Genomic DNA, 72,089 nt, shown 5'->3' with positions numbered 1-72,089 from the left:
GCTTTGGAATGAGCTAGGATGACCTAAGGGTAAAATGATAATTTTCCAAGTGAAAATAAAAAAATTGGTAATTTTTTGAAACAGATTCAAGGTTGGACTCCTGTACTAACCTACCAAGGTTGGCATCTACATTAGGGAGAATGTCTGAGAATAGATGAGAAAAATTTAGGGTGTTTACATATGCCCCCTCTTTGCTACTAAGCCAGTTTAGGGACGAGCTTAGTGGCAAAGAAAAACACACCAAATTTGGGCTATATATAAAAAAATGCCCCAGTTAGAAGGATCTCACTGGGTATAAAGAAATTAGCCTTGATGAACATGGTCGGTATGAAATGGAGAATGAAGAAGAAAGATTCACTTCATAGAAGTGAGATTCAGGTTTTGCCCTTAATATGGATGAGATGGAAAAATACCTCGTGTAGGAACGAGGCTCAGGTTTAACCCTTAGCCTGATCGGGGGATGAAATACCTCATCAGAATGAGGCTCAGGTTTAACCCTTAACCTGATCGGGAAACAAAATAATGAAATCCTTGACGGAAGAAACCATGATGGAACCTTCGTACTTCGCACAATAAATCTGATAGGGGTTTTGCAAAAGGATGAAAATGGGGGTCCCTAAAGCTTGAAAAGGGGTTGATTTTGGGTGCCTCATTGCTGAGACTAAATAACTTTTAGAATTAATGACCTTTTGCGAGAAAATGATTGGTGGCTCAACCTCGAACCCAAATTGGACTGTCTATGGTAGGACAGTGGGGACACAAGGAAGTGTGCGAATCTGAGAGCCCAGACGCTCAGATTATACTGAAGAAGGGAAGGAATCTTGAAAACTCCTGTTATCAAGTCCTACTAAGGGATGACAAATGGCGTCATGATGTATCAAAGCGGACATCAAGCTCTCACTTCACGCCAGACTAGCTTGAAAATATTGTCAAAATATTGAAAATTGTTGTTGATTCAAAATGATTGAAAAGTGATGCACATTGCTGCGAAAATATTCTCACTTTTTTACCTAAAGTATTACTTCCAATTAGGCTTAAATCTGTAGAATCAAAATTCAAATTCAAATTGTTTTTCATTGGCTTTCTTTCAAGGAAGCTATCAATTCCCTTGATATGAACAAAAAAGAGAGTATTCTTGATGTTGTGAAAGCAATTGGTGAAAAGATACTGATAAGAGAATTTCATAAATATAAAGAAGATTTTTGACAGATTTGGCAGTTTGATATCCTGGGATTTTCCTCATGATGATCTTTTTGCAATCTTTTTTTGATGCATTGAGCTTTCTTGGGGTTTTGGCGAGAAGTTTATTACATCATCCTTCATTTTGGAGATGTCCTGACTTTTCTTTTTCTGGGAAGGGTACGTCACAAACTCCTTCAACTTGGAGATGCTCTGATCCTTCTTCTTATTCTTCTTCTTTTGGAAGGGTAAGTCACAAACTCCTTAAACTTGCAGATGTTCTTATCCTTCTTTGTCTCAAGAATTATACTTATGATATTGTCTCTTTGGTTGGAAATCTCTTGATGATAGTAGAAATCAAATATCTTTTAGGGTTTGTCGGGAAGTTCATCGCATTCGCCTTCAACTTGGCGGTGATCTGAACTTTTCCTAGAAGGATCCATCACAAACTCCTTCATCTTGGAGATGATCCAAATCTTCTTTGTCCACGGGGGTCTAACTCATCAACTGTCTTCAACTTGACGATATTTGAGAGATCCCTTTTGCGGATAAATAATCGTGGCTTGATATTTATTGAAGAGATATTGAAATTGAATGGATTTTTTTTATCACTCAGGATATTTTTACTGCCTTATTACCACAAGAATGGTCTTTAAAAATGTGCCACAGCTTTGACCAATATCAATCACTCATGGCTTTGTAACAACATTGAATTTTCGTTGTCGACCATATCGAGGATTTATTCTTCATCCTTTTGGTTGGCCAAGAGAAAGATTTTGAATTTTGAATCCTTCTCCGCAAAAGCTTCACTCTTTTGGAAGTAAAACTGAAGGTAATTTGAGATAACTTTTTGTGCAATAAAGGTTTTGAGATCAACAACTGTTTTCATGACAAATTGGCAAAATATTCTTGAAATCCTTGGTGACAGAAATTGCTTGATATCGGATTAATAAATCCATGGCTAGAGTTTGGACCTTGAAGTTTAACTAATGGGTAGACTGGATTTTGTTTTGACGGATGTAAACACACCAAATTTTCACCTTCATCCAGTGCTTATATTTCATATGTCACTGCATATCATTGCTTGCATTCGACATATCATTTCATTACATTGCATAGCATTGCATGTCATTGCATCTCATCATCGAGATCCAGAACTTCTGTTTTCAAAATATTAAATCCAGATTTGAGCTTTTAAAACTTTTCTTTCAAAGTCAATTTCAAAACCTGGTTTTTAAATCAACATTTTTATTTATTTTTTTGCCATTTGCCAACCCCCAAGATCTTATATTTCGAAATGTTTTCCTTAAAAAACAATATGGATTCATTTCAAACTCAATTTCAGTGGATTTCAATTCTCAGATGTGACCCATTTAGGTGGTGTCGCTTCTGAATTTCTTTACTTATCAAAAATCTCAAAAATTTCAGAGTCCTAGTTGGATCAGGACTCTTTTTCCAGAGTCCAATCGGATCGGAACTCTACCTTTTACTACCCTTTTTACCTATTTTTGAGAAAACCTATCAAAATCCTTTGTTTTTAGCTAAAATTATAGAGTCCCAGTTGAATTAGGACTCTTTCTCAGAGTCCTAATCGAATCAGGACTCTATCTTTCATTGTTATTCTTACCTGTTTTTAATCAATTCTTTCAAAATCTTTCAAAGAGAAGTCAAAAACTCAGAGTTTTGGTTGAACCAGGACTCTGTTTGAAGAGTCCCAGTTGGATCAGGACTCTGACCCTGATTTCAATTTTGAGAGAATCTTTCAAAATCATTCTATTTATCTCTTCAGAAATCAAAATTGTTATACCTTTATCATGGAATTTCAAAATTTTGGGATTTTATCCCAGAGTCCTGATCGAATCAGAACTCTATCTCAGATTCCTGATCGAATCAGGACTATATCCAAAGTTCATTTTCTCACTTCATTTTCACTAGTTTTCAAAAGCTTTGTTTAAATCTCATCATTTGTTTCTGAGAAAACCAAAAAAATTTAGAGTCTTAGTCGAATTAGGACTCTTCTTTAGAGTCCTAATCGGATCAGGACTTTGAACCAAACTTCAATTCTATCTTGTTTTCACTTGTTTTCACTTGTTTTCACTTGTTTTTCAAAATTCTCTCATTTGTTTTCTCAGAAAATACAAAATTTTGAGAGTCCTAGTTCAATCAGAACTATGTCCCTAGAGTCCCGGTTAGATCAAGACTCTGTTTTGATTTCAATATTTGTCATTATTTTCACTGTTTTTACAAGTTCTTTCATCTATTTTTCAGAAAATACCAAAAAAAATCTAGAGTTGCAGTCCGATCAGGACTCTGTCCCAGAGTCCTAATCTAGTCAGGAGTCTGTTCTGAATTCTGTGTTTACTTCCGTTTTCATTCCTTTTCATTTGTTTTTCAAAAATTAAGTCATTTTGCAGAGTCCAGTTAATTCAGGATTCTATTTTGGAGCTTCGGTTGAGTTAGGACTCTAACCCTGACTGTATTTTCTGACTTATTTTACCAATTTTGATAAAATCTTTCAAAAAACTCCTTCATTTGGCTTTTAAAATCCAAAATCTCATAGTCCTAATTAGTTCAGGACTCTGGTCCAAAGTTCTAGTTCGCTTAGGACTTTATTTTCAAATCTTTGAATTTCATTTGTTGATTTTAACCCCTTTTCAAAGCTATTTTCAATCTTTATTTCAAATTTTTCAAAACTTCAATGTGGGGCCCACTCAGTTGGCGCCATATCTAGAGAAGTTCTGACCCAGTCAGAACTCAGTACCATTTCAAAACTTTCAATTCTAAAGTTTGTTGGTGAATCTCTTTTGAAAACCCCCTCAATTTCAAGTTTTAAAATCGTTTTTGAAAATTGAAGTGGGGCCCACTCAGGGTGGTGCCACAGTTGTAAAAGTCAGGGTTAGACTAGGATTAGTCACTGTCCTACTTAGGTTAGATGTCTAAGTGAGTCAAAATTTAATTTTAAAAAACCCTTTTTCACTCTAGTTTTTAACTTTGATTTTAAAGTTTTAAAATTTAGGTTTTTTTGGAAGCACCCAAATGGCGCCACATTTGGGGTCTTTAGGTCAATTAGAGGTCTAATTACGAGTCTTAGGTTAGTTAAGGGCTTAATTAGGAAGGACAAGAGTCAAATTCAATTTGGAAAAATCGCCCCCCACTAATTGTTTGAGATAGGTTTTTAAAATGGACAAAGTTGAAATTAATTAGCCTTTTTTTTAACCTAATTTCTTTCTATTTAAAGAGGCTAGAGGGGAGGTCGACCCCTAAGGCTTTCTCAGCAATTTCTTAGACCTTCTCTCTCCTCCCGGCTGCTCCCTTCATTGTTGCACCATCCAAGGTAGGATTTCTTAGTAGTTTTTGATAGTTTTTATTATTTTTTTATGATTTTTCAATAGGTTTCACCAAGGGAGCCTCCCTTTTCATGGTTTAAACCATGGAATCACCATCAAGAACCTCAAATTCAATCCAAGAAGATGATCTAAACCTATTTCATGCTATTTTTCATGATTCTAATCCGTTAGAATCGATGAAAGGTATGTTTTCTACGTTCTTAACCAAAGAAACATGAGATTTACTCGTTAAATGGGTTAAATCCATGATTTCAAAGGTGAAAGCAATTCCAGCCATGGATTCCCTATGTTTTATATTTTTTTTAGCATATTAATGTTTATTACATGTGTTTCAGCATTGAAATTAATTTTGTTTTACTGTTTAGATATTTTTTTATTGTTTTCATTGATTAAATCATGTTTTATTAGGGTTTCTTAGATTTTTGTATATTTTAATCTTAGATCAGTATAAAGTATGTTAGTTCATATTGAAATACACATTAGAAATTACTGATTTTTTTATATGTCATACACGGACAAGTCAGTGAAGCTCTATAAAAAAATCAGAGGTTTTGGGATTCGGGAACTCTGTCAGAAAAATAAAAGATCAAACTATGATTTTCAATCGTTAAAATCGTTATTGAAATTCATAGGTAACTTGTAGTTGTGTTATTTCTTTCATCCGATATCCGATTCGAGATCCGTAAAGTGCAGTGGCTTAATGTTGATGTAATCTATTCACTGGAAATTCTTTATAATTTTTTGCCTCTATTTAGTATTTTTTCTATGTCAGAAAGTCGAATCCAAATTTTAAAACTCGTTATGATTTATCAAAACCCTAATCTGACTTGTATTGATCATAGATCTTTAACCGTAGATCTGATTCATGATCTATAAAAAGAGAAGTTGATTTTTTTTTCTATTGTTCACTGCTAAAATTTAAGAAAATTTTGATAAAGTTTGCTATTTTCCCCTGTATTTGCAGCCGGAAGTATCTGTTTTAATTAATTTTATATTCGTTATATTTAAGTCTAGATTGCCGGAATAATATCTCCCTAACCAGAGATTATTTTTCTGATCTGCAAATAGGAGATTCTCTGTTTTTCTGTCTATTTTGTCTCTGTAAAATTTTAAAAAATTCATAAGTGTATTGACCCCTGATTTGGGTCTGACACTGAAACTGGTATGTGACCATGGGTAAAAATAGCATATTTTAGGGTTTTAATACAATTTTTGAATTGAAATAATGTCAAAAATATATTTTTATGATTTTAATATGATTTTAGGGTGATAACAAATGCAGGTGCCGATTTTTATGAATTTTGGAATCCATTTGATGCTTGAATGGATTAAATTGCAAAATAGGGTGCCCGCTGGATCTCGAAACACTACCAAAATCATGATTTTTGTGATATTTTTGGATTTTTGTGTATAAGTTCATGTTTTTAGGGTTTGGTTATGTTTATAATCATATTAGGGTACTTCATAGTCAATTTTGTGTTTATTAGATTTTATTTAAACCCTAAATCCAAAGTTTTTACCAAAATATTTTCTGAAAAAACCCTAATTTCAAAGCCATAGTCTTGCTATCAGGGGTATTTTGGTCATTTGACCTTAATTTCAAAATTCCTAACTTAGATTTTCTCATTTTTAATCATATCATATCATCTTTGGTTTAATTTATCCTCATTTGAATTTTAAAAGTTGTATTTTACAAAATATCTTTCTGAAAACCCTGATTTCAAAGCCATAGTCTTGCTATCAAGGGTATTTTGGTCATTTTGACCCTAATTTCGAATTTTAAATCTTATTTTCATTATTTCTTCTATTTTATTTCCTATTTTATTATGTTTATCTCAGAGAATCATGGAAAAGGGCTTATATTTAGAGAAATCCAGTAATTTCCAGATATTACTGGATAAATCTAGAAAAGCCAACACATCTTCACTAACAAGTTTTCTACTTTTGCAGAGACATTGAAGACTTTAATTTTCTGTATTTAAATTCAATTAGTGATGTAAATTAAATTCAATTTGGAATAATAATTTCAATTCCTGCATAGAATGGGATGCATTGCATATTGTTTGATTCTGCAAATGTTAATATCTGATGAATGTATCATTCATGCACATTTTTATAAATTCATCATGGTCTACACGAATGGCATGTGCACAAGCCCTTAGGGAGTTGACAAACTCGGTGGAATTTGTATTTATGGCCATAGTCAGAATACGAATGAGACTCAGATTTGTAATCTTCGTATTAGCCACATTTAGCCTACACTCTTAGGTAACTTCAAAATGCACTGCATTTTTTAAAACTCAAAAGGATTTTCTCAATTCCTCAAAGAAATATCTTTCAAATCCATATTCATTCATTTCATTCATTTGCAAATTCCAAATCCAACTCAGGGAAATCGATTTTCTCAAAATTTTCTAAGTCTTTCTCAGAAATTGATTTTCTCAAAACTCTGAGCTTTTAAATGGTATTTCAAGTATTTATCAAAGTTCAAAATTTGATTTTCCAAGTTATATATTCAATTTCAAAGTTTGAATTTAGAAAAATCAAGTTTTCCAAAGTTAGTTGAAATTCCTCAGAAATCCATTTTCATAAAACATTTGGATTCTTCAGAAATCAATTTTTATTTTCCTCATAAATATTTTTCACCATGATTCACGATTTTCCAAGTGACATCTTTTTCAAGAATTTTCCAAGTATTTCAAATCTTAGAAGCAAACATCATGTTTTCAAATCTGCATTTTTTAGAAAATTCATAGCACATGCCTGATACTTTGTGCATTTAGAAAATAGAACACGATTTAGACAAGTTGAGCAAACCTAAGCACACTTTTGATCCTTGGTTCAATTACCCCTGATAAAGGCGCCAGGAATGGTTGAACCTCGTACAGACAGGCGAGTACCATTCCTTGGAATTATTCCGCATTTTAAAAATGGAGGTGAGTTATTTTCAAAAACTTTTTCAAATGTCAGTTTGACTTGCAAAAGTAAAATTTTGCGATGATAACAACGGACCGGCTCAAAAGCAGGATTTTGATTCGACCAACCAACTCAAAAGCAGAATTTGCTTGACCGACCAGCTCGAAAGCAGGATTTGTTTGACCGACCAACTCAGAAGCAGGATTTGATTTATCGATCAGCTCGAAAGCAGGATTTGTTTTGACATACCAGCTCAAAAGCAGGATTTGATTGACCGACCAGCTCGAAAGCAGAATTTGTTTGACCGACCAGCTCGAAAGCAGGATTTGATTGACGGACCAGCTCAGAAGCAGGATTTGATTGATCGACCAGCTCGAAAGCAAGGTTTGATTGACCGACCAGCTCGAAAGCAGAATTTATTTGACCGACCAACTCAGAAGCAGGATCTGTTTGACCGACCAACTCGAAAGCAAGATTTGTTTGACCGACCAGCTCAAAAGCAGAATTTGATTGACCAACCAACTCGAAAGTAGGATTTGTTTGACCGACCAGCTCGAAAGCAAGATTTGATCGACCGACCAGCTCGAAAGCAGGTTTTGTTTGACTCACCAGCTCGAAAGCAGGATTTGATTGACCGACCATCTCGAAAGCAGGATTTGTTTGACCGAACAGCTTGGAAGCAGGATTTGTTTGACCGACCAGCTCAGAAGCAAGATTTGATTGAAATGTTAATTTGATGATTTGAAAAATGATTGACATTGATGAGATTGTGACCCAAAGGCTTGGAAAATGTTTGACATTGTATCCTGAAGGTTTGAAATGATTGTCATTGGTAAAGTTCTAACCCAAAGGCTGCAAAATGATTGACATTGGTAGAATTGTGACCCGAAGGGTTTGACAAGATTGGTCGACCCAGAGGTATGTTTGTAGAAATTTGGCATTAAGCATGAGATTGAACCATTATAGAGAACTGTGTTACTTCTATGAATGATCTCAGGATTACCCCTTATCCTGAATGGGAAATGAATTGAAGATTGAGGAGAATTGACAAAAAGAGGAATAGAAATTGATGGAAGATTGACAAAAATGGAGAAAATTGAGGAAAGATTGATGAAAGTTCTGAATTTCAATAGGCCATCATAGTTAACTTTATGTGGCCTCGTTTTTAGGATTAACCCCTTATCCTGAATGGGGAATGAATAAAAATTGGGAGGAATTGATAAAATGGATAAAAATTGATGAAAGATTGATAAAAATTTGATGAAAATTTTGAACTTCAATAGACCATCATAGTTAACTGTATGTGGTTTGGTTTTTCAGGATTAACCCCTTATCCTGAATGGGGAATGGATCGATATAAATCGATGCAAACTGACATAGATCAATGCAAATGAATATGAGTGAATGCAAATTGATGCAAATGAATGCAAATTGATGCAAGTGAATGCACATGTGTGCAAAATGAGAGATTTGTTTATCATGCCTGCATACAGGATGTTTTGAAGACAATTTTCAAAATAATGCCCCAGTGTAATAGGAAAAAAAATTTGTATAAAAGGAAGATAATTGACGTTCGAAGAATGCTCTCTGAAGGTAAAAAAGCAACAGACTTTTGATTGATTCATAAGGGACTCTGAAGAGGGTCATTCCTAATGAAAGAACATTTTGCAGAGAAGGAGAATAAAAGGTTGATCAGAGTGATGGAAAAATTCTGGAAGGCAATGACTTTGCGAATAGAAGGAAAACAATGGATGAAAATTTGAAGTTAGGTTGACAATTTGAAGGATATCCTTTTACCGTTGATTGGGTCATCGCTGGGATCACGACAATTGCATTATTATTCTGTGAGAGTAAACAAATAACCGAGATATGCCTTGCTACCTAAGCGAGGCCAACCATGAAGAAAAAGATATTTTTGAAGGTAAGAGATGTCTCTTGGTAAAAACAACCCATAACAGGGATTTGGAAAGAAAAGAAACTGAAACAGGAGGTGGATAGACAATTTCCACTGCACTAATCAGGGAATGTACGAGAAAAATAAGGTGAAGAATTTTGCAGATAGACAAAAGGATTAGAAATCCGAGGAAAATAGGAGAAAATTTTATGATTTTTTTAAAAATTGCAGGCAGGATCAAAATATGGCTAAAAATTCGAGATCTAGAGGAAAGGTAAGAAAAGGGAAATCGCCTGGACCTTTTAAGGAAAAATATGAGGTTTTCGAAAACCGTCCAGGGTTTTGATAAAACTGATGGAAAAATAAATATGATTTGAAAAATGATATAAAAGGCAAACAAAGAGAAATGAGAAATAAAGGAGAATATATTCAATCACATTCTGCACAAACAATTATGCACATACAGCGTTCCCTAAGAAGCTCACTCTAAATGCATCAATTTTGAAATGGTTGTAGAACTCTAATCCTGACTCTAGGCTCAGATCATTTGTGTCCAATCATGCTATGCTGATATACTCGAGTCAACACCCGAAGTACGTGGCATAAAAATTCTGCTCTGATTCTAGGCTTGTGTTTTCCCAACATCCTATAGCGTCTGCCGATATACTTTGGACTATGGCCCTTGGTACGTGGCAGGGGGGCGTCAGCCTAAATAAGTGGCTCAATTGTGAGGCTTTATCCCGAATTATGGTTCTAGAAAAAAGTCTAGCAACGTGAAGACCGGGTAGAAATAGGTGGAGTGGTTTTTGAAATATGAGCACATGCAAGCAAACAGAGGGCACTAAGACCTAAAGAGATAGGTTTTTGAAAATTTTGAAGAAGCAAACATTGTTTACACACAAATCCTGGATTGAGGAGGAGTATATTAGACCTAAGTCTATGTGAGCATGAATAATTCTACTCAATTGGTCCTTCCAAACCATACCTAGTCTACATGCAGTCCATGTCAGTTGGGTTCAAGTCTAGGCTCCTAGGTTCACATGATATCAGAAAGTAAAAGCTGACATTTTATAGAACGATTTTGATAATTGAGCTAAGTCAAAGCACACAGTTGATCAGGTGAAAACAGGTCCCATCATGGTCGTCAAACCTATTATCATCACAAAAAATTTCCCTCCCTTTGCGAGAGAGAGAGAGAAATGATTCCGTGAGTCAAACTCGACCAAAGTTTTGAAAATTAGTTTTTTAAAAATTACTCGTTGCCATCTTTTAAATTTGCGGGAAATTCCATAGAATGGGACTCGCCTGACGGTACGAGGTTCAACCATTTCTGGCGCCTTTACCAAAGGTAATTGAACCAAGGATCAAAAGTGTGGTTTAACTAGGCTCAAATATCTAAATTATGCTCTATTTTCCTAAATGCACAGAGAAATCAGGCATGTGCTATGGATTTTGAAAAATGCAAGTTTTGAGAAATATAATGTTTGCTTGGAAAATACTTTGGAAAAGATATTCCTTAGAAATCAAAAATTACATTGGAAATTAACTTTTGAATGGAAAATGGATTCTCAGAAAAATTGGAACTTTGAGAAAATCGATTTTTGAGATTTGGATTGCTTTTTAAAATGAAAATCAATTTCTAAAGAGGATTTGAGAATTCTAAGAAAACAAGTTTCCGAGATAATTCAAAGATTTTGAAAAAATCAAATTTAGAACTTTGGACCTTGAAATTGAGAATGTTAAAACATTGAAAAATCATTATTTGAATCGAGAAAATATTTGAAACATCATTTGAACACTCAGAGTTTTCAGAAAATCAATTTCTAAGAAAGACTTGGAAATTATTAAGAAAATCAATTTCTCTGAATTGAAATGAAAGCATATGATTGTTTGAAATATTTTCATGATGCAAATTGAATGAAGTGAATGAATGAATATGGATTTGAAAGATATTTTCTGAGGAACTTGAGAAATCATTTGATAAATGCAGTGCATTTTGAAGTTAGCCTAAGAGTGTAGGCTGAATATGGCTAATACGAAGATGACAAAACTGGGTTTCATTCATATTCTGACTATGACTATAAATACAAATTCCACCGAGTTTGTCAACTCCCTAAGAGCTTGTTCACATGTCATTCGTGTCAACCATAGTGAATTTGAAAAAATGTGCATGAATCATGCATCAGATATTGAAATTACGAAAGCAAACTATATGCAATGTGTCCTATTCTATGCAGAAAATATAACTCTTATTCCAAATATTACATCTGATATTACATTGAATTTAATAATTTAAAAATAAATGAAATCTTCTTCTTGAATATTTCTGCAAAACTAGAAAATGGGGTTAGCACAGAAATGTAGGTTTTCTGGATTTATCCGACAATATCAGAAAATTATCAAATTTTACCTAGATGTAAACCCTGGTTCATACATCTCTGATATAAACATAAGAAATAAATGATGAAAATGAATTGAAAATTCAAAAATAAGATCTGAAAATTCAAAATTAGGATGAAAATAACCAAAATGCCCCTGTTAGGAAGACTATGGTCTTGAAATCAGGATTTTCGGAAAGATATTTTGTAAAAATGGAGATTTTGAAATTCAAATGAATGCAAATAGAAATAAAATCAAACATAATATGATATAAAATGATTATATGCATGTTAAAACCTTAAAAATGCAAAAATATCACAAAAACACTGAATTTTGCCTGAATTTGACAATTTAACTAACTCACATGGCAAATGAACTTGAAATTGCACCAAATTTGTCATGGACACCTATGTTAGCCTTAATAACAGAATGGAATCTGAAAACTATTTTTTTTTGGCATTTTTCAATATGAAAATTCAAACAAAAACCCTAAAATAGATTATTTTGACAACCTGATTTCGAATAGTAACTTAGCATGGAAATGCATCAAATTTTTTAGGGTCACAGAGGACAACTTGGCAAGAATTTTTTTCTTTTACAGATTTAGGATTTGACCTATGGTCGGAGAATTACAACTTCGGCAAGGTGGTCCGGAATCCGGTGAGTTTAGGATTGAAGGCAAACTAAAAGGTTTGGTAAAAAATAGAGGAAAAATAGCAAACCATGGCCAAAACCTCTGCAATTTTAGGGAGAGGTCACTAACACACAGAGAAACAACTTCTCATTTTACAGTTTCAACATTGGAGCTACGGTTTAAAAAGACACATGGGATTATCAGACTTCTAATTCTGATAAAATTGAACTAACGGGGATTTGACAGGTGAACTTGTAAAATGTAAAAATAATAGAAGTCTAAGTCCTAAAATCCTGAAATTCTAGAAATGACAAAGAATACCAAGAGAAACAATTTCTCTTTTGACAATTAGAGCATCTGGCCTATGGATTGAGAAGCTACAGTGGATTAAGATCAGTCTAGACCATGGCAAGCCCGTAACAGGCATTTCACAGGGGTCTGCAAATCCCAAATTTTAATAGATAGCAAACTCTTTTAGAAAAATCTTTTAAAATACAGTAAAATAGTAGATTTTTTCACAGATCTACTATATTTTTTAGAGAGTGAATCGGATCTTTCATGGGGGAGATCTTGAGTTCACAAGTCTGCTATAGGGGGATTCATTGTTTCCACAAGGTTAAAAACCCAATTCGACTTTTGATTTTTTTAATAGAGTTCAAGAACTCGATTTGATCTAGGTTTTTTGCAGAGAATCGGAGACACATAGATGCATTTACCCTAAAAATATCAAGATTTATTGACAAAAAAGTATGCATAAAATGATAGTTGGACAGCATGCATGAAATGAAAATTTATAAACTATATAGGTAGATATTAATGAAACTATTGGAATGCATGTAAAACAATTCAATAAAGTAAATATGATTCCTAGAGCACGCTATCTATATGAAAATGGTGAAAGAAAAATAAAAATGAATAGGGCATACGAATCATCCTTTTCTTTCTTTCTTTTTTGGCTATGAGAAGGGAGGATCTGGTCCATTGATTGGACGGATCCTATCCTCTCATATAGCAAAACATGGCATATAAAAAAAATGAAGAGAGCCATATATCATATAGCGAAAATGGGGAGATATTACCTTGGAGAAGGTACTCACGCTTGATCCAGCTGCGAAGGGGCTGCTTCGGGAATGGTTGCTACCAAGGGAAGAAGATGATTGCTGGAATGGAGGGATCGACTGTAGGAATGGAAAAGAAACCCCCTTTGAACCTGCTAGAAGTGGAGGAGGGTTGTTGTTGATAGAGAAGGAGGTTGCTGCTTTGATGTGATAAGAACTGTGGCTGAAGTCCTGGAGGAAGTGACGCTGGCTAGAGGTGAGTAGTTGCACTGCTGGAAGAGGAGGTGGTCACCACTGGAGGTTGCTGCAATGGCTAAAGGAAGTGGAGGTCATGTGGCTGCAGCTGATGGAATGCTAGAGAGTCTGGACCTGTCGGGCGTCACCAATGGAGGAGAGTCAATCTGCTAGAGGTCTTAAAGGTGTTGTTTTGTAAGGAGGCTGGAGGAAAGTGGGTTGCAAGGAAGTTGCTTGAGTTGCTACCAAGAGGTGGCTGGAGCTGAACCGGTGTAGAGGTTGAAGATGGCTGCAAAAGGGTTGCAGTTGTGTGGCATCAAGGGAAGAGAGAGATGGGGTTGGAGCAATAGGAAGATGGGAGAGAGAATAAGAGAGAGAGAGAGAGAGAGGATCCAAGAGGTTAGGCGTGAATCCAAGAGAGAGATGGAGTTAGAAGGAGAGAGCTGCCACCGTATGGTGGTGTTGAAATTAAAAATAAGAACTTAGGTTTCAATGAGAGAGATAGAATTAGGGCAAGAATGGGAGAGAGAATGAGAGGCTAAGGGGATGCTCCAGTCCTGCATTGCTTTTGATATTAGAAAGAGGGAAAGAAAGGAGAAGGAAAGGAGGGAAAGAAGGAAGGAAAGAACAGAAAGAAAGAAAGAAAGGAAGGAAGGGAAAAAAGAAGGAAAGAAGAAAAGGGAAAAGGAAAGAAGAAAAGGGAGGGAAAAGGAAGAAAGGAAAGAAAGAGATCTAGAATTTTTTGTTTATTTTTTTTTTATTTTTTTTTACATGTGGCGCCACTTTGGAATGGGCCCACACGGTTTTTAAAAATGGATTTTCAAAGTGGGTGCCACATTGGAGTGGGCCCATATGGTTTCTAAAAAAAGAAATATTAAAATAAATAAAACCTAAAAGCTTCAGTGTGGTGCCGCTCAGAGTGGGTCCCACACATTATTTTGAAAACCATAGGGGTGAAATGGTTTCTCATAAAATTTTTGGATGAAATGAGATATTTTTGGCAACTTCGCAATAAAGCTCAAAATTTGAAATTCTATACCCATTTGCAGAATAGATCCAGTTTAAAATTTGAAAAATCAAGTTTGAAAAGAATCTAGATTATTTTCTTGGGAAAATATTTCCAAATTTAGAGCTCTCGGGGTAAAAATGTCAATTTTGGAAACCCAGGGTTCGAAGCTGAACTTTGAAAACTTTAAAACTCAATTCTGGATTGAAATTTTCAAAACTGAAGTTTTGGATCTCGAAAATGGAATGAATTATAATGAAATGACATGAAATGATGGAAATGATGAGAAATGATATGAAATGCCATGCGAAATGCTAACCCTGAATGAAGAGTTTTGGGTATTAGACCCCGATTGACAGTTGGATCAGTTCAAAAAGTGATAAAATTGATAAAAATGGGCCAAATGGTTCAAGAAATGATTTTTGTCCCTGTCAGGCTAGAAGTGACACTGAAAATTAAGGTTTGAGCTAGTTTGAACTGAAATAAACTGGATTGAGCTGGGTTCTAGGGTTTCAGAACTCAAATGGACTAATAAGACACTGACTCAACTAGACTCCTCGACTGAATTGTCAAGAAATACTGTCATTTTTAGAGAAATGGTGAGAAATGGTCACTAGAGTGAAGTAAGTTGTGGACAAGAACTGGGTTTGAGCTGGGACAAAGCTCGGTAATACTGAGATGAACTAAAATTGAAGCTCAAACACTAGCTCAATTGACTGAATTTAGCTCAATTTCAGCTGAAATGAGCTAAAGTAGGCTCCTAGACACTGGAAAATTGATTTGAACTGAAACTGGAGCACTTGAACTCTTGGTGAGCTCAAGCTAGACTCAAGAGAATATGATTGACTGTGAATAACTGACTCGAAGATAATTGGCTTGGATTTGAGCTAGAAATAAGCTCATTTCTGAGGAAATGATCCCATTTTGGTAGGAATGATCAAAAATGGACATGACCTGCTCACTATGAGCTCAGATGAGCTAGAAATGGCTGGCATTCTAACTGTTCTGAGCTTAAGAATGAGCTTGGTCGACTCTGAATGACAGGGTTCTAGGATGACCTTTGGGTAAAATGATAATTTTTTAGGTGAAATTAAAAAATAATGGTAATTTTCTAAAACAGACTCAAGGTTGGACTCCTGTACTGACCTACCAAGGTTGGCATCTGCATTAGGGAGAATGTCTGAGAATGGATGAGGAAAATTTGGTGTGTTTACACTTTGTTCTTTTGTGTTCCTTCTACCTTTGCTTGATGGATGGTGTTTGATGTTGATACCGTAGTTGTTTTATGTCGTGCAGAAAGATCTGTATAATCTTTGATGGTGATTATAGTGGTTATCTATTGTGAATACATCGATAGATTCATGACACATACAACTGTAGCATATTTATTATGAAGTATATCGAAGCTTACGCAGAATATAACGACCATAATTATCCTCAATCTTTGTTGCCAAACTGGAACAAGCACAGATATTCTGCATGATAGGCAAGTGGGTGTTGATGACCATCTATTTGATCTATTCCTATTATGGGACTCTCAATCGTTCGCAAACCATATTTTTCAATTGAAAAAATATCTACCCAAACTTTGATATACTTCATAACAAATATGCTAGTCGTGCGGGTTGCATCTTCTCTGCCTGTTGGGATCCATACCTTTATCTGCTACCAATATACATCGTAAAAAAAAACTTATAAACAGATAAGGACCTCCATTGGTAGATAGATTTACCTTCAATCATTCCGAGTGACTAGCGAAGGCCACTCAATAAACTGAAGGTGCTAATGTTGATGATGTCTGTTTCGAAGCACATCACTATTTGGACATTGATGCTGATGATGATGTTTGTTTTCTTTGATGATGATGATGGTCATGTATTGTATCTAAGTCAAACCTTTGGTCATGATGTATTGCAACTAAATACTCATATAAATGAATGTAGTTGTAATGTATCATTAAAATTATTTATAATAACGACTGTTAAGTATCTTACGACTGTTACTAAGCATGCTAACGATTACAACTTACTATAATGAAAGTTAAATGCTTAAGCGATAACGATTTGTACTAAGGAATACAAAATCCTGCAACGATCATTACTTATGAATGCAAACGATTACAACGATTTACAGTACTGAAAGTTCAATGCTAAAGCCATAACGATATGTATTAAGGAATATAAAATCCTGCAATGATCATTACTTAAGAATACAAACGATTACATCGATTTACAGTACTTAAAGTTAAATGCTTAAGCGATAACAATTTGTACCAAGAAATACAAAATCTTGCAACAATCATTACTTAAGAATGCTAATGATTACAATGATTTATAGTACTAAAAGATAAATGTTAAAGCGATAACGATTTGTACTAATGAAGACAAAATCATGCAGCGATGATTACTTAAGAATGCTAAACATTTCAATGATTTATACTACTAAATGTTAAATGTTGAAACGATTGTACACGATTTTAAACCATTTACCTCATTTGAAGACAGTCTTGATATTTTGGATGTATCTCCCTAGATACTGGTCTAAATTGTATGATCTTTAGCTCGTTAAAAAGCTAAGATCCCTCCCTACAAGTTTGTTTTTTACCACTTGGCTTGATTCGGCTTGGTTAAGCCGATAAAGTCCATGACAAGTTACCTACTGACGACATCAATGAAGTTTATGGGTGAATTTGGTGAAAGAAAAGTGAGACTCATGTTTGGGTTGGAGCATCGTTGAGGGAGGTCACAGTGGTTGGATGAGAGCTGCAGAAGTCATGTTCATGGTGGAGAACTTTGCAACCTCCAAACCTCGATGAGCTGATGCGGGTGTTGGTTGCTACCTAGCTGCCTCGTCCATCTTACCGACGGAGTTTGCATTCGTTGAACTCTCTCATTTTGTAGTTCCAACTTGATGATTGTTTCTGATTTTTGACATCTAGCTAGTACTTGTTCATGATATGGAATGAAAGCCTAATGTTTTTATGTTCATATGGATTCTTGAAAGTTGATTTACATCCTGTAGTTTACGGTTGGACGAATTTGGTTTCTGTCAAAAAAAATGGATTCTCGGTTCTGAAGTTGTCAGAAACAACTCTAAAAAATCAACTTTATCTGCTAAAATACTGATCTGATTCCAATGTTCTTGAGCTTCCTGGAAAGCTAAGACATGGACCTACAACATTGTTGTTGAAGTCAAGGCCTGATTCGGCCGCCAGGGTCTCAGAAAATCCCTGTCAATCAGTCAGTCAGACAGAATCTGTCAGACTCTGTCCCGTCCAGAACACTGTGAACAGTGTTCTATATTTTAGAGATTCCTCCTGACTCCCTCCATAAAAGTTTGGTTTTTTTTATTATGTGGAAAGCTAAGACATAACTCTACAACTTTTATGTTCATCACTGAGGTTGAATCTTTGTATAAGGGTCTCAAAATTATCCATCTTTCTGTTGTTGTTGAACAGTTGGTAATTTAAATCATTTGTTAATATCCTAATTTAAGATCTTGAGATTCTCGATTTTCTGATATTTCCTGCATAGCTTGTGAATCTAGAACTAGAATTGATTAGCTAAAATATTGTCAAACTTCATTCTTATTTTGGGTTTTGTCTGATTCGTATGTCTGCAAGTCTGAAATTTACGTTGATATAATGCATGTTACGAACCCTAGATTACAATCTATATCAAGAACCACATACCAATTCGAAAGCTCAAAATTTTATAAAGGGTCGTAAGAAACTCAAAAAAATCCAAATTGTAGCTCGTTAGAAAGATCTAAATCTGACCTACGATATCTCTGTTGGAAGTTTTCACAAACTCTACCATTTGAGGAGTCGAAAACCTCTTTGAACAGGCTATCCACCAAACCCAGAGAGTGTCATAGATTTGACTTTTAGTTCTGGTTTCGAGTCTGTGGAGTGGATATTCTTGATCCAAATCCAGTGATTTTTAATTCGTTGGAAAGGTGTGTGAGTCGCGCACAACTTTCCTTTGGACTGCCTCTGTTGAAATAGAGTGCACGGGTCCCAAAAACCTTGTTTTCCAGAGTCCTATTCAGACTCATCTTAGTGAAAAAGCTTCTGCGCGTTTTGAGATTCGTTTGGATCTTAGATCATGGATTGGGGCATACCACGTCCACATCACTCGTCCTCCTCCTTCCTTTGCCTTTCCTTCTCTTCCTCGTCCTCCTTTTCCTTCATTTTTCTTTCCTTCTCTTCCTCATCCTCCTTCTCCTTCTCCTTCTCCTTCTCCTTCTCCTTCCTTCGCCTTTCCTTCTCTGTCTCATCCTGATGCTTCTTCCTTTGCCTTTCCTCTTCCATCTTCATTATTTGCCTTTGCTTCTCTTCATTCTTCTTCTTCTTCTTTAATTGTTTTTTCCTTTCCTCCTCCTCCTCCTTATTCTTTTTTTGTCTTTCTCTCTCCTCCGCTTTCTTCTTCATTTGCCTTATCCTCCTTTGCTTTTCAAAATATTTCTGCTTTATCAGTTGACTTTCTTTCTCTTCTTCCTTCTTCTTCTTCTTCAATTGCCTTTCCCTCTCCTCCTCCTCCTCCTTATTCTTTTTTTTTCCCTTTCGCTCTCCTCCACCTCCTTTTTATTGTTTTTTTGTCTTTCATTCTCCTCATCCTTCTTCTTTCTTTGCCTTTCCCTCTCCTCTGCCTTCTTCCTTTGCCTTTGCTTTTCGTTCTCCTCCTCCTTCTTCCTTTGTTTTTCCTTCTCTTTGTCATCCTTCTTCTTCTTATTCATCTTTAGTTCTTTCACATTCTTCCTTTGGTCTTCAGCCTCAATATCTGACGGATAATCATCCACATAATACAATTTCAACGCTTTATCCTTGTCTTTATCATTCTCAATCTTTATTATATTTTGGTACCTTTCATAACACTCATATAGATAGGACTGGCTGATAACTTCTCTAATATTCATCCCATAAAACGGTGGATGATTTCTTGTCTGGCGAGCTTTAAACATTGCTAACATGAACAATGCATAAATTTAACTGCATCATTATATGTTACAACCGCCTCCCTAAGTATTTAATAATACAAATTATCCCATTTGTTAAATAATCACCAACATTACAAATCGTCGCAATATTTGGCTTCATAAGTAAACATTGTTGTAAGATTTAATAAACTTAAGTACAAATCGAGGTAACTCCATAAATACACATCACTTGTGTTTTGAATGTATAAATCGTTGTTGCTTCAAACTTACAAATCGTTGTATAAATCGCAACCATCATAAGTACATATCGTTGTAATGTTTGGCTTCATATGTGTGCATTGTTGTACGATTTATCAAACTTAAGTACAAATCACGATAGTTTCATTAAATCATTATTGTTTCAGTCGTATAAATCGTTGTTGCATCGAACATACAAATCGTTGTAGAAATATAGCCTTCATAAGTACAAATCGTTGAAATGTTTGGCCTTCATAAAAATAAATTGTGCTAACTGTTTTTTGATGCCCAGAAGGTGGATAGGTACCAATCGATTTGTTTCAGTATGAAAATAGGTGTTATTTAGCATGAATAGTAAAACCAGTTGTAAGATTTAGCATTCATATTTACAAATCGATTTGTTTGCATAACGAAACCTTGCTAATCCGACAATGGAGGAAAAACACCCAGAAGGTAGACACAGTCGATGGTGGCAACGATGCTGCCACTGCGCAAACGATGGCAAAGGATTCTCTGGTGGTAGCAGACGACGGCAAAGGGTGCTTCAACGGCAGCAGACGACGGCAAAAGGTATGGCGAGGCAGACGACGACAAAGGATGCTCCGACGGCAGCAGACAACGGCAAAGGATGCTCCGGTGGCAGCAGACGACGGCAAAAGAGGGACCAGTGATAGGAGACGACGACAAAGTTTGTATCGTCAAAGGGAGCGCATGTTACAGCGGATGGTGCAAAAAGTTTACTGATTAAGGCGAAAAAGGAATGTTTGAACTTTAAAGAGTTAACATCATTCTCGAACCGGCGTTTCACTTTTCTAGATGGAGGATCTCGAACCGTCATTTCCATTTTTTTGAATGGTGAACATTTTTGTCATCTTTCCGAACCATCGTTTCATGGCAAGAATGGCAGGAAAGGGTACTTATGTCTTTGCAATCGCATCGGATTATGATGCTAAGTGATGTCGACACACATGGGGATACGAGCCCCGCAAGCTTATATACGTCAGCTCATTGTGACCCCCGAACACGCATTGTGGTTAACGGACGTCTTGGGGGGGGGGGGGGGGGGTAAACATATAACCTGCTCCGCTATGGGAATAAATTGAAATTGGCCGAGGGTTTCCTCAAGAAACGTTAGTCCTCTGGAAGCTTACTTTTCTCTTTAGCAACAACAGAAAACCCTCTCTCTCTCTCTCTCTCTCTCTCTCTCTCTCTCTCTGAGATGTGTTTTCTTTCTAATGTGTAATGTGTCGTTGGCAGCTGCACATGAAGGTCAATCGGAGAGGGGATCGGGTTATGGAGACTACCTGCATGTTACCTAGGATTTCCTCAAGAAACATTAGTCTCTATGGATGTTTTGTGTGTACGTATGATGTTTGATTGTTGGTGGCTGTCGTTAATTGTGTCAATCTAAATAATTGTATGCTAATTTCGATCTGAACATAAATAGTTCTTGAATGGAAGCTTGTAGTCCCTCTCTCTCTCTCTTGATATTTGCTTTGTGATGTGTAATTGTCGGTGGCAGGATGTTGTATTGACGCTAGCTCATTCTACTGTTTTCTTTCTCTCGTGTTTTTGTCGTGTAATTGTTCGTGGCCTTTGTTTTTATATTAAATTTAGGTTGTTATATTCATTTTAGACTTTCAGTAACACGGGCAGTGAAAATCTTAGTGAGGAAATTATTATGAAAATCTATTAATTGCACAGATATGCATAGAAATTACGAGAATTCATAACATAAATGCTTGATCTTTTCTCAACATCACCACTAAAATCCAACAATTAAAACAGTTGATGGAAGGAAAGGAGGAAATGAAACAAGTGATAGCTAAAGAAGGGATCAGTTGTTCCTTGTCAGTTGTCATAATTTAATCGAATTGATAAAGCATAAGATAATTCAGGTATTCGTTTCGTAGTTAACATTTAGGCTAATTAAATGGTAATTGACATTTAGGTTCATGAAATGACACTGAATTGTGTGCACAGTTTTGGCTGCTTAAATCTCTGGTTGGGTTTCTTAAACCCTAATTAGGAAGTTGAGATCTTTGAGATCAGTTGTATTCAAGGGCCAGTGAATAAATTGCTGCTACATTGAATTGTCCTGCCAAAGTTGCAATTATGCCAATCTGATACTTTTATGCCCTACAAAAATGGCACGTTCTCACAAAAACCCACAAATGTGTCAAAATTCTTTGCATGTCCAAAGACACTGATTTCTAACTTGTTATGACCATTTTACCCTTCGTAACATATTTAGGTGAACTACATTTACAAAAATATGTTGTGAACCACAAATATAGTTAAAATTGTTGAAGAGATTCACAACATATTTGTGCGGACCTCTTAATGTTTGCAAAAATATATTGTGCACCTCTGAATATAATTAAAATCATCGAGAAGATTCATAATATAATTGTGCGGAACTCCTGGCATTCATAGAAATATGTTGTGCACCTCATAATATGCTTAAAATCATTGAGAAAATTCGCAATATATTTATGTGAACCTCCTCATGTTCTCACAAATATATTGCGAACCTCAAAATATAGTTAAAATCACTGAAGAAATTCACAACATATTTGTGGGAACTACCTTCCATTCGGACAAATATGTTATATGTTGTAAACCTCCATCTATGATTAAAACTTACTAAGAAGATTCGCAACATATGTGTGAAACTTCCTCACGTTAGTACAAATATATTGTGAACCATACTATCTTTGTAAAAATGCCACGTCTTTCGAAATACCTCACAATTTATCAAAATCCTTTATTCAAAAAATTTGATTCTCAACTTTTTAAAACATTTTTACCCTTTTGCAAATATAACACGATGTTCACAAATCATTTTTGTGAATATTCTAAAATGTGCAAACCTTTTTTTAAAAATAATGTTTGAGGACATTCACATATTAACTATATTGAGAGGTCCTTAACATATTTGTGTGAACATGAAGAGGTCCACACAAATATGTTGTCAATCTTACTAGTAATTTTAATCATATTTGGAGGTTTGCAACATATTTGTGTGAACGTGAAAAGGTTCACACAAATATCTTATGAATATCTTCAATAATTTTAACCATAGTCGGAGGACCGTAGCATATTTGTGCGAACATGAGGAGGTTCACACAAATATGTTGTGAATCTCCTCGATGGTTTTAACTATAGTCGGAAGTTCACAACATATTTGTGTAAACTTCATGCTTACACAAATATGTTGTGAATCTCCTTAGTTTGATTTTATAAAAAAAAGATCATATTGTTCTTGTAAAATGGCATGTTCTTCAAAATGCATCATAATTTGCCAAAATCCTCCTCATATTCAAAATTTTGATTTTTGATTCTTTTTAAGATATTTTTGCCCTTTCACAAATATAGCACAACATTCGCAAATCATTTTTTTTAATGCCCCAAAAATATGCAAAACTTTTTTTACTAAAAAAAAATAATGTTTGAAGATATTCACGACCATTATCAAATGTGAGAGTATTTACTTAAATGAAGTTGATAGTATGACCTACTGAAATCATGTTTGTAAATGTCTCCAAAATGTATGAACTTCCTTTTACTAAAATTGCATAAAGGGCACATGCAGGAGGATATTCATAAATGTGTGAGGACATTCGCATGTAAAGGTTAGGACATTTGCAAATGTAAGAGTATTTAATTAAACAAAATTCATAAATATAGTACAACATTCACAAACCTCATTTAACTAAATACTCTCACATTTGCAAATGTCTTGAGCTTAAGGGTCCTTGTAAATATTTTTAGTTTGATTTTAATCTTTCAAAAGTTCGGAAATGTCATTAAGTTCACACATGTATCATGCAAAACTCCTTTGATTGATTCTAATCTTTCATAGGTTCGCAAGATATTTGTACGAAAGTCGATAGACTAGCGTAAATATCATGTGAATCTCTTTAATTTGATTTTAACTATATTTAAAGGTTCACAACATATTTATGCAAACATAAGAACATCTCACAAATATGTTGTAAATCTCTTCAATGATTGTAACCATAGTTAAATGTTCACAACATATTTGTGCAAGGTGAGGTTACAAATATGTTGCAAATCTCTAAATATTGTGAATCTTATCAATGATAATCATATTCTAAGGTTCGCAACATATTTGTGCAAACTTTATCATATTCACCCAAATATGTTGTGAACGTGAAGAGGTTCACGCGAATCTCCTTTATGATTTTAACCATATTCAAAGATTTATAACATATTTGTGCAAATGACAAACAGTCTTTGCAAATATGTTGTTTAACTATATTCCAACATTCGCAACATATTTATGCAATACAAATATATTTTGAATCTCAGTAATTTTAACCATATCCATTCATGCAAATATGTTGTGAATCTTCTCAATAATTTTAATTATATTTGAAAGTTAAAATATTTATACAAATATGTTTGTACTAACGTCACAAAGTCCATGCAAATATGTTATAAATCTCAATAATTTTAACTATATTTGAAAGTTTACAACATATGTATACAAACGTCAAGAGGCCCACACAAATATACTGCAAAGGGTAAAATGATCTTAAAAAGTATAGAATAAATTATTTTGGACATACTAAGGATTTTGACATATTTGTGGGTTTTTGCAAGATAGGACCATTTTATAAAACAGTACTATCATTTTCCATTTATTTGTTTTGTAACCAAGTGTGGAAGCTCATCATTGTAAAAGGGAATACATCAGAATTGTTGAAAAGCATATATGACAATTTACATTGGGAAGTTCAACCACCATGCATGAAGACTATTCTACGAAATCAGTCCATAATTCAGCATGAAAAATTATACCAAGTACACAAACATTAAGATGTCCAGTACGGAATACATGAACTTGAATTGTCAACTTGTCTCTAAAGAGTTACCATATACATGTAGTTGAATTGTCAATTTGTCCCTATAGAGCAAACATATTTGCATCAGTCAATTGAGGTAACAGACTTTTTACGGCAGTTCGATAGTCCAGAATTCATCAACAATTATTCCAAATCTAGAGAGAGAGAGAGAGAGAGTTGTAGAGGGGGGTATACAAGCTAAATATGGAAAATTACTAGCTAAAGGGGCATGCTTCATAAATAAATACAGGAGAAGCAGATCATGCCCCACAACACCTAAAAATACACGGTTAATGAATATACATGCATGGAATGGAAAGGATCTTGTGTGAAACATGTACAAGGGGATTGCTCCACTCTAAAGAATATTCAAAACCACATCCAAGAAACGCACCCATCTTGATCAGCATTTCTTCAATCAGATCGTATTGATTGACGCTAGAACACTTACAAGAATTGATGCTGCCTTTTTGCATCATCCAAAGTCTTAATCCTGTACAACCTGGTGTTCATTGGTTTTGGGAAAATGACTGGTGAGAACAGATAAATTCTTCAATACGGGCCTTCAATTCGGTGTTTGGAATTAGCATATCTTGAGTGAGATGTGTTCGGTTGAAAGGATCAGACTGACCACCATCAATCAGGGCCACTCGAATGTGAGATATGTGCATGTTAAAAGGCTCTAAAGACACTACTGTATAAATTAGAAGAGCTTAGATTTGTAGATACACTATCACTCAACAGGTGCCTCTGGATGATTGCCCTATCCATCGTAATCTTTGATGCTGGCAAAATCACTGGATCTTTCATCAGTGTATACTGCAACACCAACTACATTGCATTAGTTTTATGAAAAATGAAACATTGCCAACAAAACTAGTTCTCTGATGTTCATGTTTGTGTATGCATGTGTGCTTGCTGTGTGGCTTTCTCAAGTTGCTTCCACCACTGCAGCAGTGAGCATGATGTAATTAATGGACTAAAAAAGTCCATTTTCTCAGTTACATATAGCGGTCTTGTGCACAAAGTTTGATGCAGCATTCTTCTCCCAACAGGACCTGTGGAATTTAACTGACAATATGGGGCAAACAAGGGCAAGGCAACGTAAGCAAGTAGATCCCTAAACCAATTTGCTGGGAATGCGTCCTTGCTCCATAAAATGGAGAGGAAAAAAAAAATTCTGACAATGAGAAGTTAAGCAATCAAGATATGTGGATGATAATGAAGCATGAGTATTGAAGCTTCTAGGTGAGATTCCAGGATAAGGAATACTTTCCACAAAAACCAAATGCAATGTCATTGACACAAGCACATCAATAAAGTTACCATGTCAAGATGTCACTTGAAGACAGAGATCCAAGTTTTACATGTTCCTTGAAAAGGTAGGTGAGCAAGAGAACACAAATGAGAACATGCTACATGGGCATGGTGCTAAATGAAACATGATATTGGATTTTTGGTGTTCTTTTCAAAATTCCAACTCCTATAAATGTGTTCATCCTGATTGATTAACTAGAAATCGACATTTGGATCATGCATTTGGATGGAAAAAATGGTATTTGGAGCATCAAAAATTTATGGAAAATTGTAGGTCGTTGATTTTTGAAACCTTATAAAAATCTCTCCATGCATCGGAATCAAATGCTCCAAGAAGTGATTCCTACCCTCGTAAGGAACCCATTAGTGAAAAAATGTCATTTTTGTCAGAAAAACCCTTCAGATGTGATCTACATATTAAGTTTAGCATAAACCGACCTTTGGATCATGTTTTTCTGACATATATGTCAGATTTCACCATGGTTGAAAATCAACAGCCCACAATATACCAAAATTTCAAACCTCAAAAAAACATTTTTACATTAAAAAACTTTGATTCAAGGCTCGATTCTTACTATTTCGAGCATGCTGAACACATCCATGAGGTCAGATTTGGTCAAAACAACCTCCCCCTATGAGTTCCAACTAGGGAGTTTCTTGCCCACGTAGGTAGCAAATGCTATCTGGGTTGGACCTCCATAAGTGGATCGGATAGGTGCTTAGTGAGGGGTCGTGTTTGGGACTTGGTTATATGGGGTATTGATGTAATTGAGAAGGGTATTTTGGGAAGAAAATATGCTGATGTGGACCGGGAGTTAGAGGGATAATATGGTCAATTGGGTAGTTAGGAGTCTATATAAGCCCAAGTGTCTCACTTGTATCGCATTCTTGGTCTTGTAACAACTTGGATTCTCTAATGAAAATAGATGGCTTTAGTCACTTTGGCTAGAGATTCGCTAATAACAACTTCAGTTAGAGATTCCTAACCTCTCAACTCCCCCTCTTGACTGACCACCCTTTTCCTCCCTAGCTTCTGCTACAAGCTAGCCGACCCCCATCTCTCTTCTTCCATTCTTTTTTCACCATTGTATCTAGGCTTGAGGTACCACCCTCGGGTTGGTGTGTGTGTGTGTATAGTGAAGGGAACATGCTAAATGGGTTTTTCGGCTTTTCCAGTGCTTTCACAATTCTAACCTCATAGATGTATTTGGTATGGCCGGTTTACTATTAACCGACACCCGGATCATGTGTTTTAGATGAAAAAAACAATATTTGGAGCTTCAAATGTAATACCCGTGAATTTTATCATATAAATAAACTTAAAATTTACGTCCTTAGGTTGTTATAAAGATAATTTATTGTTTTAATTGTTTATTTGTACTTGAATCTCGGATATCCTATTTGGATCTTCAATGTCGGATCCATAAATACCCTGTTCGGATCTTCGATAATCCGCTAAGATCATTAGATATCGGATCACGAACCTTAATTTCAATATTTACTAATCAATTTTCAGTCAAGGGGATCGGATTTCTGGTTTTGGATCCACAAAATCTTGGACATCGGAGATTTAAATTGGTTTGGGTCCAATTAGAGTTTCTAATTGGATCTGAGATATGTTGCTTGGAGTCCATACTAGTTGGCTTGGACTCGTAAATATTAAATTTAAAGCCACGGTTCCAAGTCAGGGTAAGATAAAAACTTCGGATCCTTGGATCCGAATTTATTTAAGGGGTGTATGAAGCACAATGGACTTGGGATCCATAATAAGTTAGTAGAGATCCATAATAATGTAACTGGATCCACGAAATTTTGTTTTAGTTGGGTTACATTAAAAAAAACTAAAATATTTAATAAGTTAAATATTTAGATGTGCGTTCAGATCATCGGATGGATCAGGATATGCCCAGGATATGGACCCAACTGTGGCGGGTCACGGGTTCGGGTTCAGTCGAACCAAACTCGCACCTGTCGGTGCGTTAAAACCAAGTCACGAAAAAAAAAACTTAAGGTTAAAAGAGAGGATTATGCAAACCCTAAAAAGGGTTTGCTTTTGAGTTAAATGAGAGAGGGGTTGTGTGTTTTCACACAGCCGCTGGGAAAAAGATGGGGTAACCAACCCCTTCTCTCTCTCCCTCCACAATTCTCTCCCTAACCGACTCTCACGCTCCCCTTAAGACCCCCATTCCCTTTCCTCTCACGAAGACTCTCTCTCACTCTCTTCCTCCCACACGCTCTCTTCCTCCCGCCTCTTCTCTCTCTCACGTGCGACGTGAGGGGAGGACGATGGTGGATCGGTGGTCGACAGACCCTCTAACTCGTGGCAGCAACCACCGAACTTCGGGACAGAGGTAGGATTTCCTGTGTCTTTCCTTTGGGTATTCTGTGAATCGAGCATGGTGTGTTGGGTTGCTATGCTTTTGCAACTTTATTAGGTTGCAAGCCTGTAGGGGATCTACCGTAAACCCCAAATTGGTAGATTTGGGAATTTCGGTTGCTGAAAATCCATAGTGACAGGAGGATTTGGGGTTTGAAGTGCTTGGGAAGCCCCAAATCGTGAACTTCTGACAGTAGGGTTTTTGTGCTTTTGCATAAGTATCGATTTTAAGTATGCCTTGTGTTGTTGTTCGAAATTCCTTTTGGGATTTTCGATTCTGATGTAGGATCTATTGGGATTTCGTAGCCTGTTTGTTTAAATAGGTGAAGTCGTTGAGCATGACCCCTATAAGTGGGTTTAAGTTGTGCAAAAACGCAGAATCATGATTCTGAGTTTGGGTTGCAGACAGGGGAAGCCTTCATTTGGTTCCCTGTTTACCATATCAGCAAACGGTGAGGGTGCACTTATATATATATATATAGTGGTTTGTTTTGTATTTTGGCTTATACACACACAAAAAATTAAAATTGTGATTCTGTATAAGGTCCAAACCCTATGTGAGACGAACTTGCGCTTGTTTTTTGGCACACTACTACACTGTTCATGTTGTCCTCATGGGCTGGAGTCCCGCAAGGGAGGATGCGGGTTTTCACTTTACTTTTGCATACGGTGTTGCAAACTTAAAGAATTGACTTTAATAAAAATATAATAATTAAGAACAGTATAATATATGTTCTGAGATCTTCCATTTCGAGAATGGAGATCTTAGAGATCCGGTCTTGAGGAGACTCTGAGGATACAAAAACTCCGTGTGCTTAAATTTGGTCCCATGAACTCGATATTGAGGTTCCTTATCCTGACCACGGTTTTAGGGAGAGTCTGTCACTTTACCTGGGAGTGGTGTGTTTGACACAACTGTTGTTTTGGTACCAAGGAAGTGGCACTTGTGAGTGTGGGGTGTCCCTTGTGTCCCCGACATTAGATGTGGAGGTCTAATGTTCCGAAGGTGATTCGGTCGAGGGCTAAGTTTGGAACCAAGTAATAAAATATAAATTTGTGTGCTAAGTTACCCTGAGAACCTAACTTGACCTCGAGGATTGTACCCGTTGGGTGTATCCGCGGGCAATGGTAATTAAAAAGAGGAACTTAAAGTTGTATGCATTTAATAGGGCACGCATATGGAAAGAGAAACTTTTATGAAAGATGATAAAGTGTTCATGCATTGCACATAAATTATACATATTCATGCTATGCATTAGAACATGCATATGTTATCTGTTTCCTTAATTGTTATATGTTTGGTGGATGCATGATGTTTAACTCAGAGTTACCAGTCGAGGTAGCGGGAGCGGGAAGCGAGGCACTTTCAAAATTTTAAGAAGCGGGGAAGCGTGGGACTACTTAGAAAAAAATTCTGAACTGTCTCGGAAGCGAACCGGAAGCGACCTAGGAAACGAACCGGAAGCGAAAAAAATGAAAAAAATGGAGAAGCAAGGGGGAAGCGTGGGGGAAGTGTGCTTCCCATTTATGGGAAGCGCGTTTCCCATAAAAGGGGGATGTGCTTCCCATAAAAGGGAAGTGCGCTTCCCAAAAAAGGGGGACGCTTCCCCTCACGCTTCGAAAGCGCGACGTTTCGCGCTTCCCCTTTTGCCTAAGCGCTTCCGGTAACTCTGGTTTAACTTCTAATGCATGTTAAATGCTCAATTCTACTTGAATTGTAATTCGTGGTATTGATTAATGTTCTTTTGTGCCTAATAGATGTACAATGTTGTATGAATGCTTACCTGAATTATGTAATTATTATAATTGCATTCCTCTGAATCATTGCATGAATTCGTATTTGTGGTCATGGGACATTTAAATGTTGTTAATGATGTTACCTTCTAGTTAGCTTCTGATAAATTGTTGACTCTCGTAGCGTAGGCCTTTGCTTATTCTTGTATATACTGAAATTCACACTCGGCACCCACACCACATACTTGACACATAATATACCTGCAAGAAAAATTACAGTAATTCCTACTTAGACAGTTTTAGTCTAATTCCTATAAATTTATCATTTTTCAGGTAAAGAGTAGAGTTTGTGAGCGGTTGCAGGATGAGGCTTCGATCGAGATTTTGGATTTACTGTTTCAGGGATAGTTTGAGAAACTCTGATGTTATTATTCATTGATAATGAAATGAAATAAATGTTTTGGTCTTGCTCCCCTGTAATGTTCCAGAATACTTAACCTTATAGTATTACTTGTTTCCGTTGTTTCTAAAAAGAAAAAAAAAATCTCAAAATTTGGGTTAAGATTTTGGAGGGTTACATCAAAAATTTACAAAGATTTTGGACCACAGATTTTTTTAACCATATAAAAACACAACCATGCATCGTAATTGAACTCTCCAAGAGCTTATCCCAATAAAATTGAGTATGTAGATGACATCTATATGGTCAAAATTTAAAACTAAAATAAAAAAAAACCCAAAATCCCATTTAGCATGTTTCCCTCACTCTATACCTATGTCACAAAGATTCGACCAACCAGGTGTCGCACCCACGTCAACGCGATGCAGGTGCACGTGTGGCACCCGGTGCGGTCAACCCGACCCTGAGTTCGGTCAATGCACCCAGGGTCATAAATGTCCAAATTTTGGACTTTAAAAAAACAAAAAGAGCTTGATGAAATGGGCTGAGAGGAGGATTAGGGCAAAAAAAAATTGCCCTCTCCTCCCGACCCCGACGCTGCGACCCGTCTCCCGATCCTGACGTCGGCGATGAGTACGAGCTACCACCGTCCGGCGACACCTCTCCATCTCCAACCCAGATACACATTCAGTGTCTCATTCTCTCCTTCAATCTCTCTCTCTCTCTCTCAATCTCTCTCTCCCCTCGTCTCTCAATCTCTCCTGAGAACACTAAAAACCCAACCTTAATCATAACCCAAGACTTTGATCTCTTTATAGGTTTAAGAACCATAATCATAAATTTCATTTTTCTTGTGATGTTTTCAAAAATCTGTTTTCTTGGATAAATATCAGAAAAGTTATGGTATTTAAAAAAATTGGTTTTCCCAAAAATGTGAAGGAAATGTTTTGGCGTGTGTGTGTATATATATATACACACACGCTGGTTCTGCCCACTTTCTTGTTCTGTCTCATTCTACGCAGCTCAAACTCACAGTTTGTTGGTGTTTTTTCTCACATTCAACACCATAGATGTGATATATAGGTTTTGTTTAGTGGGAACCGGCTTTTGGATCACCTAAATCTAACCTGTATACAGGTTTTTTCAATGATTCAAAATCAATGGCTATGAAGGTATCAGTTTTTTTTTTTGCTCATAAAAGCATATTTTTTCATCAAAAAATCATGATCCAAGAGTCGATTCTCACTAAATCGAGCATGCTAAACACATCTAATGGTTCAGATCTATCATAAGACACTTCAAAACTATGGAGCAGAATGGGACAAAACGAGAAATGAGGCCTAATATGTTCAGTTCTCATATATATATATATATATATATATATATATATATATATATATATATATATATATATATATATATATTCGGATTCCTTTAAAACACTTATTTACATGTGTTTAATGTTTAATCCAAACCTGCAGATATGTTTATAATTGCTTACTCATTAAGCAACATGCTTTGGACTGAATTAATTTAACAAGAAATAGATAGTATTTTTAAAATACTTTAAAATAATAAATAGTATTTTTTGTTATAATATTGTCATTTGAAAATATCACTAATTTATCGCAATATTTTCAAATTGTGGGTGCTATTTGTGACACACACACACACCAGTTAAAAAAGAAAGCATAGTTGTTGGTGTTTTTCTTAAATCCGAACATTCATGTAGATGTGTTTATCATGGCTTGTTACTAGAAAATATGCTTTGATATTGAATTAATTCAACCAAAACATTTGATTTTTTATCACAAAGTTTTGCTGCAATATAGACTGTTAATTTTAATTGGATCTCTTTAGAAACCCATTTAAACATAAAAGTTTTGCTGCAATATGAATCGATTTGATGATATTATAATAATTGTTTTTTATTTCATTAGTGTTACTGTTGTTAACTGTTAAAACTTACAAATTATGTATATATATAATATAATTTTATATATATACCCTCCGGCACCCCCGCACCTATGTGACATAGCTCTATACACACAATATACATAACCAAAAAAAGAATAGTCAACTTTAGCAAATAAAATGGCAAATTCACCACAAATGTAGACCCACAACAAATAAACAGTGACAGAAATTTGCATTGAAATTTTCATTACCATGGGCATTTTAGTAAATTTGTAAGAGAAAACCATACATGTATTAGCTATACTTTGGAAATGCACCATCTTTAATGTGCTTTCTCATAAAGCTACTAAAATACCCATGGTTGGTGACGTACACCATGCTTGTGGTAAACGCTAACATTGAAAGGCTTGCAACATAAACAGCCAATTTCAAAGCAATTCATCTGCTTTTCAAGAAAAAAATCACTTCACCTGAATTGGGTCAAGAAATTCATCTGGTGTTCACCTGAATTAGGTCAAGAAATTCATCTGGTATGTCCCCTAGGGCAGCTTCAACATCCATTGCTTTTGAAGCAGCTGCTTTCACTTTGTTGCCAAGCTCCACAAACTCCTGAATCATCTGTGCATCCTCTCCTATTTTACCAAGAACATTAGCTGTAGCTGTAAATAACTGGATACATTTATGAGAGCCAGTAGATTCCACTAGAAGAAATAAAGACAAACTCAAGCAAAAATGCCAACACAAAAGTGCTTGTTATGGTGCACATGGGACTAGCTTAAATTGTGGGCAGTGATACAAGAGTAGCCAAGAATTGTCAAATATTGTTGTGTGTGTGTGTATATATATATATATGTATATATATATATGTATATACTTTTTATGTATATATGTATGTATATATGTATGTATATTTAGTATGTGAATAATGTAATATGTATATTATATTTAAAATGTACTTTTTTATTTTTTGTTTCTTATTTTTTATTTTTTTTCTAACTAGCTGTTAGAGTCAGCTAGCAGTTAGGCATGTCTAACAGCTAGGTAGACTAGAGGCTAGTTGGCTATCTCTCTTCCTCCCATTTTGTGTATATATGTGGGCAACCTGTCCATTGAATTCTATGCTCTTTGTGAGCATTATTTATAAAATAAAATATATATTTTTCATGTGTTGCTCTCTTGCTCTTTGCCTTGGTGCATTTGTATTTCCCTTAGTGGTGTGTGTTGTTGGCTTATAGCCCTCTTGTATTCCTTCATTGTTATTAGATTACATGGTATTAGAGCCTTGCTGTATCTTGTTTGAAGCATTTGTCTCTTGGTGGTTACAGATTCAAGCTCTTCATATTCCATTGTTCTTGATCATTCTCCACCATAGCCGAGAAAGAGTCTACCACCGTGATTTCCTTCAAACTCAACGACTCCAACTATCTAATATGGGCAACCGCTATGTATAACCATATCAAAGAAAAGAAATTATGGGGGTACGTTAGTGGTGTTAATATACATACATATTAATATATGTATATATATAAATGGTGTGTATTGGTACATATATATATATACAAATTTATTTTTACACTTGTGGTATGCATGTATTTTTCTTTTTTATTTAAAGGCTTTCTAGCATTGGGACTAGCCCAACGGCTAGTTGGTCTAGCCTCTTGTGTTCCCTTTTGGCTCTATAAAAGGGGATCTACCCCATTGTTTATGTAATGCTTTCTCACGCATTTTTATAATAACTATTTTATTTATTTTTACATTGTGTGGCCCTCCAGTGGCTTGTATTTGTGTGAGTTTGTATTTTGCCCATAAGTGGCCTAATGTATTTGTGAACTCTTGTGTGTTCTAGTAGCCTTTAGAGGCATTTGTTTGTACTCTCTTTCTTGTTTCATTACATGGTATCAAAGCCTTGAGCTCTTGAAGCTTGTGGATTCATGATCGTGCTCATGTTGGAGGTTCAAAAGCTTGTGTGAAAGCTTCTTGGTGGAATCTTCATCAAACTCCTCATCTCCATCTTTCTTTCATTCTCCTCTTTCCAATGGCCGATAAAGAAATCGTCACCATTGTTCATCTCTTCTATTTAATTTAGGACATTGAGGCCTACAATGTTCTGGTTCATAACAATGGTGACAAATGACTTTACTTTTGTCATAATCATTGTCTTGTCTACTGAAATGAGGCGGTCTATAAGTGTGCAAATAGTTTCGCGGTCTAAATACGGCTAGAACGGAATCCTCTTCATTCTTTGGAGGATTCTTTGTTAGCCTATTTTCCTCTAATAGTTAATTCTTCAATAGTCTCAACAATAGAAGGAAAAAAGCCGATTTGATTGTTTCAAATTCCAGTCTCAAACCATTTACAAATTGGTAAAAATGTTTCCTATCGAGTTATTTTTGGCCAAGCTTGATATATTTGGAACAATGCCACTTTGGCTCAAGAAGAGCCAACTCTTCCCAAAGTTCGGACAACTCATTATAATATTCTCTAATGTTTTTGTTCCTTTGGATCATAGTTCGCACTTTGTCTTGTAAATTGCACACATGTGCAATGTCTTTAAGGGAATATATATTTCTAAGATATTCCCAAGCCTTATTGGCATGTTCAAATTTTAGAAGACTAGTGCATTTCTTGATATCTCCGTTATTAATTAGCCAAAACATGATCTTGGTATGCCCCATCCTCCATTCTTTCTACTTTTTCTCATAGGTATCTAATGCCTTAGTTTTCTCCCATTCTACGAGAGGTACCTCTTTCTCATTTTCAATCTTTTTGAGAATTAGTTTTAGTTCCAAATTGAAACCATCTACTAACCCCCACAACCCCTTCCCCCAAATATGGTGCTTCATGATTAAAGCCCACATCACATAATTGGTATCATTTAGTTTTACAGGCATGATGGTGACTTTATCATTATTATCAATTATTATAAGGGTGAAGAAGAAAGAGAGGAGATAAGAAAATAAAAGAAAAAGAAGAAAATATGAGAGAAAGGAGCAAGAGCACAATCACAATATTTGAGTAGTCAACGATCCTTCGAACCACTTTTTTCTTCAACTATGTAGGCACAAGAGCACTTGAATCACGAACAAGGAGACAAATCAACTTTTTACTAGAATGGTACAAAAAACGGAGTGACAACTTTCCAAGATCTAGAAGCTTCCAAGCTCTGATACCATGTAAGGAAATGAGGATCTTCCACGAAAGCACAAATGCTTGCAATAAGTGTCTAACTAGTCCAACGGCTCTATTTGTAGCCATTGGACTAGCTCTAACGGCTATTCATAACTAGTCAAATCTTTGACTAGTTTTGAGTCTAGTTCAATATAAACTAGACAATCCTAAAATACAAAAATAAATAAAGAGAAGAAAAAGAAATATATAAATAATATATAAATTATTAAGGGGAGTTACCCCTATTTATATATATGGAGAGAGGGAGAGAGAGGAGCCTTTAGAGAGCTCCAAGAGAGTTGTTGGAGCTAGTCCAACGGCTCTATTTGTAGTTGTTGGACTAGCTCCAATGACTATTCAAAACTAGTCAAATCTTTGACTAGTTTTGAGTCTAGTTCAATATGAACTAGACAACCTAAAATACAAAAAATAAATAAAGAGAAGAAAAAGAAAATTATAAATATAAATAATATATAAATTATTATATATTAAAATATATTATGTATAATTATATTTATGTGTATATACACTTTTTATCATAAACAACCAGGCCTACAATTGATGTATAAAAAAGAACAATAAAGTAAATTAACAGGTTGATAAGCATAGATACAAGACCAATGGTAGTCCTACAATACAACAAGGGAACAACAAGGGGAAACATCGATGCAAAAGATAAACTTTCCTTCTATGGTACCCAGACACTCCATTTGGCCCTCCGTACCCATGTTGACAAGTGTATCCCCATGTCAACACGCGTCAACACCCGGTCACACCATTTTACCCTCCATACATACAAGTTTGTATTTAATTTAGAATTTAGAATTATATTTTTAGTTTATAACTTTATATTTTCATTATATAATATATTTTAGATATAGCATATATATTTAGAATCTTAGATTATATTCAGTTTATTTTGAATTTATTTTGTATTTGTGTGATATTTAATATATATAACAGTGTCCCCGTACCAACATTTTTTGGGATTGTCATGCCCGTGCCCGTGCCCGTGCCCGTACCCGTACCCGTACACGTACCCGTACCCGTACCCGTACCCGTACTCGTACCCGTACCCGTACCCGTACCCGTACCCGTACCCGTACCCGTACCCGTACCCGTACCCAAGTGACATAGCTTTCCTTTAAATAGTAGAGCTTGACCAATGGCATGCCTGCTTGCCGAAATTTTTTGATAACATGTTGGCTTTTGGAAAAAGAAACTTAATTCCATCACGCACTATTCCACAACCAAACACATATTCCTCATTGGAAATGAAGACAATATTTTCTATCAAGGCGAAGTAAGCAGGATAAGTTTGGAATTCGGCCCAAAACACCCATGGAACACAGTATAATTACATGCAACAGCAAAGCTGTAAAGACATTTGAGTGTCTGCACAGCATGGAACTAAAAAAGAAAACCTTTATGCTACCCCCAAATACACAAAATAGTACACTATTGAATCCCATTGGAGTGAGCAAGGGATCAAGTCAAATCATAGAGAAAACACCCAAAACTGCATCTCACAACTGAAATTAACATTAAAAAGCTAAGGGCCTCGACACTTTCACGAAATTAAAGGAAACAAGATGCCTAAAATTTTTGATGCACTCGTGCACTAATTGCACGCATGACTCTGTGGAACAGAAGTCGAGACACAAATTCATAAAGCCCTTCACCCAGACTAGGCTGACACGAAAATCAATATCCAAAACCCTAACCAACTTAAAAGCTGGTCCTCCACTCAATTCCCAAGTCAAGTTAACATGCAAGGAAGAAGGTTCTCAAATCACCACCAAATGAAGAACAACAACTCACTTTAAGAATGGTTGGTGGAAATCATACGGTAGAAATCAAGCTACCAACTACCATTCATTTAACACTTTTGTTACTTATAATTTTGAAATCATGACTACAGACTGCAAAGAATGGTATTCAAAAACCGGTCATTGAAGTGATACTAACAAATAAAATAAACCAGCAGAGAACAGGAACAACTTATTTCATGGAGTTGACAAAATATAGAACAAAGAAAAAGCAGGAAAAAACACATTTTTTCTCAAAATGCGACAGTCCAAGAGTGCCAATAGTAAAATGTGAATAGCGTTCTCAAATAAGACGTACCCAACATCAGGTTGCCCCAAGAAAATGGGATGATCAGGGAGAGCGCTGACATGAAAAAACGGTCCAAGCAAGCTCGTTACCACAAAGACTCGGCCATCCACATGGCTCTGTGTTGGGCACCACTTGGGATGATTAACTAATGCCTTTGCACAATTATGATAACTAACCAACATCTTCAGCGCTCTTAACAGCGGCTGAAAGTTCCCGAGAGCCGAAACCTTGTTCACCTCCGTCCGCAGATCCTCAAACACTGGCCTGAGAATAGTCTCTAGCGTATCCTGATCCAAATCCCTGAAGAAATCGTCCAGAAACCCAGGAGGACACCGAGTTCCACTGCTGCCGCCACCTACCCCACTAAAACCATCAATCGAGATCGAAAACTCCGAGCAAATCAACGCCACTAGTGGCGAAGAAGGCGAATTATTTGCCACCGTCTCTGCTTGGGGGAACATATCCGGATTCGCCAAATGAATCCTACAGTAACAAATCGCCAACTTCTTTGCATCTCTGACCACCGCTTCCATCTCCCCCCCTCGACTCCCTATCCTTCATTGACCCGAACTTCCGCCCCTCATCGATCGCCCTCCTATAGCACCCGACCAGATAATCAATCGGCGGCTCAGCGCCAGCGAAGACGGATGAAAGGCTATCAACAAGGACTCTCTCAATCAGATCCCTTGAGAGCTGCATGGGGCGACTCTCACTGAGGATCTCGGCGGCCGTGAGCTCGAGATTCAGCGGGCTCCGTGAGGGAGAGGAGGAAGATCCGCCGGAGGAGGATGTCTTCGAGGCCCGGAAGCGTCTTCTTAAGGGATTTCTGGCTCGCCATCTCCAGAAGCACGATCGGATGAGAGAGGAGATCAAACACGGGAAGAAACCAGAGAAAAAGCGAACTTTCTTCTCATTCAGAGGAGAGATCGAATCGACGACGGTTCTAAAGGACCAATAGAGGAAGAATTTTGGTCTGATTATGGTTAGGGTTAAGGGTTTCCCCCTTTATAGCGACGCTAGGATTTTGCAGAGACGGGAGCGTGCTTCTCTGTTCTCCCTCTCCCGCGAGTAGAAATATGAGAGAGAGAGAGAGAGAGACAAAGTATCCGTTTCGATGCTGAACCACCTCCCATTATATAGTCGTTCTCAGAACCTTGATGATTATGGATCCACCTTCTCGTTTTCCTGAAAAATTACAAAATGACGATGGTTGTAAACGGGTCGGACTCGGTTCCGATCTGGGTACGACAAAATCGAGTCTAACATTATCGGATCCGGATTCATATTCAGAGTCGGATCAGCTAAAACCGAATCTGGATCTGACCAGCTTAAGATCTGACTTTCACGTGTACATTCGGATGCAAAAAGTGATACCAGATCCAAATTTGACTACCAAATCCAACGAAGGAATTTGGATTTGGTCCCAACTGTTTGCGTATGTGAGGATGAATTATGAAAACATGTTGTAAATGGGTAGAATCATCCGTTTTTTGAAGAATAGATCCGGATCCAACTCGGATCTCAATTCCGGTAGGATCCGATCTTGTCTTGTACTGAAATCACTCGGATCTCTGTGGTGACATTCTTATACTTTTACCTCTCACTGGTAAAACAGCTCTTGTTTTTTGTTTTTTGCTTAGCCCTCGGGATCTCTTTTTCTTCATCGAAGAGTGCGACTGTGCGAACAGCTTTGACCTTAAGAAAAAAAATATCCCTCATGGTTTTTTTTTTTGTAAATTCTACACCGGATTCACCAAAAAAAGCTACCACAAATAAGAATTATTTTGACTGTAAAGTTATGTACTTAAGTCGTAGACATCTTCAAATAAAAATAAAAATCTTATATTCACAAATATAAGTTATAATCCGTAAAAAAGAAAGTTTATTCACAAATATAAGTCATAGTTTACAGTTTACAAGATGAGTACATCTCCAAATAAAATCTTATCTTTGCAAATATAGGTTATAGTTTGTAAATAATAAACATCTACATATACTGTTCACAAATATAAGTCATAGTTTGCAAAAAGAGTACATATATAAATAAAAGCCTATATTGGTAAATATAAGTTATAGTTTGCAAACGAAATACATTCATAAATAAAAGCCTATGTTTTTAAATATATGTTATAGTTAACACAAAAAATACATATAAAAATAAAAACCTATATTTAGAAATATATGTTATAGTTTACAAACGAAGGACATCTAGGAATACAAGTTTATGTTTGCAAATGTAAGTCATAGTTCACAAAATAAATATATCAACAAATATAAGCCTGTGTTCACAAATATGTGATGTAAATGTCTCTATTTTTGCAAGTCTGCAATGACAACGAAGTTCACATGTTTACATCACATATTTAAGAATGTAAAAACCTTCACACGTTATTTTTATAAAAATTTACTTTAAGTATACAATAACTTAAAGTTAAAAAATGGCATCCGTAAATGCAAGTTATAATTTACAATTATATTATGCGAATGTTTCGACCTTGGCAACTCTGAAAGATGAACACCCATAAATACATATTCATGTTTACAAATATGATTTCAGGTTCGCAAATATCTATTGTATGAATGTTATTTAATTGGTAAGGTTAAGTCCTAAGTTGAGATGATTTGGCAGAACTCAAAAGCATATGGAGTATCCATTCATCATCCATGATTGGGCCGGCTTTAGTTTTTCGGCAAAAGAAAAAAGAGCAATTTTACAAAAAAGGCGCTTAACTATCAAGCTATTTACAAAAAGTTACAGTTAACCGCCAGGAATATAAAAGTAATGCACTGTCAAAACAGTGAGATTAGAAGACAAAATTACCCTTAATTTTAAAGTTAGTTACATTCCCCCGAACGCAATGGCGTTTCTTTAAATCTTCTCACGGCCAAACTTGTGGCCTATGTTGCCTGCTCTCTCTCTCTCTCTCTCTCTCTCTCTCTCTCTCTCTCTCTCTCTCAATGGCAAAGAGTAGATGTGGCCTATGTTGCCTGCATCTTTGAAAAGCTCCTCTTTCCCATCTACCAAACGAGTACCACTCCGCATTTCATTCATCTACATTCTTCCCTTTTTATACCAATTATCACCGTCATCATGACCATCACCCCATCGTCACCATCTTCATCTCTATTGGATGTTGTTACCATCGTACGTGCAAATGTAGATACCCATATTGTTTATGATCACCTGATGCAACTGTTCTTGGGGACTACCCATCATTACCAACATCATTCATCATCATCCTCATGCGTTTGTATGTACGATCACCCCCTTATCCCACTTCTATTCTATGCCAATTCGGATTTTAGTTTTCTATAATTGATTATTGATACTCAGGCTGTAAGGATGATGCCTAATAAAAAGGATGATGATAAACTTGGGGATGCCCTAAATGAGATTCATCACGCTATACATCATCATGATGGTGTGTTTTATGATGGACAGCATGGTCGTAGACTCGTAAGTAGCCAACGATGCATCATCATCAGATGCTCGTCTGCCGATGACGTTGTCCGACGCATATACACGGCTATAATTATGCCTATAATGGATCGAGGGCATTAGTGACAAAAGTTAAAACAGCCAGATATGGGCAATCAAAAATTCGGGAGATTTTGAAATGTTTCATAAATCTCACATTTTTTCTGCTAAATATCAGCAATAAAAAATAAATTAAAAATATAAAAATATATATTTTTATAAAAAATAAAAATAAAATACATTTAAAAATAAAAATCTCGAGGGTTTTCACGATAAATATCTATTAAAAATGTAAAGCTCGTGATATTTGTCATGCTTTGAAAATCTTGTGATAAACTTTCAAGCAATTTCTCGTGATATTTGCCACAGAGATCGAGGGTAAGCTGTAATTTTATATGTTAACCACACCCACCTTGCTCCCATATGGTTAGTTGTAATATTTGAAATGTCAGGTACCTTTTTTATAAATTGTTCAAAAAAAGAAAAACATGATAAAAGAAAAAGTCTGCCTCGTGTCCCTGCCTGTTAGGTTTATATGCCAATGTACCTATAGAAATGTCAAAATTAGGTTTAAGGAGTTCAAAAAAGTTGGAATTTATTTGACCTGTGAAAATTGTCTATTTAAAATAACTTGAAAAATAAGCTAGAACCTGAAGTGTACGGAGAATGCTCCTAAACTCCCCTTATGTTCGCAAAAACGTGACGTGAACGTTTCAACCTTCACAAGTTGGTCGCATATTGGCATCACATATTTACAAATGTAAGGACCTTTACATGTCATTTTCATGTGAATTTAGTATACAATAACTTAAAAAATATAACATCTGCAAATATATATTGTAGTTCAAAAATATACTATATGAACATTTCAACCTTTCACAACTCAAAGAAACATCAATAAATAAGTGTGCACGTTCACAAATATAGTTTTAGGTTCGCAAATATATGTTGATTGTATGTGCATCCCTATCTCTTAAAAAATGACTTCTACATGTTATCTGGGAATGTCCTAAGTTTCACATACTCTGATATGCACGAATATCGTCCAATTCTTATGCTTTATTTATTTGTGATTTAAATTTTGATATCTTATCTTAAAAGTGTAATTATACACAAGATTTGTCCCATTGATGCTAATATGACAGTTGTTTGTATCTTTCTAATGTAAATATATTTGCTACAATCATTTTATGTATAGGATCTCATCCGTTCATTCAGCATGGTTGATTTGCCAAGAATGAACTTTGTCAGAGAAAAATATGCTTTAATGAGTTGAGAAATTTCAAAGCGGCTGTTGATCTTTAGATAAAAAATAAAAAACGGTAAGATGGAATCCAGTGATCCAAGTGTTGATCTTCACAAAACAACCCATGGAGATCATACCTACAAGTTCAGATTTACCCAAAAAAATGAAAATGCTAAGCAGATTCTAGCAAATCTTTCCCCGTTTTGGGAATATATTTGCCATTCGTACATACAAAATCTAATTGCGATCTCATGATGCAAGTCGTTTTGCCACAATCATTTATACTGACTTGCTTTATGGTTTATCTTTCCGTACAATTAAGCTTCCAAAAATTTCCCAAAAACCATAATAGAATGAAGAGAGCTAGTTTTTGGCAGTGGAAACATTAAATGCAACAAAAGGAGGACCTGGAAAACAGGCGAGAAGTGAATTGACATTTCTATTGGTAAAAATTAGCAATACCAATTATTCTGCTTCTTCTGTGGACCCATATAATCAGTGGAGAGCAGACCCAAAATTCTCATGTAATAAGGGAGTTGAAAGCAAACTTATAGGTTTTAAATTTGCTAGCATGGGAAGTATAGCAAAAAGCTTTAAACAAAAAGGACCAGCTCATAAATAAATTATTTTATCATTCAATATTGATGAATGAAAGAATTATTAGCAGGATATTGAAGAACCCTTTTTAGATGAGGTTACAAAGGTCAGTGGGGACTCCATGACTACTGTGGAAGAATGAGGCAAAACTGTTAGACAGTGTCATCAACGTCATCGAGCCATGGTGAGGCTGGGCATTGAGCATTAACAGGCCCAAATAGCAACTCCAGTCTGAAGGCTGGACCACATATGGATTTGCCTTTGCGTCCAACTTTATCCAAATCTCCAACAGAGAACTGCATAACGATATTCATGATTGTGGTCAACAATATTTCTATAGTATATGGTGTCATTTATACATATAGTAAGATTAGTATGAGTGTTTATCTATATACACATATTTTGAGAAACTTAACTCTCAGGCCTAACCCCAAGGCTGCTTGGGTTGGATAGGCTAAAGCCTCAACCAACTTGGACTTTGTGACTTGAGTCATGAACTATGTCACAGGGACTCTTGTAACAGGGCACCACACCCGCAGCCAGGCAGGTGTGACACTTGGACACAACTTCCTTTGTGTTAGATGAAGTCAACCACACTAAGGTCCATTTCTATCCAAAAGTAGATTCAGTTAACCCTAATCAAGTCTATTTTTATCTATATTATATATATAAATACATAAATGCACACAAATACACGTAGTGTTAACTTAAAACTATTAAAAAATGTATATATATATATATATCCTCCCTGCACCCCCGCACCCAAGTTTTTTTAAAGTGTTCATCTATATACATATAGTAAGATTAGTATGAGTGTTCATCTATATACATTATACACATATTTTGAGAAACTTAACTCTCGGACCTAACCCCAAGGCTTATTGGGTTGGATAGGCTAAATCCTCAACCAACTTGGACTTTGTGACTTCAGTCATGAACTATGTCACATGGACTCTTCTAACAGGGCACCACACCCGCAGCCAGGCAGGTGCGACACTTTGGACACAACTTCCTTTGTGTTAGGTGAAGTCAACCACACTGAGGTCTATTTCTATCCAAAAGTAGATTCAGTTAACCCTAATCAAGTCTATTTTTATCTATATTATATATATAAATACATAAATGCACACAAATACACGTAGTGTTAACTTAAACTATTAAATTTTATATATATATATATATATATATATCCTCCCCGCACCCCGCACCCCGCACTCAAGTTTTTTTAAAGTGCTGCATCACCGCATCCGCACCCATACCGGCACCCGCATCTGCATCTGCACCTGCACCTATGTGACATAGGTCATGAAGCAATATGGAATGAGCCAAATCTCCATGTACGGCTGCACATGAATCTGGTCCGATCAGAGCTTGGGCTGGCTCAAACTTGACTAAAAAAAAACATTATTCAAACTCGGCTCAAGCTCGGTCCAAGCTAAAGAACCTCTGTTGATGATTGGCTCGAGTCTAGCTCAAGCTGAATATCCTTAAAAGAAGCTTTTGAAATTGGTCATGCACTGTGGATTTGAACTCGGGACCCCTCTAAAAAGGACTATCGTCTTATCCATTTGGGTGATACCCTTTTTTTGTTTGTTTTGTCAACAAGATGTATATATACCAAACGAAGGTGTTATATAACTATATGAACCGAGCTTAATCGGGCTAATCGAGCTTAACCAGGCTAGATTGCCTGTTCAAGCTTAGTTCATTACGTATACCAACCCTGAGCCCTTGTTCAAGCTCGGCTCGTTTATTTTTTTGGACAAGTCTGAGCAAAGCTCCAACTAGCTCGGCTCATTGTGTAGCCCTGACTCCATCCCATAAAACTTCCCAAGTTAAAACAGTATATTTAATACTTGATGACCCATTCAATATTCTTTACCAAAGACTCTGTGTGTTCATGTTTAAGGCTCCGTATATTGGAAAAGATGCAATATTATGAAAGTTATACTGTCCAAGCATGTGAATATGTCCTGGGCATCCAGCTTTTGGTTCCCACTGGGATTTATCTGTCTAACCTGGTGAGTATACCTCTGTAGGCTAGGCCTGGTTGCGAAGGGCCCTATTTCCTATGAAGGTTCTGTTAATATATATATATATATATATATATATATATATATATATATATATATATATATATATATATATATATATATATATATATATATGTAATAGGTAATGCTCTCTATGGGCATTTTGGTCTTGTTATTTTCATGTAAATAGTGACTGCCCATTAGGGACAGTATTGTATTTTTGTTCTTTATTTTATTTTTGTGTTTATTGTATAGTGTAGGGGGTCTATATGACTGTTGGACTGTTGGGACTGTTAGAACAGTGAATGCCTCTCTTAATGCCCATCTTGGCTCTCTATATAGTGCCTTTCTCCTCTTTGTAGGATAATGCTTCTCTTAAGCATTCATGCTCAATAATATATATTTTTTATATTTTTTGTGTTTCTCTTTAGTTCTTTGATGTCTTGAATGCACTTAGTGCTCTTGTATTGTCCTTTAATTGGACTTGTTAATTGGACTTGTGTATGTGGACTTTGTGTTTATAATCTTATAAGCCCTTAGAAGCCTTCATTTTGTATTTTCGCATATTTCATTACATAATATCAGAGCCAAGAAATCTTTCTTGGTATTTTGCTTTTTTGTGTCTTAGGATTCTTTGGTTCGAGTTTGTGATCGTTGTATCACTTGGATTCAAGAGAAATCTTGACCTAATATGTATCTTATATCTTTAGTGTTACTTGAGTTATCTATCTAATGCATTATGCATGAGAAAACACTTATTTTTCTTATCTTTAAAAAATTATTTGTTATTTTTTAAAAAAATTAAAATCTTTAAATATTTTTTTTTATTATTGTTGGATTTATTTTTATTAAATGTTTTGTAAGGTTTATAATATTTGTTTGATCTTGTGAAATTATAAAAGTGCATGCTTTTATGAGATCCAGTATGAATCATAGTTTTTCAAACTCGCTTTATTTAATATGCACATACATGATCTAGTATTCTTAAGCATATATTGTTGGCATTTAAATTTTTTATTTGAACACTTCATGATTATAAATGTCAAATCATGCTTGCATTGATTATTGAACTTTGTTTTGTTTTGTTTCTTTTTGAAAAACTATCATATTTTAAAATAATTTGAAATGGTGTTGTGTGTCATTTACAAGTAATATAAGATTTTGCTTAACTTGTGTTTTGAATTTTTTTTTTCTTTACTCTTGATATATTCTTATGTGAAACCTAAAATAGATTATAAAGTATTAAAAATTATATGTGGTTAGGATCTTAATGATTATGGATACCTTGCTATTTTTTAATTTTGAATAAATTATTTTTATATTGATATATGATCCTTGTGATTGTTATACATGATGAATGAGATTATCTATTAGTGCATAAGGTATTGAGCATGATTTCTTATGAGAATCATTCACTTTTATGAATGCCTTTTAATTATATTCATTTTTAAAAATTATTAAAAATAGTGGTGTTATTGGGTGTTTCTCTTGTAGGCCCATTTGTGGTCCTTGTGATTATGTTATTTTTTTAGCCTCATGGCTCTTTAATGAACATTATCTTACATGTTTTGCATAAGATTTAATTTTTTTTTTTTTTGCATACTTAGCTTTAATAAAATATTAATTTGAGAATTATGAGAACCTTCTTTGTTTTTGCCCTTTGTTGGTGTTATAAGTGTTTCTCTCATGGTTCACTTTAGTAATTGTCTATTATTGATGGACATGCTTGTTCGTAATTGAAGACTCTCATTGGTGGACATTTTATCTTGTCATATGATTGCATGATTTTACTAAAACTTATTTGTATCATGATACCTCACATGAGTTTTAAGTGTTATATTTTTATTGCGTACTTAAGATATTTAATAAAATATTATTTTTTATATTATGAGCCTTCTTGTTGAGTCATACTATAAAACTATCGTGGTATAAAACTCATGAGTCATACTATGAAACTTTGGGAGAGGGTGATTGAGTCTAGGTTGAGGAAGGTTGTCATGATATCGGAGAATCAATTTGGTTTTATGCCTAGAAGATCAACTATGGAAGCTATAGATCTTCTTAGACAACTTATTGAGAGATACAGAGAGAGGCACAAAGATTTGCATATGGTTTTTATTGATTTGGAGAAGGCATACGATAGAGTACCTAGGGACGTTCTCTGGTGGACAATGATGAAGAAAGGTGTTTCTCTCAAGTACATTAGTATAATTAAAGATATGTACGAAGGAGTAGTAACCAATGTCCGCACTTGTGGAGGGGTGACAACCAATTTTCCTATAACGGTTGGGTTACATCAAGGATTCGCTTTAAGCCCTTTCCTATTTGCTATAGTGATGGATGAGCTTACGAGATCAATTCAAGAAAATGTGTCGTGGTGTATGTTGTTTGCTGATGATATTGTTTTGATTGATGAGTCTAGAGCTGGGGTAATGCTAAGTTAGAATTATGGAGACAGACACTGGAAGCAAGAGGTTTTAAGTTGAGTAAGAGTAAGACAGAATATATGGAATGTCGGTTTAGTAAGCAACGAAGTAGTGATGGGAGTGTAATGAAGCTTGGCGAGCAAGAAATACCGGTGGATAACTGTTTCAAATATTTGGGATCTATCATTCAAAAGTATGGAGAAATTGATGGAGATGTAAATCATAGGATAAAGGTTGGGTGGATGAAATGGAAAAGTGCAACTGGAGTGTTGTGCGATCGTAGAATGCCATTGCGGTTGAAGGAAAAGTTTTATAGGACAACTATTAGTCCCGCTTTATTATATGGTACGGAATGTTGGGCTGCCAAGAGACATCATATTAAAAAATTGAGTATAGCTGAGATGCGTATGCTTAGATGGTTGTGTGGAAATACAATAAAAGATAAGATTCGGAACGAGGAGATACGTAAGAAGGTAGGCATTGCACCCATTGAAAATAAGATGAGAGAGAATCGTTTACGGTGGTTTGGACATATTCGGCGAAGGCCTAATGATGCTCCAGTTAGAAGGATGGAGAAATGGGAAAATATATTAGTTAAAAGAGGTCGTGGTAGGCCTAGGAAGACTTGGATGGAGATGATAGGAAAGGATATGAATGCTTTGAACCTCACCGAGGACATGGCATTGGATAGAAATGATTGGAGGAGAAGGATTCATGTGGAAGACCCAGAATGATTTTCTTTTTTGGTTCATATCGCCGACCCCAATTGTTTTGGGATGAAGGCGTAGTTGTTATTGTTGTTGTTGTTGTATGAGCCTTCTTGTGTAGCCCTTTATGGGTTTTGTGAGAATGTTACTAAGAGAACATTTTTTTGTTTATCCACTTAATATTGGTGGACATTTCAGTTGGTGATTGAAGGCTTTTTAATTGCATTAAAAATTTTGTACTATCAATTCTTGTTCCTTGGAATGTGTATTTCAAGGTTTTTATTATTTGACTTTATAAGTCCATCACTCTTCTTTCGATAGATCCATTATTATTTGTTTAGCATTATCGAGGTGAGTTGTATGTACTTCTGTGTTATGAGACTAGAGTTAGTTATTGAGGTGAGTTATATGGGAACCCCTATTTTTTTCTCAGTATAGACCATGGTTGCCAGTTGAGGAAGCAGGAGCGGGAAGCGATACGGGAAGCGGGAGCGGGAAGCGAGGCACTTTCAAAATTTTAGGAAGCGGGGAAGCGTGGGACCACTTAGGAGCGATTCGGGAAGTGTCTCGGAAGCGACCTAGGAAGTGTCTCGGAAGCGACCTAGGAAGCGTCTCGGAAGCGAGGGGGAAGCGAAAAAAATAAAAATAAAAAATACAAAAAATTGAAAAAAACAGGGGAAGCGTGGGGGAAGCGAGGGGGAAGCGTGGGGGAAGAGTGATGGGAAGCGTGCTTCCCATTAAAGGGAAGCGTGTCCCCCATTAAAGGGAAACGCGTCCCCCATTAAAGGGAAACGCGCTTCCCAAAAAAGGGGACGCTTCCCCCACGCTTCGGAAGCGCGACGTTCTGCGCTTCCGAAGCGCGCTTCCCCTTTTAGCTAGGCGCTTCCGGTAACCCTGGTATAGACCGACAAATGATTTAGTTCAGGCCGATGATTAATTGACCTCAGTTTCTATGAGTGTGTTGTATCACTCATTTGTTTTTTGTGCACCTGGATGTTGTGAAGTCAGAGTTAGCCGTTGAGGTGAGTTGTGTTTGCACCTCAAGTCATCTTATTTTTTAGTGTTGTGTTGACACTTGTCTTGAGTCTGATTGATAGGTGATTGGCCTCTAGATCCATGTTACTTTTGTTTGAACCAAAGATATTTGTTGGGGTGAGTTATATGCACATTGGTTTTTTTGTCAGTTTAGATTGTCGGGGTTTGGATCTAATTAAAGCTTATTCGATCTCTAGTGAGTTGTATCACTCAATTGTTTATTTGACCTTTATTGTTTATTGGATGATCGTATTGTTTTATGGCTCTATTTGATTGTGACCATTTTGATCCTTATAGATTAAATCTCATATTATTGCAAAAGTTATTGTTTTGATTTGAATATTATTTTTCAAATCTTCTGACTTATTGACATCAGTTTGTCTTCATTACAATATGGTTTCCTCACCGTTTCCTCCTCTTATGTCTCTTATTTAAATGTCATTTTATGTAGACAAGAGATGTTATTTTAATGTGGTGAGATTATACTCTTGTTTTAGTGGCTGATATCAAGGTTTTAAAACCCGGGACTCGACTCGTTCTTTATTGACTCGTGACTCGGCGGGTCAACTCGGTGACTCAGACCGAGTTTTGTTAACTTTTGATTTTAAAAGAAAAACAATATATAAATTGTCATTTAAATATATAAAGGTTTGCAGAATGACTTAATATGGCATGCAGAAAGGAGATATGGATAAATATGTGCCCTGATATAATGATATTCATTTTATAACCTCTACATAAGGCACATCATGGAATATCAATGGAGTGGATAATCATTAAGTCCATTTCTTAGCCACATTCTGGAAATGTACTTTGAATAGCGAAGGAATAGGCAAGGAGGCAATTCTAGTTTTCTATTTCTTTGCCATAACTGTAATCAACATGGCACTACATTTTTCCCACTTGCTAACGTTCCAAGAGACAGTATCACTACTGCAAAGAGCTATAGAGGTTTGCTTGAATTTGATATCTATACAAGCACTTTGACTAATTCATGACTTGAATTAGAAGATGTGGTCACCATGAGTTCAGTCTGTTACTACCTACGGTTCCTAAAATGGCCAATCATATATGCTAAGCTTGTTTTAAAAGTTTCAATTCCCACTCTAACAAATCCATAAATGTAAAATAAAGATATATGTGCATATTGAAAGTTTACAGAATGCCCAATATCAACATAAATAAGCAATTTTCTCATGTATGAAAACTATGCAGGAAATATATTAATGGCACAACTATAAAAAGACTACTAATATTTGAATTTGTACAATGCTTGTTCACATAACAAATGGATGATGAAACCTAAATGTGACTTCCTATAGGCACATTTGACCCTCCATATATAGTGAGAATCATTTCTTTAAAATATTTTGCTAGAATAAGTTGATAGCACCGGGTGAACAGTAGTTCCAACTTCCAACAACATGGCGATTTTATTCTATGGATTTAAATGATTTTTTATCTTTAAATGATTTTTATTTTCTTTTTTATACAAAATCTAGGGGTAACCCTTGTTAAAATATATGTACTTATATATTTCGAAAATGTAATTTGAAACTCAAAAATCAAATTTCAAACATCCCAGAACTCGCCCGAGTCAGGCCGAGTCAAGCCCGAGTCTTGGCAAACCGAGTTTGCCTTGCCGGGTTGACTCGTTGGAGGGCCGAGCCGAGTTAGCCGAGTCAACGAGTTGACTCGGCGAGTTTTAAAACCTTGGCTGATATACTTGAATATTGAGCTTTGCCTCTTATTTAAGTGTAATTTTATGTAAACAATAAATGTTTTTCAACATGGTGAGTTATGTGCACTTTGTTAAAATATATATATATATAATACATATATATATATATATATAATCTATTTTGTTTTAGTTTTTGCCCGATAGGGCATTTTCGTCTTTTCACACGTACTTATAGTTGTTTTCTAAAAACAACTATATTTTATTTTTAGTTTTGTTTTTATATTTCTTTCTTAAATATATTTTTTATTTTTTATTTTATTTTATTTTTTATGTCATTTGGGGTCCCACTCATAGTCGTTGGGGCCCCAACAGTCATAAATATGACCGTTAGGAGCTCCCAATGGCCTCCCCTCACTCCTTTGTTGTATATAAATAGGAGGTGTTCTCTTAGTTCTCTCATTGTATTGCAAGCCTCCTTCAATAATATTTTTGTTCTTTTACTTGTTGGTATTGCCCTTTTGAGGCTTTTTGTATTGTCCCATCGTGGACTTCTTGCTTATGCACTTTTGTGATTATTGTGCCTTTGTAATTGTCCACTATTGTACTTGTTTGGTGCTTTTGCATCTTAGCCTTGTAATTCTGCATACTTCATTACACACTCATTGGTTTTCCACACTTTTTGTGTGTTTGTTAAGCCCATAAGTGGCATTGTGATCATTCTCATGTTCTAGTAGTTGATACACTTGAATTTTGAGGTTTGGAGGTCTAGTGAGCTGATTGCTTGTGGTAGTCGAACTATTGTTGAGATTTGCAAATATCATTCCTTTTATTATATGAGATTTTTTAAAATCTCTTCATAAAATTTCTAAACTTTTTTTATATATAAAAAAAAGTTTATTGATAAAATTTCATGCATCTTATGTGTATTTCAATTATAATAACATACATATATATATAATTTAAGATTGATATGTGTTCCTTTGTGCTTAAACTCATTCTAGGTTGTGTGAATAAATCCTAATGGGTTGTGATTTGTGAGATTGTTCTTTCATTATTATGTGCATTAAATATGTTTTAATTACATGTTGGATGTATATGTGTTTCATATTGATTATCTTATTTGCATTGTTGTATGCATGAATTTAATTATTTCCTCTTATCTTGAGGGTTTTTTTAATTGTTATATTTTATATATGCATGTTGTAGTTGATGATTTGTTATTTCATTTGAAATGCTTTTCTAAAAATTCTTGGGATATTATTTATGCATAATTGTTTGATTTATATGTCCTTTAGTGATCAAATTCCCTTACAATCAATATTTATGTTTTCTTGAAAAATATGTTGATTTTGAGTTTATGATTTGATTTCATAAAAAATTATCCTTAAGGTATGCTCTTGTTATCTTTCTTAATGATTATCTAATGTTTCTCTTGTTCAAAGATAAATTGTTTTAAAACTATTGGGTTAGGATATTTTTCTTTATTTAGTTGGAACATTTGTTTTGTTCTCTATGCAAGTTCTTAAAAATGTGATGGATTAAGAAATGAATATCTTTGAAGATGGAGGACGATGAAGGCGTTGGAGGACGATCACCAATGAAGACATTCAGAGACTTGTATTTGCAAAATTCTCTGATGCGTCATAAAGATGGAGACTACCAATGAAGATATTTTGAAGACTTGTATTTAATGAAGACCTTTGAGGACTTGTAGTTTCAAATTTTCGGTTATCACACTGTAAGTTTGAGGGGTATACATATATATATATATATATATATATATATATATATATATATATATATATATATATATATATATATATATATATATATATATATATATATATATATATATATATATGTTATGTAATAGGTAATGCTCTCTAAGGGCATTTTGGTCTTGTCATCTAAACAGTGATTGTCCCTATGTCACACGGACTCGGCTAAGGAGGTGCCGCACCCGAGTCGACACGCCCCGACACGGGTGCGGACTCGGGTGCGGCTTCGGACTCGGCCCGGACTCGGTCAACGCCGAGTCGGACTCGGTTAACGAGTCCAGGCCGAGTCCGTCCACATTTTGGACTCGGTCAACTTTGACCGAGTCCAAAAATGTCCCTAAAAAACCAATTTTTTATATTTTTTATTTAAAAAAAAAAAATATATATATATATATATATATATATATATATATATATATATATATATATATATAAAGGCACAGTGTAGACTGTGACTGTGCTGCGTGACTGTGACTGTGCACAGTCTGTGACTGTGCACAGTGCTGTGCCTGTGACTGTGCACAGTCACAGTCTGTGACTGTGCACAGACACACAGACTGTGCTGTCAGCTGTGGCATTTTAAAAATAAAATAAAATTATATATATATATATTTTTTGCCGAGTCCCCGTGTCCAAAAATTTTAAAATTGTGCCGCACCCGTGTCGCACCCGCACCCATGTGACATAGGATTGTCCACTAGGGACAGTATTGTATTTTTGTTCTTTATTTTATTTTTGTGTTTATTGTACAGTGTAGGAGGTCTATATGACTGTTGGACAGTTCCAAAGGATGGAAATTATGACTGTTGGAATAGTAAATGCTTCTCTTAAATGCCCATCTTGACTCTAATATATAGCGCCTTTCTCCTCATTTTAAGATAATGCTTCTCTTAAGCATTTATGCTCAATAAGATGAATATTTTTTATATTTTTTTGTTCATCTCTTTAGTTCTTTGATATCTTGAATGCACTTAATGCGTGTGTACTGCCTTTGTGCTCTTATATTGTCCCTTAGTTGGATTTGTGTATATGCATGTTCACTTTGTGTTTATGATCTTATAAGCCCTTAGAGGCCCTCATTTTGTATTTCCGCATATTTCATTACAGGTTCCTCGTCATAAAAAAAACAAAAATACAAAAAGAAAAGTGTCTAGATGCCTGTGGCAGTCTAAGGTTCCAATAAGTTATAAAATGAAAAAGAAATAACTTATAAGGAACTTCATTATAGATCAAGACGATAGGGGTGAGAATATTTGCAAGAGTCAGATGATGGATTATCCAACTTTTTCCTTGGATTTGGAAATGGTAGGAAAGGGGGGTAGGGTGCAGAGTATATGGCACTAGCTACTTTTGGTGGGGCCTAACCAAATCCGCAAAAAGAGAATTTCTGCAATGCTGTCACATCATATCAAGAGTTCGATAAATGAATCAATCTTATGAAAGAAAGCTTGCTGAAGCCAACGCTATTACAGTGTATGCAAGTATTTAGGATGTGAGCCTTAACAATTACAAAAATCAAGTAACTGGGGAGGTATACCTGTAGCAAACTGCTTGTTATAAATGCTGTGTTGAAGCAAGCATAAAATAACCTTCCACCAATAGTTTTCTCATAAAAAATCACCCTCACATCTCCGGCAACCTGCATTGTGAGTATGAGAACAGAAGTTTCAGTTGCTTGGATCACAACTGGAGAGTAACTCTAGAAACCAGAAGTTGCTGATTCATACCTGATGTGGTTTATCAAAGTGGTAGTCAAGGCATGTATTTTTGTAAACAACAGCACTTTCGGTGTCCATCTGTACAACAACATGAGGCAGCTCCTCTTCAGGTTGCCTCCCACTCCCATCCTTCTGAGTGAAGGATAGATAGAATCGCGGACTGTTTGATCTGTAATATCCTTGCTTAACTTGTCTACAGTAACCACGAGCAATTTCAACTGGTGGCCGGTAGAGTTTCCCATGAACCTGTTTAGCACTCAAAATGGAGAAATGTTGCATTACAATTAACAACGAGGTCATCCTATTCTCTGAAGGCTACAATGACTCAAAAAGGCCTGACCCAGATGTGGGCCAGCCATGGGCTTGAGAGTTCGGACCCTGTCAAGAGTGTGTTATCCATGGACTACCTGACTACATGAGTTGTTTAGCTCAGAAACTAAATGGCTCTGGCCGAACAAAAATGGTCAATGGAGGATTGCTATCTTAGCTATGGCCCATCTGTGGGAAGTGTAGCTGGGACTCTATCAGTAGCTAAACAGCTATGACTGATCAGGAAAGGTGGATTCTGATAAGGTGATCATTTCGAGAGGTCAAATATGGAGGGTCACCAAGATTCTGGACACTGAAAAATCAAGATCACTGTCCTTCATTTTAGCAGCAGCATTAAAATTTCAGTTTTACTCACGAGCATTGAACCAGCTTGATCTATTTATGAAAGGCACTACATGCAAAGCAGGCATATGGATTCCGACAACATCCAGGATTACAAAGAAATCTAGGAGTTCAGCTTTCTACCTCTTGCAACTCAGAGACCACAAATAAAATGGAACTAATGTTTGTAACATCATAGAGACGTATCCTCCGCAGCTCTCTGCTGGTTGGCTGTGGTAAATGCACCTCAGGAGCTCCCCCATCCAACCCCCTCGGAAATGTCAATACCTTAGACCAGTATCCCACATACCGGCATTGGCTTGGAATGGAAACCTGTTAGAGAAAAAAAAATTAAGGTTGATTGCATGCTTAAATAGTTAGTAACCAAAAGGGAAACAACTGTCAAACAAGCAATAGACAGTGGTTTGATGATGAATGAGAAATAGAAAGCAATGATTAGAAAACATAAGGACTCAAAATGACCATTATATTTGGAAGTCTTCTTTTTAGAAACAGCTTCGCATTGGTACTTTTTATATTGGCATGTAAAATAAATTTGTATTGATCGCAAGCAAATATCTGAAACAGATGAGGTTTACTTGGAAGAAGCATAAACGATGCTTCGGAGACCATGTCATAAAACTTCTAATTAAATATCCATGTTTCAGAATGTTGCAACTATTGGTCAAACATGTCCATTAGAAAGCAACTGCTATTATTGTGAGACACTAACCCCTTGATTATTTGTAGTTCTCTTATCTGAATACAACTGCAGCGCCTCATCCGCTGACAGGCCTGTATAAACCAGATAAGAACTCACCATCAAACCTGTCCTACCTTTGCCTGCCTGCAGAATTTATAACATACAAGCATAATAAGTATGATGAAATCTTTTGCTTAGTCACCAACTACACAAAAAACATTAGAAGAGGGAAAATGTTAAATATCAGGAGATCACAACATATGTGATACATGAATATGGAAACAGAATAACTTATCTAGTATAGCTTATGGTTTGACTTAGATGTTAGCTTTAGATATGAAAGGATGAAAAAATAGTAATTGGGAAAGTGTCCACGTACATATGTGACAAAGCAAGATGGTGATGGAATACATCACCCACTATATGCGTCTTCTTTTTCCTCCTTACTTTACTTCTAAACTCTACACATGAATGATGAATGTTTTATTTCAACTTTTCACTAGACACTACAAAGACTATACCAGCATAACTACATCAATAGATCTAAATAATCATACAATCAATTAGACACACTCCAACTTTACAAGTTAATCTTTGATGCTTCAAGCCAATGGAATTTAATTCGTTGAAGATCAATATGCAGAAAAGGTAATGCAAGTTTTAAACAAAGAGAAAAGGAAAGACAAAAAGGTAGTCTTAGCTTTTTTGACATTTTAAGAAACCAAAAGATAACGAGTTTTTATGGGTTCATAATGGAAAAAAGACAGCATAACATCAATATTAAGGAGTGGGCACTATATTCACCAGGGACAATGTGCTCATTTCACCTTTTAGAAATCACAAGCCTGCAGTCCCACATTTTATTGCCTTTTATTTCATATTTCAGTAGTTGTATTAGTCTCATAATATTCATTATTATATGATTGTCATTTGTGCTAATCTTTCTTAGGTGGCATTGATGTAATTATCCAAGATGTGTTGACTTTGTTGTACTGCTCTAGTAGGGCTTCCTTTATAAAAGAAAGTGTACAGCCCCAACACTTGACAGAAAAGATTGGGGATTTTGAGGTTTCTTCTCCCTACAAGCACACCCTCTTCGTCCATTAACACCTCATAAATTGACAATCAGAACCATTCCCTTCATTTAATAAAGCTCCTATCACATTAATCATGGATTTAAAACTCTTCACCTCGACCATCTAGAAACATATGCCTTTGTGTGTTGAGCTCAATAAAGTGTCGAGGCTTACACCTAATTTCCAGTAGAGGCAGTGAGTGACACATGTGCAGCTTCCTCATTAAAACATGAAAGCAACTTGTGTCACGGCATGTTCTGCCACTTACCCTGCATCAATGTGATAATTTCACATTACCAAACTGAAAGAATTTCAGTTTTAACCTTACTTGGAGTGCAGAATTATGAAATAGTAGAGTAGCTTATCTGTTTTTTCCCTTGATTTACAGGCTTCAAAAGATTTTTTTTTTTTGCTAGAACAGGTTTTGCATGGACTTTTAACTCCAGTTTCATGTATTGGAGACTGTAGAACGATGAAACAGATTCCAGTTACTGAAACTTGATGTTAGTCACGTTCATAATACTTCATACTGGGTTATACTATTTCCCCTTTTCTTTATTACTCTGTCAAAACTCCTTAACATATACAAGTTTTATCCTGTCACAACTTAACAAACTTTCTATATCATTTTTATCTTTAAAAAGATTATATATAATATAAATGGAAAGAAAATGTAAAGGAGGGCAGAGAAAAGAAAAGAATGAAGAGGCAAAGGTTGAGTAATAATCATCAAAACCTAGAGAGAAAAGATGGCTAACTCTAGTTTACTAGATTCTCGTTGTTTGATGTTGCATGTTAGTTTTTACAAGCTTTTAGTTAACGCAGTGTTGTTAAAAGTGCACCTCGCCTTAAGGTGAGGCCCTCTGCGCCTCAAGGCGCCAGCCTACGGCGTAATAGTAATAATAATAATAATAAGAAGAAGAAGAAGAAGAAGAATATAATAATAAAATAATGATAATAATATTATTATAATAATAAGAAGAAGAAGAAGAAGAAGAAGCATTTTTTTATTTATTTGTATCAAAAAAAAATTTGAGGCGCCTTGCCTCAGTTTTTGGTGGAGCGCCTCACTTTGCCTCGATTCTTTTCACAACATTGAGTTAACATTCTAATGGCTGTTTTATCATCATATAAATTCTAGTGGTTTGATGTTGCTACTTGTCAAGTCCTCAAACCAATCTTTTCTTTTTACAAATCAGTTGCTTGAATGATGAATATTTGGTGATAGAATCATAGGTTAATTTCTCGACTTGTGATCGTATAATAAATTCAAATAAATTCTTAAATGCAATAGAATCTTATGTCTCCATCATTTATCATCTGCCATATATCATATCACTTCCGTTGGCACATTTATGTTATAATGCTACTAGCTAAACTAGTTCCCTTTTGAACTATAATTTTGTAATTTTTTTTCCTTCTAAAATTATGCCTCTAAATGCCCACCTTGATTTCATATGTGAAGCCTTGCACACTACAGAGTACAGAGTACACAACAGGGGATCCAAAATAACATAGATCCAAAATACAGAAAATGGTCATAGGGGAAGAAGCCAGTATAACATGGCCACTTCAATCTTTTCACATACTACCAAGACAGGAACCAAGTCAATGTAACATAAAATAACAATGGCAGAGGTAAAGCATGCACATAATACCATGCAGTGGATTGCGGCAATGTTTTGTGGATCCATTGAAAGCCAGTCATGTACACTTTCACAAAAGAGTTTGATCATTGATAGAGGAGGAACATGATTGTCATCAAATGGGAACTGTTCCACTCGGCCATAAAAATGTGAAGGATCATAACATTCTTCTGCACACAAATTGTACACCTGAAAAACATATTTAAAATTAAATAAATGCATCAATAAGGGAGAAAAAACACACACGCACACACAAAAATATATAGACCAATTCCATCAGGGCTTTCAAAAACAGCAAAGCTCAAAACTTTGTGGGGTTATAACGTCTTGAAGGGCCACACAGATTCTATCAATATCCAACTTTGTTGTGGCTGGTAACTGGTGGTGGCATGCCTTTTCACACAGGTGTCCTTTTGTACCAATGCTTGGGATGATTTTTGACCTAGTTTGATCGGCAAAATCCCCTTCCTTCACTGGCACCATTCTAGCACTGGATTGGAGAGAAAATGCTAGAGTATATAACCTTGATGAGACACTCAATTGTGCAATTTCACACACACACACACACACACACACACACACACACACACACACACACACACACACACACAGTTTAGCACAAAATTCTATTAGCAAAGTGTTTTAGCATATTACTGCAATATCATACACCCAGCCATAAAAAACAGTGGTCATGGTCTATATATTGTATCAGCCACGAACCAATCAAATGATTTAAATGAGAATGGTAAAGCAGGCTTTTAGAGGGTCCTCATGCTGCGGCCCAAGTCATCAATGGTATTTGGAGCCATAGTTTTAAAATCCAGTGACTCATCACTCGGCTCGTCCATGATTGACTTGTGACTCGGCCGGGTCATGTTAACTTTATATTTTATATAAAATATGTAATATATGCATATATTATGTATATTTTATAGTATATTATTAATATATTGTATATAATATACATTATATGTTATTTTTATAATATGTTTAATGTATACTTTTATTATTATATGTATAACCATCTTTTATGCATAATATACATAATATTTATATTATATTTCATATAATATATGTAATTATATACAATATATATATGACTCAGTCGAGTCATGAGAGTGAGCCGAGTCATGCTAAAGCTCAGCTGACTCAGCCGAGTTATGTTGATTTCCAGGTCATTCACTGGTTTGACCCAGTAAGTGACCGAGCCGAACCGAGTCACTGGGTTGACTCGGCAAGTTTTTAAACCTTGTTTGGAGCATTACCAGGTCTGGTTATAAATAGGATGTGACAATTGCATCAAGTGGATCCAATCAAGGATCAGAATAGGAACAAACAATGTGCCTCTCTTGGCATGTAAACGAACAAGAAACAATGCATAACAAGGATTAGATGATAAATATAAGCAAAATAAGACTCACATGAGCTAACCAATTATGGGCTTGGGATTAGGCTGGGTACATGACCAGCCAGGTCCTGGTCTGAGCAGGACTGGAAGGTCCCATCAGGCTTGCAGCAAAATCAGGACCAAACCTAGACTATCCTGCCTGATAAGCTATAAACATTAGTCCAACCCTTGACAATCAAGCTCAGGTTCAAAACTCTCAACCAATTATGTCTAATAGTGGAATCAATCCAACCCGGCTGGTCCATTAAGAAAAAACTTGATGCCCATTCAGAAAGGAAAGAGGTGAAAAGTAGAAAATCCAAAGTAAACCACAAGTTCAAATTGCAGCAATTCCCATATTTAGAAGTTAATGTCTGTTAACAATTCACTAAGATCACAAATAATCTTATCAACAGGTTCCCTCCTTGCCTCCCCGGGGGTTGATGGGGGTGCCAACGGAATCTTATGCTGCCAGGATGGTGACCGTAGGTACAGCAGGCTAAGACCAGCATGGATAGGTCTCTAATCCCGGTGCAGTTTCTTCGTGTAATAAACGAACAAAAGTTCCATAGTGATCCTCAGAATCAACACAATTCTCAATAAGTATGGTCCATGTTGATATCATTTTCTGGCCTACAACCATTAGAACTGCAAGAAGATGCCACAACACGGTCATGATTTCTCACTTAGTGTAGAATTCACCATTTTACTGCTTATGTCTATTTTGAATTTAAGCTGAGATGGATCTGTCATCAAACCGAGTTACAGAAAATGATGAATTTAACAAAGACAACAAGAGTACTAGAAACGAAACAAGAGCTGTGCAAAAATAAGTGAATGACAAACCAACACCACCTTATAATGGCTTCCGTGGCGCATATCTAAAACTCTCTTGACCTGCCACAACGGGTTCCGGTACACGGCGCGCATGCGCTCTGCGGGGAAAGACATCGCCAGGAGACGATCGGTGATGTACGACATGTCGAGGTCGTAGCCGGCAACGAGCATCCGCCGCCGCTGCTTCGAAACGAGATTCCGGATGGACAAAATCTCGGAGATGAAGTTGAGCAATTTCTCATGGCCATCGAACCCCCTCAGAGGTCCATCTCTCTCCAACCCCGCCTTGGAGAATCTCGTCCCCGTGGTGTCCCGCTCTCAAGACACCCACAAAAGGCAAAGAACTACGATTTCTGCACAAATCCTGCATTTCCGATCGTCCTGAAGAACACCATCTCCAAATTTCATCAAAAAATCAAAAGAACAAACCAGTTTTGATGCTCTTTCTTCTGGGAACTTGAAGGCTACACATCTCAAGATATCCTCAAAATCGATGGAAGAAGCATGCTTGAATGGTTCTTGGAGCAATCTGAAGGCTACCCATCTCGAGATATCCTCAAATTCGATGCAAGAAACCCGTTTGGATGACTTTTGTGGGAAATTGAAAGTTACCAACCTCGAGGTTTCCTCAAATTCGAAGGAAAAACACCACCTTGAGGGCTTCTGTAAGGGTTTGAAGGACACCCAACTTGAGTTGGGATGCCTTCTAAACAATTACCCTTCAGTGTTTCTCGAGGAAGAAGGAGGATAAGAAACCCCTTTTTAGGGTGTCGAGTGTGGTCTGATCTATTGGAATATTCGACGAGACGGGTTGTCAAGGGTTGACGTTGAAGGAATTTGAGCCCTTGCTTGGAGGAAAACACGGGCGACGAATTTAGGGTTGTCACCCTAAATTTGGAGGGATGGGTGTCTTTCTATTTCTTTCCTACAAGACCCTCCCTCCCCTTGAGCAGCAAGAACCGACGCTAAGTACTAATTTTATCACGATAAATCGACCAAGTTTTGAAATCATAGTTGGGCTGGGAAACGAGACTAGCATCTGTTAGTAGACTGGGCTCGTGGGAAGGTCGGATCAGCTTGGATATTGAGCTCGGCGAGCTGAGTTATGAGCCAGCTTGTTTAATTAAATGAGCAGACATGTTAAGCTCGGTTATATATATATATATATATGTATATATAAATATGAGTAAGGGTGGGTCTCCAAAGTTTTTTTGTGCCTACGGCGTGCTGACCAAGCTTTGAAAAGAATGTTTTTATTTTTTTAAAAATTTGATCATACTGATGTGATCTACATGCTTGATTTTGTGAGAATTAACTTTGGGATTGTCTGATTCTAACACCAAATTAAGATTAAAGAATCGACTGTCTACAATCTCAAAAACTAATCAATGCTTAAAAAAAAATCTCAAAAAATATGATCCAAGTGTGATTTCTTAGTAAATTGATCATGCATAATACAAGTGTAGAGTCAGATTTTTAAAAAGTAACCTAAAAACACCTATCCAAGCTCGATTGGCACGTTGAAGGCACAAAAAAGGTCAGGCACCTGCCTTTAATATATATGTGTGTGTGTGTGTGTGTGTGTGGAGCAATAGGTCAGTGCTAAACCGTGTGCTAAGTAGGTTGTTGGGCATTTTTCATTTTGTTTTTAAATTTTGACTAATATTGCAAAAAAAATCCTTCTTTTTAGGAAAGAAAAACTCTCGCAAAGGTCCACTCGACCTTTGAAAAAAGATTTTTCAAAAATAACTCACCTTTATTTTTTTGAAAATGCTAGAAAAACTGAGAGATGGGGCTCGCTCGTCGATACAAAGTTAAACCGTTCATATTGCATTTACGGGGTAATTAAACTAAGGATCAAATTTATGCTTGTGTTTTGCCTAAATTTGCCTAAAAGTTTATTCTAAGTCCTAAATGCACACAAAATCATGTTTGTACTATGAACTTTGAGAAATGATAATGATGCATGCCTTGAAGAGTTGTTTTGAAAAAATGCTTTGAAACTGTTTCAGAAATGAATTTCCAAGTGAATTTTAAAATTGACTTTAGAAAATATTCAAAAAAATCTTTATGCTTTGAAGTTGACTTAGAAATTTTCGAAATCACTTTGAAATAAAAACTTACTTTGAAATTGCTTTGAGAATGTTTGGAAAAATGAATTGAAAGTAACTTAGAGAAGTGATTGGAAATGATTGGAAATAAATTTGAAAATTGAATGAAGTAGTTATTGAAAACACTTCAAACTTGGGCTTTGAAAATCACTCAGAATTTAAAATTGAATCTTGACAATGAAATTTGAAGTTGAAATTTTAATTCTGAAATGGGATTTGAAATTGAAATGGAAATTGAACTAAAAGTTGGAATTGAATTCAAAATTATAATTTGAACTTCCAAATTGAAATTTAGAATTTGAAATTAAACTTTGAATTTGGAATTTTAAATTAGAATTTGAATTTGAATTTCAAAATTAAATTGAACTTTGAATTTGAAAATCAGACTTGAAATTGAAATTTCAAAATGAATTTAAAGTGACTTTGAATTTTGAAAAATAAAATAGTTTTTAAAATAAAATGAAATAAACTTGAAAATATTTGGAAAATGAATTGAAAAAAAAATGAATTGAAATAAAATTAAAAAATGAAATAAACTTGAATTTTTTTTGAAAAGTGAATTGGAATAAAATCGAAAATGTTTTGAAAAATAATTTAAAATAAACTTGAAAATATTTCAAAAATCACTCGAAAAATACTTTAAAATTAAGAATATTTTAAATAATTTTTGAAAATAAAAAATGTCAAAATGATACAATTCTATCCTAAATGATGAATGCATTATTAGATAAAGAATTTTTGAAAGATTGAAAATCATATGAAATTTAAAAGAAAATTTTGTGCTTTTATAATATTTAAACAAGATTAAAATTTTATATGTTCATGACTATGGTCACAAAGATACTTTGAATTAATCTTTATTTGAATTTCAATAAAGATAGAAAAAAAATAAATTTTGTGCATTTATAGAATTAAAACAAGATTAATTTTTATATATTCATGACTATGGCCAAAAATATACTTTGAATTAATCTTCATATGAACTCTAATAAAGGAAGAAAGAGGAAATTGATTTTGGAGAATTGATGATTTTTAAAAATGACCTAAGAGTGTAGGCTGAATTTTATTTAATAAAAAATAATAATTCTAAGTATTATTCGTATTATGACTAGGGCCACAAATACGAACTTCACTTACTTTTATTTATCCGCTATTAAATGGTGCATGTGTCATTCGTGTTTTGCCATAGTGTATTTGAAATAAATATATAAAAATGCAACAATTAATTATGAAAAATTAAAATTAAACTATATGCTCATTCATTATAAACTAAGCATAAAATAAAATTCTCATTAATTGAATTATTACAACACTTGAATTAATTATAATAATTGAAAAGGAAATAAAAAATCCTGCAAAATTAACAAACTTGTCAGAAATAAATATAGGCTTTTGTGGATTTTTCCTTCAATTATTGAAAAATCAAAGAAAATAACTAAAATTAGCCTTTTGTGCCCAAAAAATAAAGAAAATTTAAAAATAAATGCAAATGATGCATGGCCTTGGAAAAAGCATTTTGAAAATATATTTTGGAGTTTCAAATTTTTGAAATTAAGGTTTAAAATATCTAAATTCATTTTAAAACTTGAATTTGAAATGAATTTAACTTTGAAATTGAGGATTTTATGAAAATATATTGAAAATAAATAAAAGCAAATAAACTCCAAAAATTGTTTAAAATGAAGCTAAGGCATTCTAATTTAATAAAAATCATTTCCAATTTATGAAATATAAGAATTATATTTTAAAATTAAATTTTAAAAGTTTAAAATGCAAATTTTAACTTTATTTCAACAAAGAAACAAGGTTTTCATAAAATCGGTTTTAAAAATGCAATGGGTGAAGGATCAAATGACCATAAAAATAGATGAAAATTGATGTGGAGACTCCTAACAATCTTAGAAACACTTTGAAATTGAAAAATGCAAGAAAAGATTGTAGAAAAACCTGAATTAGGGGTTTTTTATCCAATTAAAACAAGAATTTGCAAAAACAAGGATTTACAAAGGGACCTGTGAGAGCATTTTGGATGAATGAAGGTCTAAAACAATTTAAATGATGCTCAAAATAAATTCATAGATTTATGACACATCAGAGAAATATTTTCTATTTATATAACGTCAAAATTATTTTTAAAACTTGAGATATGACTAAATTATTGGAGAATTAATTTTAGAAATAGGGAATTGGATTTTAGTAGACAAGTTTCTGTAATTTTAATGTTTTAGAGCCTAAACCGACTCAATTTTCTCCAAATTTGTGGGAGAAGTTGCTTAATTTAACAAAAAAACAACTCCAATTTACAAAAATGAAAAATCAATTCTGGTTTAGAAATGGTGACTTCGAGAAGTTACTGTTTCATCTTAGAAAATGGTCCTGTTACAGAACTTGAAGTTTTGTAATCTGTTCCGGTTCTTAGCAGAATTAGAATATGAAATAAAAATAAAAGTTTATGAAATTTAACATGGATAAACTACACACAAAATGAATAAAAACCCTTTTTACAAATTTTAAAAATTATTTTTCATTAGAGAGAGCTAATCTAAACAAAATGAGATAAGATTTAAGTAATGCTTAATGAGGCCAAATGAAAGGGTTCTGATTTTCAATTAGAATCAAATATGAAATATCCATAGAAATTGATAAAAATTTATAAAGATAGACTAGACATGCAGATAAGAAAGTTTTTTTTACAGATTTTATAAATGATCTCTTATTGAGGAGATACAAACCAATCAAAGTGGCTCAAAACCTGTGTAAAGCCTGACAAAGAAAAATGATAGAGTTCTGGTTTTTTTATCTAAATGGCCAGTGAAAAAGAAATAAAAATTTATGAAAATTGACATGTATAAACTAGATATTCTAAGAAGGAGACTTCTTTTTACAGATCTGGAAAATGATCTTCCATTAGTGATATATGAATGCAACAAGTCGATCCAAGATATGAGCAACGCCTGAGATTACAAACAGACAGAGTTTTGACTTAAAATGCAAAGGAAATAGAAATCTATAATAGAAATTAATGAAATTTTTTAGAGATGAATTATACATGCATATAAAAAATATCTTTTTTACAGATCTCGAAAATGATCTTCCATTATGGAGATCTGACTCTGACAAAATAGACTAACATCTAAGCGATTAAAATGACACAGTGTGACAGGATCATGGTTTTTAACCAAAATCAGTCATAAAAACACCATAAAAACTGTTGAAATTTAACATGAACAAACTAAATTTAATGCCAGAGACATAACTTTTTATAGATCAAAGTGATCATCTCTGGTTAGGGAGAAATCACTCCGGCAAGTTGGTGTTATTTCGGGTAAAATCTGGACAAAGCAAAATGATAGAGTTCAAATCTTGATTTTTAAAAGAGGTCAAATCAACTCAGATTGATCTGATTTTTTGTGGAGATTTTGAAAACACATGGATTAATATGTAGTAAAAAAATCAGATTAAAATGACACTTAATTATATGTAAATTAATGAAATTAAAATTAGACTAGAATTGAAAATACCATCTAAACATGATTGAGTAGAATAAAATCTCATTAATGAATTGATCAAATGATTAAGAATGAAATCTATCATTTCAGACCATGGATGATGATGAAAATGAATAAAAAATAGAATTAAAACATCTAAAAAATCAAATTGAAAACATTGAAGCATAAATTAAAATTGATTTAGCCAATTGAAAATGAGATTTGATCTATTGGATATCAAATCTTATGAGTCTAATGGCTAGAATGAAAATGCACAAATCAAATAGCAATTTGAATCAATCAAAAGCATAAAACAAAAATTAATTATAGAACTAAAGTAGATCTAGATAGCTACTTATGAAATTAAAGAAAATTTAAGATGAAGATGCAAAGAAGGAATCAAAAATTTTAAAAAAGGAAGTAAAGAAAGCAAAAGAAATGAGAAATTAGAACAAGTGAAGAGGGAAGAAGCTTACCTTGGCTGAATGGGGAAGGAGGAAGGAGAGAGTGCTCCAAGATGATGTCAACTTCAAGAAAGAGGAGAGAGAGAATGCTCCAAACTTTTGAGATATCAAAAATCACCTCCTCTAAGGGGGGTATTTATAATGCCAAATGGGGGCAATTTGGGCCTAGGGAATTATGATATTTTTTTAAGCTTTAGGGCTGATATGGCAAAAGGGCTCACATGGGGGGGGGGGGTGATGCCAATCCCATGCGGGCAATTTTTGGTTTTTCAAATGGGCAAAGTTGCCACTTTGCCAAAATTTTGACACATGACACCCCCTTGCAAGTGGGTGCCCATGTGGGTCTTTTCCAAGTTTTATAAATAGGTAAAATGGGTGATTGATTAAAACCTTGACACATGACATCACTTTGCAAGTGATGCCCATGTGTGTTTTTAAAAGCAAAATGAGGTTTCTAAAAGTAGATTTAAAAACAAATTTGATTTGATTTTAAAAATGTCAAGTGGCACCTATTTTTGAAATGTATTTTTTTCATTTTGGATTTTAAAATTAAGATGAAAGGTTTAAAAATACAAGTGAAATAAAAGATGAGAAATAAAAGGAGAATTTGAAAATAACGGATTTCAATTGGATCTAAGATCCAATTTTGATTTTTGAAATCCAAATTGAGTTAAAACCGGATCCAGATTGAATTTTGAGAAATTTTGCAAAAATATTGAATTTTGATTTGAAATCCAAAGTTTATTGTTGAATTTGGGATAAAAAATTGAATTTTGAATTTGAAATCCAAGAATTGATTTTGAATAAAAATTGGATTTTGAATTTGGATCTAGATCAATTTTGATATTTTGAAATCCAGATTGAATTATGAATTGGATCTAGGGTATTTTTTAAAAGATTTTTATAAAATGATGGATTTGAATTTGAAATTTGAGAATTGATTTTGAAATCAGGATAAAAGTTGAATTTTGAAAAGGATCTGGATCTGAGGTTTCGAATAAAATTGGATCTAAATCTCGATTGAAGGAAATTAGTCTGAAATGGCAATCGAACCCTGAATATGGATTTCTGAAAATTGAAATAAAAAACCCAAATTCATGATGAAAATTAGGATTTGGATTTGGATCTTGGATCAAGCTCAGAGAATGGAATTGGGTCTTTGATCTGGATCAGAATCCAAGAAATGGAGTTGTGCCTCAGATATCAGATGAATATGAGTTCAATTCAGGAATTGGTTCTGAATATCCTTCTAAATGGATCGGAAGGTGGATCCAGATAGAAATAGATCTGGATTCGAGAATGGTTAATTGGATCCTAGATACCTAATAAGACATTCTAGGTTCAGAAAGTGAATTTGAACTCTGGATATGGATTATAGAATAAAATTATATGAAAAATCCAGGTTCGGTATGAAAAATGGACATCAGATCCAACATTGGATCCAGTATCTACTTTGAAAAGTGAATTGGACCTCGGATATTGATAAAATATCAAATGAAGGAATTGATTTGAGTTCAAATTAGGGCTTGTCCTAGTTGAAAATTTTTGGTAGAAACAACATTATGAGTAAATTTTTATTTTTTTGTTTTTGCCTTGCAGAAGTAGAAACATGAAAGTGTTATAGGATTGAGGCAACAAGCACTAAAGAGGGGGGGGGGGGGGTGAATAGTGCTTTTAAATAGCGTCTTTGGAATTATGACGGATTTTGAGATTCACAAAGCAATCACACAAAGAACACAAGAATTTATCCTGGTTCGGTCTTTCCCGACCTATATCCAGTCCCCAAGCAAAACCAGCTTGAGATTTTCACTATCAACCTTGTGTAACCACAAGAACATACAGACCAAATCTGGTCTCACTTTCAGTAACAAACCTACTGAAAGCAAACAACTCCTTTAAACCAAGGAGTCCTTTCCTTTTACTGAAAAATGAAATAAGTAACAACTTACAAACAACCTACGAGCCCTTCTTATGAATGCAAATGAGATGCAATTGGCTTTTGAGGTTGTTGAAATACTCAATTCACGAATTCACTATCTCTCAAAGGAATTTGAGTAAAAAACTGAAGTAAAAAATATCAAGTGAGTGAGAAAATGAATATGAGTGAAAAGCAAAGAGTAATTCAATGTAATTTGATTGAATTGCATTTCTTTTGAGTGTAGAACGCACTAATATTTATAGTTGAAAGATTTCATATGTTGAGGGTATGAAAGGGTGTCAAAACAGTTCATTTTGAACAATCAGAACATTTGAAAAATGAAAAGACATGCCTTTTAAAAGTTTCAGAAAAAACGACAAAATTAGTCGACTTGAACAGTAGTTAGTCGACTGATAATTAACTATTAGTAGACTGACAGTTATCGTCGGTCGACTAATGTGTTTATCAAGCCGTTTGAAAATCTGAAGTTTTGAAACTTAGTCGACTAAAGAAAAAATTAGTCGACTGATAATATCATTAGTAGACTGAAAAATCTTTAAGTCGACTGCTGCTAAATTTTTCTGAAAATACATGTTCTGTCCGGTCGACTGATAAAATCATTAGTCGACTGCTGCTAAAGTTTTTAGAAAACAGACATTCTGTCCAGTCGACTGATAAAACCTTCGGTCGACTAATTTGACAAAAATGACATTTTGCTTAGAAAATTTGGCGCGAAAAGATTAGTCGGTTGGTGAGTCTATTGGTCGACTAATAAACATGAAAGATTTAATAAAGAGTTTTCTAAAAAGATTTTCATGTAGGGTTCTTTTAGAAAAGTTTTTCTAAAGACTTTTTAGGTGAAATACAACCGAAATATGCACTCTAAGTAAGGCTCTTACAAGAATCTAAGACTTTTAATGAATTTTACATTTGCACACTAGTCTTCAAAGATTCTTCATCAAATTCTTCAATTCTTGTCATCTTTCTTCATTGCCTTAGCTGAAATACAGTTGATTCACTTGTTTATCATCAAAACCTTGTACTTGAAGTATCATGTATGACTTCATTGTCGTAACAATCTCCTCCTTTTTTATGATGACAAACTAGTCAAAGATGGAGCATTTAGATGTATAGATGAAGATTTTACTCCCCCTATCAATATGCTGCAAAACATTAGAAGTTAGTACAATCAAAGCACATATATCACATATTGATTGTTTTGCATTTCCATCATTACTTCATGCATTTCTAAAACTTTTTCATGAATGCAATTTTCAATTCTTTCACATGATGCAATTTCCATGCTTTCACATAATGCAATTTCCATGTCATGATGCAATATGCAATTTCTATGTGGCATGTTCTTTTTCTCCAATAATTTCCATCCATGTGTTTCCATCCATGTGTCTTTTTCACATAATTTCTCATGCAAGTTCTATCTTTTTCTCCCCCTTTGTCATAATAAAAAAGAGTAAGTGCAGATATAGTATAAGAAAAAAAAATAAAAAATCTAAGTTCAAAATATTACAACCCAGAAAGTATCAAGGTTCAGTAATGATAGTAAACAAAGTTCAAGAGAAGTGTTGCTTGATCATCTCCTTGAGTTCAGCAATATCTTTCTGAATTGAAGAAAGTTGTTGAGTCACATCTTCATAAAAAGTGTGTTAATGCAGCTCCAAAGCTTCCATTCTCTGCAAAATTTCATCATTGTCTTGACTAGTAGAGAATTTCTTTCATTTTGCTTGAGATGAAGGTGTCACAGTAGATGGTGATGGTTCAGTTTGACCAAAGTTTAAAGGAGGCAAATATTTGATTTTCATACGTTTAAAAATAGTTTGATCAAAGAACTCCTTTTATTTAATATATTTTTCATTGGTTAGAGGTACTTTGAAATATCTGAAAATACGAGTAAGAAGACATCCATACGGAAGAAAAAAATTTTGTTTCCACAAAGTAGTAACATACACGTTGGCCCAATTTACCGAAATATTTCCAAATAAGACGTAAAGAGCCGTAGAGAGATTTGTGGAATAATAATCAAAAGATCCAGTTTTAGGTAGAACATTGTGGGCAAGAATTCATCCAGCAATGCGAGCACGAGTTTGAAGATTGATATTTTTGAAAGGAGGACAATGAGGTGCACCGGGAAGAAGAATTTGTTCAAAAATTCTTTCATCATTAAGTTCAATAGTATTGAAAAGAGTTTCTGAAGGTGGAATATCTAAGATTTGTTCAAGAAGTTTAGAATCAAACTCAATTTCAACATCGCGAACAAGAGAGGAAAGCAATCCAGTTTCATGATCAATTTGTAAATTTGTGTAAAACAAATGGATAAAAAAAGGATAATGAAGAGGGTCTGAACCGACATCAAACAAATGTGAAATGCCTTAGAAAAATTCTTTGATTTTGTAACAAGAAAATAGGTGAAACAGGACATTTCGGCCTGGTAAAATAGGAAGTGCAGAAATAGATCCAAAAGTATCATATAAAATAGGATTTCTGAGTAGTCTGAGAGAAAATCCATGATGTGCTTGTGGTGTAGATGGAGGGGTACCTTGTGCGGAGGCTGTTTTTTGACGAGGCATGGTTGTTAAGAATGAAACAAATTCGCTTGTCAAAGAGAATCGTTGTTGCAGGAAGTGGTTGATCAATAAAGTCGTTGAGAGGAACAAATAGAGACGTTGTTGATGTCGGCTTCCAAATGCTTTAAAAATGACGTTCGATGGGAGGAAGATATCGTCCAACGTCATGGAGGATAACCAATGCAACTGAAGCACTTTGTGCGATGCAGACAATGTGCCTTCTACGATCAAGGTCTCTGTTAGTGGCCAAAACAATCGACAGTAACAACCCACCGAAAAGGGATGTCGAGTTTCCACGAATTTTAGGCAAGAGAGAAGAGGCAATAAAGGGTTCGACGAACAAGAGGTGACGTGGTGGATGATGACAAGTAAGAAGATGTTGTTGCAAGCGTTGCAAGTGTCGTTGGCTGAAGAGGCCCCCTGTCACGGCAAGAGGATTCCGGCGAGGAGGAGTTCATCCGCCACTCCTAGGGGTTTTCAGAAGAGACAGAGGAGAGAGAGAGGGGGTTTCATTTATGAAAAGGGGAAAACATACAGACATAAAAACGAAATGGTGCGTTAAAAAAACATGAGTAACAAAAAAAACGATTGCCAAAAAAAAATCCAAGGGGTATCGGGTCCCTTCAGTTGAAATTTAAACACATCAGTCGACTAAAATTTTATCGGTCGACTAATAAGGTGCAATTTTGAGATTTTGTTCAAAAATAACATTTTCAAAAAGCAATTTTATAAATCTAAAAATGAGCAAATGCCTAGTTCTCTCCTAATTCTCATAAAATATTTATTTTTAAGTGGTTTAGTGA

General features: G+C 35.1%; 1 protein-coding gene and 1 pseudogene across 2 annotated transcripts; both read right to left on the bottom strand.

Moving 5' to 3' along the window:
- Positions 1-24,633: 24,633 nt before the first annotated feature.
- LOC149813178 (putative ubiquitin conjugation factor E4) lies at positions 24,634-38,797 on the bottom strand (annotated as a pseudogene). The gene is made up of 3 exons (XR_016428232.1): positions 37,734-38,797; positions 32,943-33,070; positions 24,634-25,512 (listed from the first exon to the last, which is right to left on the bottom strand). The product of XR_016428232.1 is annotated as a putative ubiquitin conjugation factor E4 (transcript).
- A 4,187-nt stretch (positions 38,798-42,984) lies between these two features.
- On the bottom strand, positions 42,985-61,669 carry PTEN1 (Calcium/lipid-binding (CaLB) phosphatase). Its single transcript, XM_089992380.1, has 7 exons — positions 60,742-61,669; positions 58,512-58,688; positions 55,808-55,921; positions 55,219-55,407; positions 54,433-54,669; positions 54,243-54,344; positions 42,985-43,341 (listed from the first exon to the last, which is right to left on the bottom strand). Exons 1-7 carry the CDS (start codon positions 60,892-60,894, stop codon positions 43,198-43,200), a joined length of 1,116 nt encoding a protein of 371 aa, XP_089848506.1. The 5' UTR covers positions 60,895-61,669; the 3' UTR covers positions 42,985-43,197.
- Positions 61,670-72,089: the final 10,420 nt, after the last annotated feature.

This window comes from Nuphar pumila, chromosome 16 (assembly GCF_984573655.1).
Source record: "Nuphar pumila chromosome 16, dmNupPumi1.hap1.1, whole genome shotgun sequence".
Classification (NCBI taxonomy): Eukaryota; Viridiplantae; Streptophyta; class Magnoliopsida; order Nymphaeales; family Nymphaeaceae; genus Nuphar; species Nuphar pumila.
This window is presented reverse-complemented; position numbering and strand designations above follow the sequence as displayed.

Bases quoted from the DNA above. Each gene is read 5' to 3' on its own strand.
- PTEN1 (XM_089992380.1), bottom strand. From the start codon at position 60,894: ATGCTCGTTGCCGGCTACGACCTCGACATGTCGTACATCACCGATCGT. The intron at 58,689-60,741 runs GTGGTGTTGGTT...TATGTTTTTCAG, and splicing joins GCCACGGAAGCCATTATAAG to GTGTACAATTTGTGTGCAGA. The intron at 43,342-54,242 runs GTATACCTCCCC...ATCGTTATGCAG, and splicing joins TAACAAGCAGTTTGCTACAG to TTCTCTGTTGGAGATTTGGA.